The 72,089-nt window shown below is 40.2% G+C and overlaps 5 protein-coding genes and 1 pseudogene across 7 annotated transcripts; 1 reads left to right on the top strand and 5 right to left on the bottom strand.

The window, feature by feature from the left end:
- Positions 1–3,577: 3,577 nt before the first annotated feature.
- Positions 3,578–4,780, bottom strand: LOC143894784 (uncharacterized). The gene has a single exon (XM_077401416.1). The coding sequence runs from the start codon at positions 4,778–4,780 to the stop codon at positions 3,578–3,580; it is 1,203 nt and encodes a 400-aa protein (XP_077257542.1).
- A 4,012-nt stretch (positions 4,781–8,792) lies between these two features.
- Positions 8,793–10,596, bottom strand: LOC143894777 (E3 ubiquitin-protein ligase rnf146-like; annotated as a pseudogene).
- Positions 10,597–21,213: 10,617 nt separating this feature from the next.
- LOC143894779 (ankyrin repeat domain-containing protein 13C-like) lies at positions 21,214–31,057 on the bottom strand. 3 transcript variants are annotated; one of them, XM_077401408.1, is made up of 5 exons: positions 30,912–31,057; positions 30,489–30,792; positions 29,837–30,332; positions 29,267–29,667; positions 21,214–28,478 (listed from the first exon to the last, which is right to left on the bottom strand). In XM_077401408.1, exons 3-5 carry the CDS (start codon positions 29,996–29,998, stop codon positions 28,463–28,465), a joined length of 579 nt encoding a protein of 192 aa, XP_077257534.1. In that variant the 5' UTR covers positions 29,999–30,332; positions 30,489–30,792; positions 30,912–31,057; the 3' UTR covers positions 21,214–28,462. The 3 variants fall into 3 exon arrangements, with proteins under 3 accessions (XP_077257534.1, XP_077257532.1, XP_077257533.1); XM_077401406.1 differs by lacking the exon at positions 21,214–28,478 and adding an exon at positions 28,680–28,939; XM_077401407.1 differs by lacking the exons at positions 21,214–28,478; positions 30,912–31,057 and adding an exon at positions 28,680–28,939 and having other exon boundaries at positions 30,489–30,804.
- Positions 31,058–33,302: 2,245 nt separating this feature from the next.
- On the bottom strand, positions 33,303–34,820 carry LOC143894783 (uncharacterized). Its single transcript, XM_077401415.1, has one exon. It carries the CDS (start codon positions 34,818–34,820, stop codon positions 33,303–33,305), a length of 1,518 nt encoding a protein of 505 aa, XP_077257541.1.
- Positions 34,821–39,584: 4,764 nt separating this feature from the next.
- LOC143894782 (uncharacterized) lies at positions 39,585–40,627 on the top strand. The gene is made up of 3 exons (XM_077401414.1): positions 39,585–39,602; positions 39,719–40,216; positions 40,334–40,627. Exons 1-3 carry the CDS (start codon positions 39,585–39,587, stop codon positions 40,475–40,477), a joined length of 660 nt encoding a protein of 219 aa, XP_077257540.1. The 3' UTR covers positions 40,478–40,627.
- Positions 40,628–47,668: 7,041 nt separating this feature from the next.
- Positions 47,669–48,579, bottom strand: LOC143894778 (uncharacterized). The gene is made up of 3 exons (XM_077401405.1): positions 48,512–48,579; positions 48,051–48,234; positions 47,669–47,856 (listed from the first exon to the last, which is right to left on the bottom strand). Exons 2-3 carry the CDS (start codon positions 48,199–48,201, stop codon positions 47,669–47,671), a joined length of 339 nt encoding a protein of 112 aa, XP_077257531.1. The 5' UTR covers positions 48,202–48,234; positions 48,512–48,579.
- Positions 48,580–72,089: the final 23,510 nt, after the last annotated feature.

Below are 72,089 nucleotides of genomic sequence, written 5' to 3'. Positions count from 1 at the left end.
CAAAGATTACCTCTACCACTTGTTACTTAAGTTTTTTCGAGGTACAATATTACAACTGCTTTTCTTCAATTAGAATAAAAGATTGAATCATGCAGAATTACACAGAAGTAACAGTACAAAATACAAATATTTTATTAAAATATTTAAAGCCAACAAGGTATTTAAATACAAAGTTTATATATGTATTTTAAAAGATTTAATCGCATCGCAAAGAATTACAGAAGTAACACAGTACAAAAAATAAAAATATTTGATTAAAATACATAAATTTTTCTTGTCAAAAAACTTGGCGTTGCTAGACCTCAAAATTAGGTCAGCCTGGTGTGTATGTGCGAGCGAGTGAATGTGGGTGATGTGTGTGTGTGTGTGTGTGTGTGTGTGTGTGTGTGTGTGTGTGTGTGTGTGTGTGTGTGTGTGTGTGTGTGTGTGCGTGTGTGCGTGCGTGCGTGCGTGCGTGCGTGCGTGCGTGCGTGCGTGCGTGCGTGCGTGCGTGCGTGCGTGCGTGTGTGTGTGCGTGTGTGTGTGCGTGTGTGTGTGCGTGTGCGTGTGCGTGTGCGTGTGCGTGTGCGTGTGCGTGCGCGTGTGCGTGTGCGTGTGCGTGTGCGTGTGCGTGTGCGTGTGCGTGTGCGTGTGCGTGTGCGTGTGCGTGTGCGTGTGCGTGTGCGTGTGCGTGTGCGTGTGCGTGTGCGTGTGCGTGTGCGTGTGCGTGTGCGTGTGCGTGTGCGTGTGCGTGTGCGTGTGCGTGTGCGTGTGCGTGTGCGTGTGCGTGTGCGTGTGCGTGTGCGTGTGCGTGTGCGTGTGCGTGTGCGTGTGCGTGTGCGTGTGCGTGTGCGTGTGCGTGTGCGTGTGCGTGTGCGTGTGCGTGCGCGTGCGCGTGCGCGTGCGCGTGCGTGTGCGTGTGCGTGTGCGTGTGCGTGTGCGTGTGCGTGTGCGTGTGTGTGTGTGTGTGTGCGTGTGTGTGTGTGACGGTGAATGACGGCTTATGATTAAGTATAGGATAAGTTAGGATAAGTTTTTATTTTTAAAGCGATTAGAATTAAGTATAGAATAAGTATAGATTAAGTATAAAATAAGTATAATATTTACATTTGTAAAAGGTCTCTTTCTCTCTCGAATAATGCGGCTTATGATTAAGTATAGGATAAAAGATCTCTCTCTCTTTCTCTCTCTAGCAGCGCCAAGTTTTTTGACAAGAAAAATTTATGTATTTTAATAAAATATTTTTATTTTTTGTACTGTTACCTCTGTAATTCTGTGCGATGCGATTAAATCTTTTAAAATACATATATAAACTTTGTATTTAAATACCTTGTATTTCCTTGTTGGGTTTAAATATTTTAATAAAATATTTGTATTTTGTACTGTTACCTCTGTGTAATTCTTCATGATTCAATTTTTTATTCTAATCGAAGAAAAGCAGTTGTAATATTGTACCTCAAAAAAACCTAAGTAACAAGTGGTAGAGATAATCTTTGTATCTCGAAAAATACACTGAGAAAAAAAATTGTTAATTCCAAGAAATATTTAGTTCGATACGTTCAACTAAACATTTTAGTTAGTTAACTAAATATTAATTGTTGTTCGGGCGTCGCTTTCCGACGGTCGCCCTGAATCTGGATTCCGCTCAGAGTTGAGCGAGAAGCGTGGAAAACGCGAGTCGTAAATTCGCGGGAGGAATGACGATTAAAGCACTCGGAACACAAATTGCACAAAGAAATATATAGTCTTTATTTCAAGAACGGAAAAGACGCGAGGGGGAACAACGGATCGTGCGCCGCGGATTCGGAAATCTTCTGAGTCGTTCGTACTTTTCTGCCAGGTATCGCGAACGGAAATCTTGTCTCGACTTCTCGCATCGAAACCTCTCGCGGAGCGGAGATCTTGTACGCGTCGAACGGAAATCTTGAGCGCGCGGCAGAAGAACGATCGCGAGCGGAGCACGACCGGAAGTTTTCGGACCCCTCGCTAAGTAGTACACACTTGATGAAAAAATATAAGTAACTTAGATGACCGGGGGTGAGACATTCGTAGTCATCGAGGGTGTCGGCGAGAGGAGCGATCGGTCGAGAATTCAGACACGCTTCGATTCTACACAATAAGGTCGAGAATTCTTTGAAGGTTAAAGTGTGAGTCTCTAAGACGCGACGCAAATGAGTTTTGACACTCCGCACGCCCGCCTCCCATAGCCCGCCGAAGTGCGGGGTTGAAGGGGGGAGGAAATTCCACGTAATGTTATCTGACGCGGTTAAATTTAGAAAGTTTAAGTCTTGAACGGCGGATTTGTACGCTTTATGCATTTCTCGGTCTGCCCCGACGAAGGTAGTTCCGTTATCGGAATACATACATTGCGGAAGACCGCGACGAGCGCAGAACCGGGAATAAGCGTTTAGAAACGCGGGAGTGGAGTAATCTCCAACCAATTCTAAGTGGATGGCCTTCGTCGCGAGACAAACAAATAAGGCTATGTACGCCTTGCGGAAGGTAATACCGCGACCGGAGGAAACGCGAATAAGAACTGGTCCCGCATAATCCACACCGCAGTGCAGAAAACTGCGAATTGTCGAAGTTACGCGTGGCTCGGGCAGATTGCCCATGATTTGAGTAGGAACTGCCGCTCGCTCACGCGTGCATGTAACGCAATTATGTATAACCGCTTTGACTATGTTGCGCGCGCGAATGATCCAGAAGTCGCGACGAAGAATATTCAAAGTGAGCTGAGGTCCCGCGTGCAGGGCTCGTAAGTGAGCTTGATTTACGAGGAGCTTGACAAGGGGGTGCGAAGATAATAAGATAGGATGGCGTACGGGAAACGGTAAGGGAGCCTTGCCGAAGCGCCCACCCACGCGTAGAACTCCGTCTTGATCTAAAAACGGTCGAAGAAAGAGAATCGAGCTTTTAGTCGATAGGTTTTGATTTCGTGACAACGTTTTGATTTCGCTCGAAAACAGATCGGCTTGAATTTGTTTAAACCAAAAGGTTTTAGCTTGATTACATTCGGGCGCGGAGAGCGAGATACTTTTCGAGGGAGGAGAGGCGGTCAGCGCGAGGTTGAGCGAGTCGGAAGGTGGATCGCGACGACAGAAACGGGTAAACTTAATTATATACGCGGTGACGCGAATCAACCGAAACCATGAGGAGTATTTCGTGGCGAGATCCCATTGACCGGGGGCGTGACATTGCAAAGCGATAGTTTTCTCCTCGAGGGGAGCGCTTTCGGGAAGACGCGTGTCGCCGATCGGCCATTCGTCGGAATTGAGAGTGAGCCAGGAAGGGCCGTGCCACCATAGTTCATGATTTAGAAGTTCATCGCCGAAAATGCCGCGCGATGCGCAATCCGCGGGATTATCGTTAGTTGAGACGTGTCGCCATGAGGCACGCGGAACAAGAGCTTGAATTTGAGTAACGCGATTGGCGACGAACGTCTTCCATCGCGAAGGATTTTGAGCGATTTAAGCAAGCACGATGTTGGAATCCGTCCAACAATAATACGGAAGATTTTGATAACCATTTAACGCTCGAACAAAATCTATAAGTTGCGCTAGAAGCAAGGCCGCACATAATTCGAGTCGAGGTATGCTTATATTTTCAAAGGAGCGACTTTAGATTTACCAACAAGCAGCGATATCGTGACTTTGCCCGACAAAGACACTACCTTTATATAAACAACGGCGGCGTAAGCATGATTCGAAGCGTCGGCGAAACCGTGTATTTCGGAACGTTCGGCATCAGGCCCGAGGCCGTTCCAACGAGGAATTTGCACGTGACCGAGAGCTGATAAACGAGAATATATATCGTTCCATCTTGCGAAAACCGATTCGGAAAGAAGCTCATCCCACTGGATATTAAGTTGCCAGAACCTTTGCATAAGAATTTTCGCGGCGATCGTGACAGGCGTGGCCCAGCCCAACGGATCGTAAAGTTTTGCGACAGCGGACAATATGGTACGTTTGGTATCGGGAACTTTATCCGAAAGCGCGACGCGATATTCGAAAACATCTTTAGAGGGGTTCCACCCAATACCGAGAATTTTGAGCTGTTCGTCTTTCGCGAAGGGCTTTTTACCGGCTAACCCATGATCCGCGACGTCAATATCGTCTAGAAGAGAGGAGGAGTTACTTGCCCATTTCTTTAACTCGAACCCGCCGCGTTTTAATAAGGCAACTAACTGATCTCGAATTTGTCGAATATGAGGCTTGTCGTCAGCTCCGAATACGGCATCGTCAATGTAAATATGTTCTCTGAAAATCGGAATGGCGAAGGGAAAGTGTTTACCCTCGTCGATAATTAATTGCTCGAGAACGGCAAGGGCAAGAAAGGGCGCGCAGGCTTGGCCATAAGTCACGGTTAGCAACAGGAAAATAATTATCGCGTCGTGAGGAGACCGTCTCCATAAAATTCTTGGGTAATTTATATCGCGAGAATCGACGAGAATTTGGCAATACATTTTTGCGATATCCGCCGAATAAACGTATTTGTATCTGCGCCACCGCGCAATTATTGCGGAAATATCGGTTTGCTTTTTCGGACCCATATGCAAGTGGTCGTTGAGAGAGGTACCGTTAGAGGTGACGCTTGACGCGTTGAACACGACGCAGAGACGTGTGGTAACGCTATCTTCCCGAATCACCCCGTGGTGTGGAAGATAGACGCTTTGTTCGTTGTCTTGCGCGGGAGATAACGGTTGCATGTGTCCGAAACGTTCGTACTCGTCGAGAAAGTTATGATATTTTTTCATAACTTCCGGTTTGTCACGAAGTCGACGAGTTAACGAATTTAACATTTTCTCGACTTGAACCCGAGACTCCCCGATTTTGATAGGAGGGCCTTTCTTAAATGGGAGACGCACGACGTAGCGTCCAGTAGATAAGCTAGGCCGGTTCTGGACCACATACCGAGGGCGAGGGAGGGTGAGGGGCAGGGGGGAACCGCGGGCGGGGGGGGGGCCGTGGGCGGGGGGAAGGGAAACCGCGTTCTTGGGTGCCGCGGGGGGAGGGGAAAGGGGGAACCGCGTTCTTGGGCGCCGCGGGGAGGGGGAGGGGGAACCGCGTTTTTTCATGCGCCGCGGGAGAGGGGGAAGGGGGAACTGTGTTCTTGGGCGCCGCGGGGTGAGGGGTCCGCGTTTTCCGGCGCCGCGGGGCGAGGGGGTCCGCGTTTTCCGGCGCCGCGGGGCGACCGCGTTTTCGCCGCGGAGCGGGGCGAGGGGGTCCGCGTTTCGCCGCGCCGCGGAGTCCGCGTGACGTCACACGCTCCCGCTCACGTTGTCTCTTCATCGTAGATGTTTCCCCCGTCCCCCGGTTGCGCGCGTCTTCTCGTTCGCGCGGTCTCTTTCGCTCGCGTTCGCGTTATCTCTCCCTCGCACGTTCTCGCTCGCTCCCGGCCCCCGTTCGCGCGCGTCTTCTCATTCGCGCGGTCTCTCTTTCCCCCGTTCGCGTTCTCGTTCAGAAATTATACAAAAACTACAAATAGAAAAATTGCTTACTACCGCTTGATTTCAACCTAAAACCACCGGCTCTTGAGTCACCTTCCGCACTGTGTATGACACAACATTGATTGTCTTTTTATTGTTACACTTATTGTTACACTTATTGTTAATCTCCTAGTAGTATAGGTTTCTTAATTTTAGATATATACAATTAAAATATTTCTCCAAACACTTCCAATTCTTCATCGTTTGCTTCAACTTCCATATCATGTCCTTCAAACTGCAATTCTTCAAAATCCATTTTTTACTTTAATGATGAAACCGCGGTGTTGCACTAACGCGTCTAAATCAATTAGACGTTATATTCTCTACCGTCTTCTCGACCGTCTTCTATTCTTTTCCAATATATTTGATAATAGAGAAACATCCAGTTCGATTGGCGATCGGCGATTCCGATTTCGCGACGGATGCTTCCCAGGAAAAAATCTACAAACACATATATATGCGGCTTCTCTCTTCGCTTCATACAATGTCTCTTTTAAACATTTCATGATCATCAAAATCCTGCCACATTAGTATTTCACGACATTCATAAAATTCGAGAAACTTCCGATGTGATCGGAGATCGGCGATTCCGATTTCCCGACGGATCTGATATCTCGTTACATCGACGGTCCGCGGATCCCCATTCCTCACGAACGGATCGTTGATTTTCACGATCGGTTTCCCTTCAGGATAGAACACTGGTTTGCAAAGTTTTGCGTACTCGCTCATATCGGTGGGTTTTGATATACAGCTTAAAATGGCGAACCAATTGTTGTATAAACCGCACTATCAAGTATGCCAACCGACTCTTACTTTTAGTCCTCGACTACTGAGCGTACATTCATATTCATCCTTCTACATCTCACAATTGTCACATCGTTTTTTATCTAATTTCATCTCAGCATCCATACAATTGCACCTTCCAAAAAATCTGCGATGTGCAGTCTTGCACGTGTGCAATGATGTCACCGCGAGACACGTATGTTCTCGAAAACGATATCGCGCCATTGACTTTCGATAATTTGATCTGTAAAACTGTTATTGAACCGCGATCAAACAGCTATCAAATAGGTATTGAACCGCTATGAAACAGCTATCAAACAGGTATTGAACAGCTATCGAACAACTAAAACAGCTCTTGAACCGCTATCAAACTTTTTTTAAACAACTAAAAACAGCTTTTAAACAGCTATCAAACAACTAAAACAATTATCAGTATAACAGCGATCAGTATAACAGCGATCTGTATAACTGCGATCTGTATAACTGCTATTGAACCGTTATCAAACTTCTTTCAAACAACTAAAAACAGCTCTTGAACAGCTAAAACATCTATATTATACTACAAAGTATGTGGGAAAAGAAAATAAAACGTCTATATATACATGTATAGTTGATTTCAAAAAAATCATAATTTTTTCTGGTGTCGCGACCACTAGTTAAATATTTTTAATACATTTTGTAATGCGCAATTCTTAACATGTTTTCCGCATTTTACAGTATTAGTAACATCTAGATTATTTAAAGATTCGATATCTTCGTAATCTGCATCCATAGTCTCAATTTTTAGATGTCTTCTCGCTTTATTCTCAAGCAGATCCACCAGCCATTCTCGCTTCTGGCATCCCTTGACGTACACGAGAGTCGACGTCTCGTCGACCTCCAAGTACGGCCGAAGTAATTAGATGTTTCGCCATGCTGTAGGACACGTTTCCGTCCTCCCATCGTAGTCCATGGTGATTCACAATCAACCAGGAAGCGCATAATCTGTCGGATTTCATGAAGAGACTCCATGGCATGGGACATGTGAAAATGTAATGTGCCAAAACGGTCCCGTTTCTCAGAACCGCCACCTCTTTCACGACAAATTTCATCTCGACGGTAAATCCTTGCAGATCGATAAACGTCGGTACAATCATGTCGAAACGATGGAGCAATCTGTATCTTATCGCGGTACATCAGTGTCTCTTATATTGCAATATCTGCTGATATTGCAATTTACATGATTTTGAGCACTACGTTCGACAACGGACAGTATTCGATTACGCGATCATGCAAGATGAGACAATAGGCGATAGTATTTGCCGGTACATTCTCTTTGCAGTCAAATTCTATTCGCACATCCACAGTGGCGCTCTTGACAGATTCGTTTTGTCGCGAGCAATCAATGACTACAAAAGGTCCTTTTGTCAGGAATGTAACCACGGTGCAAAGCATATCGAAGCAGTCTTATCAGTAATAAGCTTTACGAAAACGCGCACACATATTGAAAAGGACGGCGTATTGATTTTTACCAAAATCCAGATTTATGTCATCGTACGGATAAAATTCAGAATTTATATAAAGTTTTACGTTAAACGTTTCACATTAAGTTAAACGTTTAATGATCGCGCGATGAGTGCGGCACGCGCATTCTTATCGAGAGTTACCGCACCATAATTCTAAACCGCTGACGGTGGACAAGGGAACGGTAGACAGGAAAGATAATTTTAGATACAGTGATATGCATTTAGTATACATTTATTTCTCATGTAATGCATCGTGTATAATATTATTTGCAGCATACGCCAACAGTTCACACAAACAATAATTGAATTCTTATCATAAAATTCACGCCAGATTCTAACTGCATTACATTTATCGGTAATACAATTTTAGCGTAAAATTGTTATAAATTGTTTAAATTTTTCACTTACGCCATGAACATTTTGGTATAATTGAAAATACACATTTTCAACGCAATGTTCTAGTTCGAACAGGAAGAGTACGGTTGACTGTTTCATGTACAAGCTGGTGCCGCACGACGTCAATTTTACAATATTTGCGTCACGTATTTTAACGAGTTCCAAATCTCGAAACGCTAGCGATAATGGTGCCGGCGACTGCACGAGTCGCTGAATACCTGCACGTACGTTTTTCGATGAATGTCACCTACATTGCATGAGGCAGAATTATCCGATTGCCTCGGTTATCGCCAATAAGTATATCCACAGAGGACATAGGTCCAGCGTTGATTCCAACATCCAAAAATTTATATGCGGTCAATGTCAAGGCAAATCTCTTTCCCAAAATACGAGGTGTGTAGCGGGGATTTATCAAAACTGAAAAAATACAATTATGTTTATAAAAGTTTTTTTTTTGCACAAGTATATACGAAAATTAGCGGTACTTACTCATTGTGCTGTTTCTCGCACGTGACTCGATCACACGCTGAACAATATCGTGTGCAATGTTGAACATGATTGTGCATGCATGTATATACCCGATATCAAGTATTTGTATAATGCTGTATGAAACCAATAAATATAATTGAGTATGTTGTTAAATATGGGTTTGGAAGTTGATCTTCGATCTTAACGGACAAATAATCCATTTTACAAATGTTATTGTACACCCGAGACACCCTTGCACGGAGCATCTTTTCTGTCACGTTTGATATTACGTTTGTAACGTGGGTTGTATTTTCTATATATATTGACATTTCTTTTCAAAGTCAATTACGTAAAGCATGCCACAGATCAAAAGTTCGCATTGCGCGTCCCCTAATTTGTAAATAGTCTCCAGATCATTGCTTGTCCTCGGATCATATTTCCACCAACCATTTCGACCTTCGTAAAACCATTGGTACTCTTCCTCGGGATGTTCCGACTCCTTCTGAGGCTCCTCCACTTCCACCAGCTGAGGTCTCTCGAGAAAATCCGGTGGGATCTCTTGACGACACATCGGACATCGCTTGCTCTGATTAGCGACACCCGTTACGCACAGATAGCAGTATATATGGCTGCAGGGTAATCGTGCTGGATGGATACAAAGCTGCAGGCATAATGCGCATTCTGGCACAACAGTGGGACCTTTCTTTTCCTCGGAATCCTTATCCCTCTCTTTAATGCCGCCGCCAGATTTCTCCGGCAAGTCGAGCTTCGCTTGCGCCATGGCAGGACGAGTCGCGCGACCGCCGACAGGGTCAGAGTCTCATCCGACGAAGCCCGATACAGCTCTCATGCATGAACGACATAGTGCAAGTGCACCACCCGTTGAATAATGAAAAAATAGTACGCACTCTTTTGTATGTAAATTTAGTGCAACGATTTCCTCACGCGACACTATTCTTTCAATGACTTCTTTACGACCATCTTCTTCATCGCTGAAGTAATCACTGTCGTCCGTTAACGCGCGATCCATATCGGAATTATTGTCATCTCGCTATACTTTTTTCCAATCGATGTACCGACGCGTAGACTTTCAAATCACAGACTGTAATTTTGACTCGCTTCATTCTTTCGTATATACTTTTTCTATCGCCTTTTCCTCTCGTTCCAACTAGAGCATCGCGTATCGTTTCTTCTGTTTTAGTGCATGGTGTGCATACACTGCAAATTTTGCAATTTCGCATAAGTCAATGGAGCGATATTGTTTTCAAGAACATGTCGCGACATGTCTCGCGATGATTTCATCGAACACGTGCAAAACTGCAAATCGTACATTTTTCGATAAAAAAGCAAACGATGCATCATTAGTAAAATATAAAATGACGAATCTGGGGGATACGCTCAGTAGTCGAGAATTGGAAGTCGTGAGTACAACAAATTGTGTTAGAAAAAAGATCGTGTAATAACATGTGTTTTGTAGAAATACCGCGAGAAATTAAATTGAAGAGAGCGGTGATAAACGTGCAATCAATAGACAATGCATGTTTCGCATGGTCAGTGGTGGCTGCTCTGCATCCAGCCCAAAGAAATGCAGAACGGGAATCGTCGTATCCACATTACACGTCGGTGCTAAATCTTACGGACATTGAGTTTCCAATGACGTTGAATCAAATTAAAAATTTTGAAAATCACAACGACATCTCTATCAACGTGTTTAGCATCGAGAAAAAAACAAGGAACTTGCAATCCTGCCAATACGGGTTATTGATCGAAAGATGGACAGATATGTAAATCTGCTGTACGTGCATGCGTGCATGACGATAACGTGGGACATTTTGCATGGATTAAAAACCTATCCCGCCTCGTGAGCTCGCAAATCGACAGGCACCGTGGTCAAAAATATTTTTGCGATCGGTGAGTATACATCCTAATAAATAATAAATATAATTTTTACGTAAAAAATATATAAAAAATTGCATTATTTACACGATGGTTGCACTATTTCTACACGAGCGAGAAATTGGAAGCCCACACCGTCGACTGTCGGGAGATGAACGACTGCGCGATCAAGTTACCGAGCGATAACGACAAATGGTTGGCCTTTAAGAATCACAGCAGGCGTGCATAAGATCCAAACAACACAAAATGTACACCTTGTCCGAAAACGAAAAAGGGTTTTTTTCCCCCCCCCTTACAAAACCCATCTCCCCCCTTTTGTAAAAATTTTTAAAGGGGGGGTTGAAAGGGGAATCTAGGAAAAAATCCCGGGGCGGGGTGCAGAATCTTAAAGATCTTTTTGGAATTTTTTTTGATTTGGGTTCCCCCCCCCATTTGGGGGACCTTTTTTTAAAAATTTTTTTTTACCCCCTTAAAAATGATTTTAATGCGCGGGTTTGGGATCTTTTCTGCGAGCCGGTTTTTATGCGCTTCGGGGGTAACCCCTTTGCGCCAATTTTAGGTTTTTCCATTTAATCCTCAAACCCCCGGGGGGCAAATTTTTTAAATTTATTCCGGAAAAAAACCCCAAAAGGCCGAGGTTGGTTGAAGTTACGAATCCCAACGAATGGGAAATTTGAAATTTTTTAAACCGCAGTTGGTTTTAAAAATTTTCCCCTTTGTCAAGGTTTTTAAATTGGGGGAATTTTTTAAATTTTAGAATGGGGTTTGTTTCCCCACAGAACCCAGGGAAAAGTTTTTTTAGTTAAATATTTAAACATTTTTAAAAAAATTTTTCATAAAAAATTTAAAAAAATTGGATTTATTTTTTTTTTATTAATGTTTTATTTTTACGGGTTTTTTTTAAACCCCCCCCGGCGGCGCTGGCCGGTAAATGTACCTTTTTTGACCTTTTTAATTTTTCTTTTGGCTGTCTTTGTGGGGTTTTATCCGCCTCTTATTTTAAAAAACCACTTTTTCTTTTATTCGGTAATTGAAATTTTTTATTAAATTTTTTTTTTAAAATTTTTTTTATAAATCACCACGGAAAAAAATAAATTTTTTTTTAAATTTTTTTGTAAAAAATTTAAAATTAGGTTTTTAAAAAAATCCAAAAAATTTTTGCCCCGGTGCCGTCGGGTTTCAACTCCCGGGTATTTTTTCCAGGGTTTAGTTTTTTCATGCACCGGGGTTTTTTTTTTCCCTTTTGATGTAACCCCTATTTGGGGAAAACAAGTTTCCTTGTTTTTTCCCGAGTAAAAAACCCTTTTAGATTTTGTTGGGGATTTTTTAAAAAATTTTTTAAAACCTTTGGGAAAACCCGTCCTAAAATTTGCACCCGGTTTTTTCAATTTTTTGTTTTTCCAAAAAGCCCCCACCAAGGAAAAAAACATTTTTTTCCCGGGTTTTTCCCGCTCTTTTTAATTTTAAATTCCCGGTTTTTAAAAAACAATGTTAAATTTCATTTTTTCAAAACCTTTTTTGCTCCGACTTTCCAAATTTTAATAGTTCCCCCTTTTTGGGAATTTTTAAAAGATTTCCCTTTTCCTTTTTAAAGAAAAAAGGGTTTGCGTTTTAGGGTTGGAAAAGGAGGCATTGGAAAAGTTTGAAAAAAAACGGCCCCAATTAGGAAATTTAAAAAAGCGTGGCACAAGGAAAAAAAAAAACGAACGGGTTTTTTAAAAAAAGGGGGTTTAAGAAAAAAAGGGGGAAGAAGAAGCGAGTCAAAAAGTTTGAAAGAAAGTTCGCGTGGGGAACGTTGGAAAAAAATACAGAGGGCTTCCATTTCCGGGTTAACGGGCATGATTTCTTCAGCTGAAGGGGGGTGGTCGAAAAGGGCCTTGAAAAATAATGTGGGAGGAAAAATCATTTTAAAAAAATGCGCTATTTTTAAAAGGGGGGTTGGATTGGAAAAAGGGCTGTGGGGTTTTATTTGCCCTTTTTCGCCATTTCCCCCAGCCAAGCAATTTTGTTGGGGAAAAGGCCGGGGATGAGGGGAAAAATCCCCGGAAAAGAAAAGGCCCACTGGTGGAAGGAAGCCAAATTTTTATCCACACCAACCCGAGCTTTTACAGGGAAAAGGGGGGTTTAAACAAAAACAGGATTTGAGAATACCTTTTGAGGAATCACTTTGGGGAAGGGGGGCCTGGGAAAAATCGGGAAATGAGGGAAAGTCCCAAATTTTAGAAATCAAAGGGGGGAAATAAAATCCAGGGCAGAAGTCCCGGCAAAAATTTTTTGGGGGCCCAAAGGAATTTTTTTGTGGCACTTCAAAATTTAAAAAAAATTATATTATGGAAAAAAAACCCATTACAAATAATATAAAAGGACAAAAAGATGCCCTCAAGGGTTTCGGGGAAATAAATTTGAAAAGGATTTTTGGGAAAAAAAAAATTCCAAACCCCTTTTTCAAAAAATTTATTTATTTTAAAAATTTTTAAAAATTTATATTAATTTCCTTAAAAATTTTTAAATTGCCCCCCCAAGCGCTTATTATGGGGGACAAGGAAACCCCCCCTTTTTGATTACTTGCAAAAAAAAATTTTTTTAAAAAAATTTTTTTTCTTTTTTAAATCCCCTAAAACCCCTAATTTTTAAATTTGCCTGACTTTCCATTAAATTTTTTGGGGGGAAAAAACGTGGGCCATTTTTGAAATTATGGCGAAACCAGGGTGGTAATTCCCCACTTTTACTTCTCGAAAAACTCGTGAGTAATCCATTTTAGGGGCCCCTTTCTTTGGGGGAAATTTAACTTTTTAAAAATTACGCAAAAAATTTTAAATTAGTCTGCGAACTTGACTGAAATAAGAATTCTTTTTTGGGGAAATGTTGCTTTTTAAAATTTTATTTTAATTTCCAAAAATTTGGGAAAAAATTAAACAAATTTTTTCATTTACTAAAATTTTTCCGAATTTTTGCAGTTAGTTTTTTTGAATTTTTAAAAATTCATTTGTTTTGGGGAAATTTGGGGGGTTAAATTAAAATACGTTTAAGGAAAAAATGATTAAAGAACCGTACAAAAAATTTTTGTTTTCCCCCGCCCCTGTTTAGGGTTTTGGGTAACTCTCGATAAAAAGCGGGGCCCCCTCACCCCAAAAACTTTAAACTTAAAAGGAAAAAAAAAATTTAAAAACATTTTTCCGTCGAGAATAAATGGTTTTTTAAATATACGCCTTTTTCAATTGTTTCGCGTTTTTGAAACTTTTCTGATAAATGCTCACTTTGCAAATGGAATTCCAAAAAGGACCTTTTAATGAGCTGGCCCAAAAAAACTTTCAAAAAGGGACTTGGGTTGGAAAAAATTTACGCAAAGAAATTCCCGGAAAATTTGCTTGTTTCGAGAAAAGCGTTGAAATTCCTTTCAAGTTGCCCAAAATCTGAAAGCAATATTTTTAAAAACAATGACATGCGAGTCCTCGTTCAATAATTTACCCAGTTTTTGATTAAGGGGTTTACTCTGAATTTTTGAAAAGGGGGGGGTTTTTGGGAAAAACTTTGGGAAAACATTTTAATGCCCCCGAGGAGTTCCCGAAATACAATTTTTCCCCGGTTTATACTGGTACATGAGGAGGAAAAAATTGTTCATAAAGGGAAAAATAATTTTAAAGGGCCAAAAAAGGTTTTTAAAATTAAAAAAATTTTCTTGAGAATAAAGGAGAAAATTAAAAAGGTTTGAATTTTAAAAGAATTTAAAAAAAAGTTTAAAAACGTTAAAAGGGAAAAAAAATTTTAAAAATCCCTTAAAAATTTTTAAAAAAATTTACTATTTTGCCCGGAAAAAAAATTTTTTTTTGAAATAAACTATATATGTATATATAAACGTTTTATTTTCTTTTCCCACATACTTTGTAGTATAATATAGATGTTATAGCTGTTCAGGAGCTGTTTTTAGTTGTTTAAAAGAAGTTTGATAACGGTTCAATAGCAGTTATACAGATCGCAGTTATACAGATCGTTGTTATATCATCATCTAAGTCCTTGACATCTTGGCAGATGTGTGGTGACTATGCTTGTCCTTCCATGTTTCTGATAGCGTCCCTAATAGTGGTGCGCCATCTGTCCCGGTTGATGGTGGCCCTCACTGCCTCCTCCATGTTGGTATTAAGGAGCTGTTTAACTGTATCGGTCCATCGGGTTGGTGAGCGACCTCGTCGTCGCTTCCCTTCCGGCTTCCCCTGGACTATCAGGTGTTCGATAGTATTGCTGCGATTTATGTGTCCGAAGAACTTGAGGATACGGCTGTACACGTAGCTGGACAGTCTTTGGGGCGGATTTATTTCTGCCAGTATAGACACGTTTGTCCTCTTCGCTGTCCAAGGGATTCGCAGCATCCTTCGCCAGCACCACATCTCAAACGCATCCACATGTCGTCGGTCGGCTGCTCGTAGCGTCCATGTTTCGGAGGCGTAATGGAATACCGAGAACACCAATGTTCTGACCAAGTTGATTTTGGTTTGACGTGTGATGTTAGGGCTTTTCCATACCTTGGTCAGTTGGGACATTGCCACTCTTCCCAGCTGGATGCGCCTGCGAATCTCCTCCCCGCAGTCTCCCCGGTTATTTATTAGTGCGCCCAGATATACAAATTTATCGACTACCTCGAAACGATCAATGCGTGATGTGCCAGGGAAGTTATCATGTTCCCGGTCGACTATCATGATTTTTGTCTTGGTGTTATTTATGCGAAGTCCATAATCTAAACTGATGTTATTAAGCCTATCCAAGAGTGCAAGGAGCTCCTCTTTGCTCTTCGCGACCAACAGCGTGTCGTCCGCATATCTAAGATTCGAGATCCTTTCACCGCCTATGGTCACGCCACCATTCCAGTCCTCCAACACCTGCCTCATTATTTATTCACTGTAGATGTTGTACAGAAGTGGTGAGAGTATGCAGCCTTGTCTGACCCCTTTTCTGATTACACTCTTTCCAGAGGTGGTACTCTCGAGTCTTACGACAGCTGTGCTATTTTCGTATAGATTTTTAATTAAATATATGAGGTGCAGCGGAAAGCCCATTTCCCTAAGAATGGGCCACAGTAGGTGCCACTTGACGTTATCGAACGCCTTTTCATAATCCACAAAACACAAGAACATGGGTATATAGTACTCTCTAGCTTTTTCGATCAGCTGTCGCAGATTCAAGATCTGCTCTCTTGTACCTCGGCCACTGACAAAGCCAGCCTGCTCCGGGGCAATCTGTCTGTTGGCAAACGGCTGCAGTCGGCTATGTATAATGTGTAACAGGATTTTGCTGGCATGCGTGATGAGTGCTATTAGTCGATAATTCTCGCACTTGCAGGTTGGACCCTTCTTATGGAGTGGGACTATTATGGTGGTGGTCCACTCTTTGGGCCATACTGTGGTGGTCCACACTCTTTGGCAGATGCGATGAAGGATTCCCGTTCCGGTAAATCCCATTGCCTTGAGTACCTCTGCTGTTATATAGTCTATACCAGCAGACTTGTTATTGGCCAGTCTTCCAACAGCTCTTTTCACCTCCTCTACCAAGATGTGTGGCTCCTGTTCATATTCTTCCCTCCCACTGGCCACCACCAGCTCATCCTCCGCATATAATCTCTCACAGTATCTTCTCCACGTCTCTATTATGTTGTCGATTTCCGTGACCGGGACGCCGTTCTCGTCAGAGATAATCCATGTGCGGGGTTTGAATTTCCGCGTGATCTGTTTGATTTTGTAGAACACGTCTTTCGATTGAAATCGATTTGCATGAAGTTGGATGTCCGCACAGATATCGTTTAGGAAGTTATTTTTATCCCTTCGACAGTTTGTTTGGATGGACGACGATAGCCTGCGGTATTCGTCTACCGCTTCGGTGTTATTTAAGCCGGTTGCTAGCAGTTTTCTTCTTTCCTCTATTATCTTGAAGGTATTGGCCGAAATCCAGTCACGGTTCTTTGCTCGATCTTTTGGTTGTTGTTCAGTTAGAGATGTCTCGATGACGCCCTTGAGTCGGTTCCACAGATCATCTGGGTCGGTCAATTCCTCCATGTCGATCGATGCTATTTCGTGATTAAGTCTGTTAAGGAAAGCTCCTTGGTCAGTAACTGGCGGTAGTTTGGCTTTTACTGCGGCTCCTTTACACCTTTTCATTCTTACTCTAAGTATGAAAGCCAGTAGCTTGTGGTCCGAGCCACAATCAGCCCCGGGGAGTGTCCTTGCTGAGAGTATGGCCGATCTCCATCGATTGTTGATCAAAATATAATCGATTTGGTTTTTGGTACGGTTATCTGGTGACGTCCAGGTGTATTGTTTTCTTATATGTTGTTTGAAGACTGTATTGGCAATTGTAAAGTTATTATCAATGCAGAACTGGATAAGCCTGTCACCTCTTTCGTTTCGAGTTCCTATACCGTATCTTCCAACTGCGTTGCGAATGTGGTTATCGTTATCGGTGCGTCCCACTTTGGCGTTCCAGTCCCCCATGACTACTGTGATTTCTCGGTTAGAGGTTTTCTCAATGGTTGCTTGCAGAGAGCTATAAAAGTTGTCTATATCTTCTGCATCCGCGTCGGCCGTCGGTGCGTAGACCTGGATAAAGTTCAGTACGCAAGGTGCTGCCTTGATGCGAACAGATATTATGCGATCGCTGACAGTGTCATAGCCAAGGACGGAACCAACCAGCCCGCTGGGTATCACAAAAGCCACACCGTTGCGGCTTGTGTCGTCAGATCCGGAGAAGTAGACCGCATGACTGTTGCTTAGGAAGTGACCCCTCCCTCGCCAATGAGTCTCAGAGATTCCTGCCATCCTCACATTACACCTCATGAGTTCCCTCTTCACTATATCCAGCTTTCCTACTTGTCGAAGTCCTCGAACATTCCAGGTTGCCAGTCGGCATTCAGCACGACCACTGAATTTTTTGTCATCTCTGGTCGCATATTTCGCATGTGGTGCCCAGTGGTCCACACCCCCATGCCCGGTAGCCAATTTTCCACTGTCTACCCCGGACGCAAGACAGCGCCGATCGTCAGTCGGGTCGCCAGACAAACTAGATTCATTTGTCGACATTTGCATAGTGCTCATGGGAGTGATAGTGCAGTAGATTCCCCTGCCTTTCTGCACCGCAGTATTCCGACCGTTTAAGACTGCTTCAGTCACGCTTGGGATAGCTTGCTCCTAGGCCATTCCGAAGTTATTCTTCTTCTGCCCTAGTGCAATACTGATGGTTACTGCTGCCCTCCATCAGGTTCACCATATCTGGCTACCCTTACTTAGTTTGGCCTGCAGGTCAATGCAGTTTTCCGGGGTGTGGCACTGGGAGCCATAAGTAAGAGTTGGGTTCCATACGAGGACCAGTTACCTCGAGCCATCCCTCGCGGATACGCTGGATGTGACCGCTCTCAGTCAAAGGTGCTACCTCTGTATCGAATCCCCTTACACCCCAATCAATCCGTTGTTATATAGATAACGGTTTTGTTTGATAGCTGTTTAAAAGCTGTTTTTAGTTGTTTAAAAGAAGTTTGATAGCGGTTCAATAGCAGTTATACAGATCGCTGTTATACAGATAACTGTTTTAGTTGTTCGACAGCTATTTAAAAGCTGTTTTTAGTTGTTTAAAAGAAGTTTGATAGCGGTTCAATAGCAGTTATACAGATCGCAGTTATACAGATCGCAGTTATACAGATCGCTGTTATACTGATCGCTGTTATACTGATAATTGTTTTAGTTGTTTGATAGCTGTTTAAAAGCTGTTTTTAGTTGTTTAAAAAAAGTTTGATAGCGGTTCAAGAGCTGTTTTAATTGTTTGATAGCTGTTCAATACCTGTTTCATAGCTGTTTCATAGCGGTTCAATACCTATTTGATAGCTGTTTTATCGCGGTTCAATAACAGTTTTACAGATCAAATCATCGAAAGTCAATGGCGCGATATCGTTTTCGAGAACATACGTGTCTCGCGGTGACATCATTGCACACGTGCAAAACTGCACATCGCAGATTTTTCGGAAGGTGCAATTGTATGGATGCTGAGATGAAATTAGATAAAAAACGATGTGACAATTGTGAGATGTAGAAGGATGAATATGAATGTACGCTCAGTAGTCGAGGACTAAAAGTAAGAGTCGGTTGGCATACTTGATAGTGCGGTTTATACAACAATTGGTTCGCCATCTTAAGCTGTATATCAAAACCCACCGATATGAGCGAGTACGCAAAACTTTGCAAACCAGTGTTCTATCTTGAAGGGAAACCGATCGTGAAAATCAACGATCCGTTCGTGAGGAATGGGGATCTGCGGACCGTCAATGTAACGAGATATCAGATCCGTCGGGAAATCAGAATCGCCGATCTCCGATCGCATCGGAAGTTTCTCGAATTTTATGAATGTCGTGAAATACTAATGTGGCAGGATTTTGATGATCATGAAATGTTTAAAAGAAACATTGTATGAAGCAAAGAGAGAGGCCGCATATATATGTGTTTGTAGATTTTTTCCTGGGAAGCATCCGTCGCGAAATCGGAATCGCCGATCGCCAATCGAACTAGATGTTTCTCTATTATCAAATATATTGGAAAAGAATAAAAGACGGTCGAGAAGACGGTAGAGAATATAACGTCTAATTGATTTAGACGCGTTAGTGCAACACCGCGGTTTCATCATTAAAGTTAAAAATGGATTTCGAAGAATTGCAGTTTGAAGGACATGATATGGAAGTTGAAGCAAACGATGAAGAATTGGAAGTGTCTGGAGAAATATTTTGAGTGTATATTATCTAAAATTAAGAAACCTATACTACTAGGAGATTAACAATAAGTGTAACAATAAGTGTAACAATAAAAAGACAATCAATGTTGTGTCACACACAGTGCGGAAGGTGACTCAAGAGCCGGGGGTTTTAGGTTGAAATCAAGCGGTGGTAAGCAATCTTTCTATTTGTAGTTTTTGTATAATTTCTGAACGAGAACGCGAACGGGGGAGAGAGAGACCGCGCGAATGAGAAGACGCGCGCGAACGGGGGCCGGGAGCGAGCGAGAACGTGCGAGGGAGAGATAACGCGAACGGGAGCGAGAGAGACCGCGCGAACGAGAAGACGCGCGCAACCGGGGGACGGGGGAAACATCTACGATGGAGAGACAACGTGAGCGGGAGCGTGTGACGTCACGCGGATTCCGCGGCGCGGCGAAACGCTGACCCCCTCGCCCCGCTCCGCGGCGAAAACGCGGTCGCCCCGCGGCGCCGAAAAACGCAGACCCCCTCGCCCCGCGGCGCCGGAAAACGCGGACCCCTCGCCCCGCGGCGCCCAAGAACGCAGTTCCCCCCTCCCCCTTTTCCGCGGCGCATGAAAAAACGCGGTTCTCCCTCCCCCTCTCCCGCGGCGCCCAAGAACGCGGTTCCCCCTCTCCCCTCCCCCCGCGGCGCCAAAGAACGCGGTTTCCCTTCCCCCCGCTCGCGGTTCTTTCCTGCCCCTTACCCCCCTTCGCCCTCGGTATGTGGTCCAGAACCGGCCTAGCTTATCTACTGCGTCCCTCCGAATTGCGAGAATGAGTCGAGCGGAAATGCTCTTCGCAATCCCTCTCTTCTTGTGTAAGAGCGGATCGCTGCGGAAGCTCCTCGATTTTCCAGAACCGGCGGAGTTCCTTTTCCAGCGAGAGAGAGCAAATATGATGCGTTGAGATTCGAGGAACTTTCGCTGAGGATTGTTCAGGAAACGCGGCTGAACTGACGGGTCCGGAGATGACCCATCCGAATATAGAATTTTGCGCGATAGGTTGCCCGATCCCCCCTTTACGCACGCCGTCGTGAATAATATCACTATAAAGATCCGCTCCAATAATGAGACTGATTGAATCGCGACTCGTCGGATCCGTGTCGGCTAGCGGTAAGTCGGAGAGATATGAGATGGACGAAATATCTGCGTTGCGTTTCGGAATGTAGGAGGTTACGGACGGGAGAATGAGCGCCGTAGTCGAGAGGGACGGGACGAGAGACGCGCGCGGCGAAATGAATATGCGTGTCGCGTTTTGAAATGTCCCGGCGTTAATTCCGCCGACGGCGGAAATCGAGATCGGCATACGAATCCGTTTGACTCGCAAAGTTTGCGCCAAGTTCTCCGAGACGAACGTCATCTCGGAGCCCTGGTCGAGTAACGCTTTGACGACGGCGGTACGGCCGGACGCACTGCGGACCGTGATCCACGCTGTCGCCAATAAAATCGGCGAGCGATTTTTCGCCGCCGCGAAAAAAGAGTTGACCTCCGATTTCGAGTCAGAGGCTTGAGGCGACGAGCAGTTAATCGCCGCATTGTCCTTTGAGGAAGAACTGTCGCTAGAGACAGCGCCTGTGGCACTGAAGCAAGAGTCCAAGTCGGAATGCAGCAGAGAGTGATGCCTTTTATGACATACGCGACAAGAATATTTACTTTTGCAATCCTGCACGGAGTGTTTGGTACTTAAGCAATTAAAACACCTTTTGTGTTGTTTAATGATCTCTCGACGCTGACTCGTATTCTTGCTTATAAACGATGGACACAGATTTATGAAGTGTGACGCTTTACATAAAGGACACGGAGTCGAGTAGTTGGCGGAGGCGTTCGCGGCGTGCACTTGCGACGAGTTCGCAGATTTCGACGCAGTTTTGCTTGAGGAACCGATCGCACAGTCTTCGAGCGCGCGGGTACGAGATTTGAGAAACCGACAAAGGTCTTCGTATGATTGCAGATCATCGGTATCGCTCGATTTTACATTCCACGCTTTATGCGTTATCGGATCTAATTTATGTACGATGAGGTGAACGAGAACATCGTTCCACAATTCATCAGGTCGGCGCTTTAGATTTTTAAGAGAAGCTACCACGGTACTGACTTTATCGTACAATGTATGTAAATCCGAAGCAGACTCGCGCGTGATTTTCGGTAACTCAATTAGAGTAGAAAGATGCAAATTAAGAGACCTTCGTTTGTGCTCGTACCGCGCGATGAGAGCTTGCCATGCAATGGCAAAATTATCCGCGGTAATCGAGATATTTGCGATGCACTCGGCCGCGCGACCCTTCAAACATGAAGCGAGAAAATGCATGCGCGCGAAATCATCGAGATCTTTGTTATTCTTAATTAACGCGGTGAATCTATCGCAAAACGTCTCCCAGTCGTCGTGGTCGCCATCGAACGGAGGCAATTTAATCGGAGGCAGATGTGAGAGAGAGAACGCCGGTACCGTTAAGTTCGATCGCGAACTCGATAAAATAGGGTTCGGACTCACGACCGGTTCCAATTCCTCCAGGCACTCCGTCATGTAGTCGAGGGCGTGTTGATAGGCTGCGAGAGTTGTGTCGAAGGCGTTGTCCTGGAAGTAGCTCAGGGCTGCTTGGCTCGATTCAGGAATCCGATGCAGGATATCTGCGTGGCCGTCGAAGAACGGAGCCCAGAGCTCCTTTAGAGATTGAATGCGGGAACGCACCTTCGCCGGGGTTAAGTTCCCCTTTCCGATTTTCTTGAAATTATCGAGATAACGCTCGATCGAACGTTGAAGCTGCAACTGTTTCTCGAGATGCTCGGACATGGTGACGAATATGCACACTTGTCACACACTCGACCCTCCACACGCTTCTATCCGGCTCGAAGGACCAAAATGTTCGGGCGTCGCTTTCCGACGGTCGCCCTGAATCTGGATTCCGCTCAGAGTTGAGCGAGAAGCGTGGATAACGCGAGTCGTAAATTTGCGGGAGGAATGAGTTTAAGCACTCGGAACACAGATTGCACAAAGAAATATATAGTCTTTATTTCAAGAACGGAAAAGACGCGAGGGGGAACAACGGATCGTGCGCCGCGGATTCGGAAATCTTCTGAGTCGTTCGTACTTTTCTGCCAGGTATCGCGAACGGAAATCTTGTCTCGACTTCTCGCATCGAAGCCTCTCGCGGAGCGGAGATCTTGTACGCGTCGAACGGAAATCTTGAGCGCGCGGCAGAAGAACGATCGCGAGCGGAGCACGACCGGAAGTTTTCGGACCCCTCGCTAAGTAGTACACTTGATGAAAAAATATAAGTAACTTAGATCCGCACTTTGAGACGAAACGAGCGAGTAGCGATTCAAACAGCGATTTAAGAGGGAGAGAGCCGTGCTGTCTTTAGACGAGGATTGATACGCGACGACTTTCGGCTATGAGTTCTGGCCCACGACTTGAGGCTATATAGGAATCCTCAGCAACGACTGAATGTCCGGCGAGCGAATTCGCCGTTTACTCAAGAGGGTTGTTTTTCAGGAACGAACGCGCGATGAGAGCTGAATTGCTATTCGTCCGTATGGTCACATCACGCGTCACAACAACCATTTCCGTGCTTCGACAAATAAGGGAGCACTCTCGTAACGCGTGATCGCGATCGATGGGCTTCGAGGGCGCGGGGATCGCGGGGAACGTATGTTTCGCACAAGGTCGACAGAGCTCGAACCACATAAACATCGGTATTTCTCAATGTTAAATATAATAAAGTTTTTGAGCCGATGTTTCGCGTAGGAAAGTTCGACGGATCTCGAACAATTGTTTCAACAATTTATTTCGTTTCTTTAATCAAGAATTAATTAATTCAACTAATGTTTAGTTAACTGCAATGTCTCCGTCTTGCCGTGGGTGCGAGGATGCCTTAGGATGCAAGGGGGGGTGACTGATACACAACTCGTTATGAAATGCACTCTGATATATATATTCTCTCTCAGCCTCGCCGCGTGGCTTACACTCACTCGACTTCCGGCTTACATATCTCCGCGAGCGTCTCGCTGTTCTTACGCACTCTCGCTCGCCAGTACGTGGTGCCCTCTCTCTCTACGCGCATACACCACATTAACTAACTAAAATGTTTAGTTGAACGTATCGGACTAAATATTTCTTGGGATTGACAAATTTTTTTTCTCAGTGTATGTTCTCTGTAATTGGCGCTGTAATTTAAAAAGAGATAACATTTCTTTTTTGTAAATGTAATAATAGATCACTTGAAGCGCGACTCATTTTTTATAAGGTAACGTAATTTTGTGATGTATCACTTGAGTAATAATTTTTTGGAAATAAAAATACTACTGTATAGGTTTCTCCGAGATTTTTCAAGATACAAAGATTACGTCTACCACTTGTTACTTAGATTTTTTTTAGGTATAATACTACCACGTCTACCACTGTTTTTTTTTTTTTGAGGTAACAACATATTTGGAAATAAAAATACTACTGTTTAGTTTTTTTTCGAGATTTTTTGAGATACATACAAAGATTACGTTTACCACTTGTTACTTCGGTTTTTTCGAGGTAAAGATACTACTGCTTAAGTTTTTTTGAGATTTTTCGAAATACAAAGATTACGTCTACCACTTGTTACTTAGATTTTTTTGAGGTATAATACTACCACTGTTTTTTTTCGAGGTAACAACATATACACTACTATGCGTGTACTTGGCGCCTTTCTTTACCTTTTTTTTAAAAAAGGTAATTTTGTACAGATATCACGCCTTTTTGTAATATTACGCATTGTATAAACAGTATGTACATACAGGGTGTTATTTCGAGGTATAATACTACCACTTTGTTTTTTTCGAGGTAACAACATAATACATATATACTATACTATACGTGTACTTGGCGCATTTTTTTACCTTTTTTTTGAAAAAAAGTAATTTTGTACGGATTGTGATTAACACAAAATTGAAATAAATATATACCAACAATTTTACGTCATGTACACAAGATTTTAGGTATCGCAATATTCCCTTCCTTTAACAGAAGAATTACCGATGATTATTTTCTTCTATTTACTTTTTTTCTTTAACACACTAGAATATTACATTGATGCAGATTAATTCCTACTATTTAAGTATATATATATATATTTTTTTTTTAAAGGGATAAAGGGAAAATATATTAAACGTATTGTTGTAACAAATCATGGAAAATCTCGGAAGATACACCGTTATAAATTCGAGCAATTTTTATTTTTAAAAAATCAGTCATCTTGACTTCTTAAGTATAGTTCTCATACTTAAAATAGTAATGTCCATTTCTACCAATGCAGATTAACTTTAATCTCGGTTCGACTTAATTTTTTTTTATCTTTTTCTAAGTTTTAAGAATTAAATTAAAGTTGATCTACATTGATAAAGATAGACATAAGTGTGTGCTAGGTGTGCGTGTGTTCACGCACGACTCCTCAGTTTTGGCTGCGTCAGCCGCGGAGGGAAGGCCGCAAGTAAAATTGGCCGCAAGTATATAGTTCAAGATCGCGCGACACGTAACATATGCAGGGGATGACCGTGCTCGGATTACGCGGCAATACACGGCAATTAATAGACTCGCATGTCGAAGTAACACGAAGTAACACGCGTAATGATTCCGCCCGCCCCTTCGTACTCATGCATCGCATTGCGATCGGTACGTGCCTTTTAATTGATCAGTTAATCACGATCTTACAATTAGGAAAGTTACATCATTCATTCTTTCCGATAATTTTTTTTTCTGAAATCATAAAATTCATATTTTTAATATAAGCAAAAAAGATTAGATATGTTAAGAAAGAAAAATAAGTTCTAGACGACGATAGCATGAACCACTTGTATGGATAACGATGTTAAAATAGTCTTCGATCGTCTATCGGCAGTTATCGTCGAATATTATGGCGCTATATGTACTAGAGAGCCCGTATTAGCTCAAATTAATTCTCGACTAAGAAGCTTATAACGGAATCCCAACCAACACACAGAATACTCTAGTAAAATTGGAGCAACAGTTATATTGCGAGAATCTCACAATATGGCTGTTCTATGTTGGGATTATTCGAGAGAAATGTTTCCAATTGAAATAATTCCATTTTTCGTGAGATTTATAAACATTTAAATATCTGAAAATTTCTTGCAACGTAATGTTACGTACGTGTGCAACGCGTCAATATTTAGAAAGATTCAAGTAAAATATAGGAGGAAATGTTATTCTAAACTTTATTAAAGTAACGATACAGCTCGGTAAAATTCATGTTATGAACAAAACTGACAGGCCGAGCAAAAATATAGTTACGCGAGCGAATCACTTTCAAATCTTAAGGTTTACATTTACTTTCTAAAAAGGCAAGATGTTTTTTAAAAACAATAATTATTAACAATTAAAATGTGTAAGATAAAAGCTAGAGTTTCATTATTCAAAGTTTTAACAGAAAGGAGATACGTAAAACAAAGAGATGATATAAAGACAAATATCACCAAATGTTGTGTCAACATAAATTGCAAGATGGATTTATATATCGAGATATCGCATTAAGCGATGCTTGTTAAGAGAATTGTTTAAAAAAAGACTCATCGAGAAGGATTTAAAAGTACTAGAAATCTCGAAATCCTGAGATGGAAGGTGTCGCACGTAACAGCACCCCGAGCACCCGACATACATACGCAATCTGTATACATTTAAATATCTTTGATACTCTGATATACCTTTACTAGTGATACTTTATATCTTACTTAATGATCAAGGATTGTAATCGATATCAAAAATACCGATATTGATATTTTGCATTTTTCTTTTATTTCATATACAATCAACCTAACTGTGAACAAAACGTAATGGAATTTGTACAACTGAATAATAGGCAAGAAAAATCCACTCGTTTATTTCGAAATCTGTGTCTATTATTCGTTAAAAAATCCAGAACATCGCAAAAACATGATCGAGCTAGGTCTCGTCGTGATTGTTCGAGAGAGAGTCATTCGGTGGCGAGGAGAAAAATCAACCCGCACTCATATACTTTCGCATTCTTCAAATAATAATGTCCATCTCGCTTATACACAACGCAATATGCACCCGGGGTCATTATAATGTCTAAAGTATATACATAAGTTAAGGCGCTTATTAGGACGTATGACGTATATAGGAAATGGACTCCTGTGCACAAATTCGTGTTTTAAGGTGGTCGGATGTCCCCCTCTTCATCACCCTCGTCAAGAACGAGCTACCGATCGCGCACAACTAAGGCGTGAGACGCTTTGCCTCGGAAGTGATTGTAATGAAGGTCACAATTATAATTTATATATAATTCTATGATTATAAGTTAGCTTAATTTTAGACGCGTCCAACGTTTGTCATTAAGATGCGAAAAGGGGACAAGAGGAGTACAAATGGACATCAACACGAAAATCAGGCTAAAAGTATCTACCCATCTAAACCCGACCACCGTTTTAGGACATTAATGACCTTATATGATGGATATAAAATACTGAAAATCTGCATCTACAAAGAAATTCGAAATTCTGTTGAAAATATTGAATCGAAATAAACCTTATTCTATTTCAAAGCGCGAAGAAACTTTGTAAATGCAGGTATATATATAGAAAAACTTCTTTCTTTAATTAAATGAAAAATTGAAATCGGTATCATTTTTCGTGAATTAATCCTCATAAATACAAATAAATGTTAAATTCTTATTTTTCGTGTAATTTCAGTAATTTGAAGTAAACTTAAATTATTTATTTCCGCAGTATTTTAATATAATACTGAAGTGTGTCAAGATGTTTGTATTAAAAATATGAAAAAACTACGGTAAGAATGACATGCGATCAAATCTTCATTAAGAGAAAGTTTAATTGATAAAAAAATCTGAAAATGATTTGTGGTTATAATCGTGAAATACACTTCGCGTAGTTACATTTAGAATTATACGTAAACGACAGTTAGTACTAGTTAGTACTGAATGCGGTATGAGTACGAATCGTTATATTTAAAGATGACTTTATGCATTGATTCATGCAAGGTTAAAAAGCCGTTAAAAACGGTGTTTTGTACTAAAAAAAAAAAGAAAAATATTAACAATCATTATAGTATAAACTATATAATTGTAAGTCGGTAATACTGAAGAATATATTTTAGACTAATATTCTTTTACACGACCAATTGTGAATGCTATAGTATTTACGAAATTCCGATAGTAAAAATACATATTGATCGTGAGAGTAGCGAAGAAATAAATATGAACAGTTATCTTCGCTGATTAGAGTAAATAGGTAATTCGCGAAAAATGTAGAATACAATTATAGCAATATTCGTCATCTAATCTATTCTCCTTGATTTTAAGCCCTTTGGCCCATCGCTGCAATCATATTGGATCATGATATACAATGGAACATAATACAATAAAAAATCATAAAAACATATTTACTACCGTTTATCAAAGTTATTTGTTTTTTTACACCTGTTGCTGCTAGCAAGAATTTACGTATGTCACAAAGATAAATCGTGTATAATGATCGTCCTAATCTAAGACTGCAGTGACAGATCGAGAATCGTAAAGTCCGTACCAGACCAAGCATCAAAGATCGAGGATTAATTGGAGATTAAATTTTTACCAACAGATAACATTTTAATCTTAATCCACTTTGTTCCGATTGGTTAAACTTTAATCTCCAATTTGCGATTCTTTGTCATCGGTGCGTGATCTTACACGGGTTTAAGAAAGACTCCCTAGTTTGAGAAATCATTGATTCAATTCTCAAACACAGTCAAATAGTGGGAAATCCAAACGTTGTGTTTTTAAACGTCAGATTGTATCACTCATCGTACATACATAATATATACTTCTTCGAGTGCAGCACGACATACGAATGATCTTTATCTCTATAAACATTAATAGGATTCGCAAATCAAGTAGACAAACATGATTGAGTTAGGTATTAAATAGTATGCAAATTTCTCTGATTCAGTACAGATTTGTCTTCTGTAACTTTACTTCCTTATTGAGAACATCCCGTAAGTATTCGACACTATTCGCTGTTAGGTGTGATCAAATTATGACAATAAGTTATTCAATGAACAACATAATGGCTCGCGTAGATGCTTTCCAGACTGGCTGAAATCACGAAAGCCAGATTGTCCCCTAGCATAGAAGAAAACAGACCCCGACTAGGCTGAATCTTGATTAATATTAGGATGTCGAAACGTCATAAGTCTGGAAATCTGCAAAGCAATTGTTAATGATTAGTAAAAAAAAATGTCGTTTATAGTGTAAGTGCAAAATGATATAAGAATTGGACGGATGAGTATATGTACAATGTTAAATTGCAACTATACTTTTACTATTCTTAGAATATAATTTTTTTAAGAATGTAAAAAATTAACCCTTTAAATGCCGCAGGCAGTTGTAAAAACTTATGCAAAAATACCAAGCAAACATAATACACCCACTGTTACACCCGAATTATCAAAAGTTGATTAGCCAAAATATGAAAAATTCTATTAGTACTGACATAATTTAATTAAACAAAAAAATCACATAATTTGTTAACAAGACAAAAAATTTGTTAGAAATGATAGACATTTGCGGTAAGGCTTTTTTTTATTTTTATCTTGAAGTTTATCCTCGAGCACATGACGCGGTATGAAGAACCATCATCATAGTTAGGTACGCACCGTAACCTCTGAAATGTATTATTGTGCTTCAGACTTAATATATGTGAAACGAAGCTTTCAATATAATATATATAATTTAATCGTATTATATTCTTAAAAGGTTCGAAATAAAGATCACTGTATATTTTATAGATTTTTTTTACGTGGTCTTGGTTTATAACATCAGTCAAATAAAATTTTTCCAATATGTCGTTATAAGAATTATATTCATAAGAAAATATATTCTAAAATGTGATCAATTTTACAAAAATTGTAAACTAGAATTATACCAATCTTTTATGGACAATCTATAAAATAATACAGTACTTAATCTACTTTATCGTGAGTAAATTTACCTCATTGGATCTTCAAAGTAGTCTGATGGCACTTGAAACAATTCTGGATCTATGTCGTTTCGGAAGGCAAACTCTTGAAAAGTTATTTTAGCAGTGACTGTAGGCAGAATCGGTATGTCGATCTTAACCGGGAATCCGGGGGGCAACTTCATAAGTACGAATTGGCGTAGCTTGCTTAGATGTTTAAACGGCGTGATCACTTCCAGAACATTGAGTAGCATGTCGACGGTGAGAGAGAAATCGGGACTCATTGCCACAGTAGCTTTGAAAGATTTGCTACTTTCCTTGTAAACGAGATTTCTTCCTAGAAGTGGACATTGACCAGGTAGAGCAACAACATATTCATCCCACGTTATATTCGATTCTGGTGGTGGATTCAACGATGCTTTTCTCATAGGAGGCTAAATAGATAAATTTAGAAATTAATTTATTTTGACACATATTGCAAGAATAAAAGATATTGCAAGAAAATATTTAGATGACTTCTCGCTTTACAATTTAATATATGATTGCAAGAAACAGAAACCCTAAAAAGCAACAATAGATTTTACATTGCAATTAAACTCTTACTTCGCCATTTTTAAATCCTTGAGAGCTGCCTTTAGTAAGGGTATAACAGACAACGAGAGGATCAAACCTTCTTGAATTAGCGACGGTTTGTATATCTTCGTTCTCTACGCCTAGTGCCTTTGGAAGCGAAGGAGTTCCTCCGGTCATTAAAACCAAGACCATTTTCTTTGCTTTTGCGCTATTCGGAAAATCGACAACCACACCGCCATAAAAGCCAGCTTTTGTGGCTTGCGCCGTGATTAATTCAACCTGTTCACCGTTCTCTGGATAGAATTGTAACACTGTTCTTGCGCTTCTTGACAGGCATGCATACAACGTTGAGAAGAAACGATATAAACGTTTTGTAGGATTGTGCAAAGTTCTGCTTGCATAGCACAACCACTGAAGCGCAGAAATACTGACAGCCTCATCAAACGTACCAGCTTTAAATGGCAATCCTTGACCTATATCTCCCAAAATTAAGTCACCATCTAATTCTCTTTCATCACAGCTACGTCTAAAAATAACGTAATATGTTAATATGATTATATATCATCTTTCACGCAAATTTTTAGACAGCGTTACTAGCAACGTGCACGACTTTATTTGAGGTTATAATTGGGTACAACATTCATCGCACGATATTTATCTTAATTGCAAATCGGAAACGTACCTCGAGTCCAGCTCTTCTGCGATCAACGAAGTCGTGATCGAACGTGTCAGTCGTCACTTTCTGCCAAGCGTAGAGAACCTTCTGTTCCGGCAGCGGTGCAATGGTAACACGATGTAGGGATACGAAACAGATAAGAGCACGAAGCAATTCAAATTCAGTATATCGCCGGCACGATTATACGGTGTTTACTGCCGTTTCGCGTACGCGCGTTCGGCTCGTGCAAACGTTATTCACGCGCGGCCGCAATCGCGCGGCAGAAACGCTTCGTGTGAACAGGCTCCTTGATCTCAGTATCCTCAGCACTCTGCCGTCAATATAAAAATAAAAAATAATATAATAGGTTAATAACCTGTATGTATAAACACTCACGTAAACGTAGTAAACAGTAAATAGGTTATATAACCTGTATGTATAAACACTCACGTAAAGGGGGATTCGCATGGCGAACGCTGTAGAGAGTAGACGTGTCGAGAAAGTTAGCGAGCGATAGTAATAGGGTGTTATTAGACGAGAGTGATAGAAGAGAGATTAGAGGTTACCCTAGAGGCAAAGTTAAACAAAAAAAAAAGAAATAATTAAGAAAAGTTTTATTGCCCCCCCACGGAAGGGGGGTCACTTAGGCGGGAAACAAGCGCGAGGTTATGTTAGTAATAACAAGTACGAATAGGGAATTTGCATGAAAAAAATATTGCATTTTTTTTATTTGTAATTTAAATATACATTATTATAAATTTATTTACAACAAAATTTTAAATTTTAATCAATAAATAGGTAGTCAAAAATGAAATTAAATTTTAATAATATTTGAAATTTTCTGTGCTGTGAGAAAACGATTTTGATTGGCTGACAAGTGCATGACGTCACATTGCAATAGTCTCAACTCTCCGTCTGCTAGGCTGCGTTTGGAAACGTCACCCGAGTGCACACGAGTATACTCCCTTCTCTTTCTATCTCTTTTTTTTTGGTTGCTCCTATCGGGTCAGGAGCGTAGACGCCTTCAGTCCTGCCTTTGGACTATGTGACGCATATATTGAAGAACTAAATAATTCTGTTAATCTTTTTTATAAAATTGTAAATCACTCCAAGCTTGAACCAGTCTTCTCGCTGTATTATAACCTCAATAGCCTCGGTTCCCGCAATGCCGCGCTTCACCAACTCCTCGTCCATCTTCTCCCTCTGTCGGTCGTATATATACTGCACTACCAGATCACGTGATTGATATCTTCCTTCTCGTGCCCACATTCACATTCCGACGAATCGATATAACCTTTTCTTGCCAATGACTCTCCTAAATTGTAATGATTGGCTCGAATTCTATTTACGAACGAGTAAAAATACCTGTCAGCTTTAATTTTCTGGAACCAAGGTTTTTTCTTATTTTTGTCGTAAAAATAGTTGAAGTAAACTTTGCCCTTGTATCCACTTTCTCTGACTATAACCTCCTGGGTTCGCTGCCACGACTCCTGCTTGAATAAACTGCGATAATCCAATATAGGAACCTCTATGCTCTCGTCTGCCTCACCCTGCGCACCAATTCTTGCCAACAGGTCAGCCGCCTCGTTGCCTACATATCCACAGTGTGCCGGTATCCATCCGAATACAATTGTTAATCCATACTCCCTTTTAAGTTTAAAATGAGGTCTTCTAATATCTAATATGTACCGATTTTTATACACATCAAGCCTATTATTCTTAATAGCCTTTAACACGCTTTGACAGTCTGATAAAATTAAAATGCTGTTGCCAATATTTTTTCCTTGTGCCTTCTCATACTCCACTTTTTCTAGGGCCGCCTTGACCGCGAAAGCTTCTGCCGTAAATGAAGAGCTATGACTAGGGAGACTCACATAGAACGCCTCACTCCGCTCCTCGAACACTATTCCCGAACCCGTAGCATTGGACATCTCTGACCGTGATCCATCCGTATAAATCACCAAAGGGTTGTTCATCACGTACTTACGATTAAATTTTTTGATGAAGTCTAAATCCTTCTGACCGTATTTAAGGTCCTCCAAATTGTTCATAGCTTTGGTTTTTTTAACCGGGGGCACGTCCTTACCTACTTCGATGTCTACTATAATACTGTCCGTCAAGGCCTCGTACTCATATTCCCACAGGTCATATATTTCCTTAGGTTGTCCAATGTACCTCCTGAGCGGTCTAACTTTCTCCCATGCCACTGATATAACACTCTTTCTTAGGTTAGGGTGTCTAAGTCTAATAAACTGTTCCTTATTGCATAAGTTGTCGATACTTCGTCGAATCTCCTCGTTGCCATATTTTAAGATCTTGCAGCAGAAGTTCCTTGCCAACATCAGGGCTCGCTCGCTAAGTAGATCGACCTTGGCCTCCGCCAACATCACGTTCGTGGGAGTACTATTTCTATACCCCATCGCTGCGTTCTCAATCCTAGAAATTGACCCCTTTCCAACTTAAGAATCTGTTGTATCGTTACCGGGGCGTACACAAAACAACCGTAGTCCGAAACCGATCGGACCAAGCTCTTATACAGCATGAGAGCCGTACCTCCATCCGAACCTCTAGTGACATTATTCAAATAACGTAGAATGGAATTAGCCCTTTCGATCTTTGCCCTAACGTCTTGTACCTGGTTCTTATACGTCATTTGATTGTCCACACGTAATCCCAGAAACTTAGCTTCTCCGTTGTTAGGTACGCGTACCCCCTTGACCCGAATCGCCACATTCCTATCAATGAATCCACTCTTTGAGAATTCTACCAATGAAGTCTTTCGCGGTTCCAAATCCAGACCAATTAATCCCAAATTGTTGGCCACAATATTTACTGCTTCCTCTACACGTTTCCTGTTGTCTTTCTATTAGGCCCTGTTGTGTATACAACTATGTCGTCCGCGAACTGAAGTACGATCACGTCCTCACTAACATCCACCGTAATGTCGTTCGTGTTTAACGCGTACAGAATCGGATTCAAAACTGCACCTTGAGGCAGCCCCTTCCTAGATATTCTCTTAATTTTTTCTCTGCTACTAACGATGTACTCTACCTCCCTATCTTTTAACCATACCTTAATATACGATCTGATTCTTTTAGGACACTTCATCTTCTTCAGTTTCCTGTTGAGAATGTGAAATTGTACATTGTCATACGCAGACGAGACATCCAGAAAAGCCGCTAATCCGTAAGCACCACCGTGTATTGCCGCCTTAATATCCGCCGTCAACTTAGTCAGGTTCTCGATACAAGATTTTCCACGCCAAAATCCGTTCTGTAGTGGATGTATTTTACCCTCCCTCTCTGCCCACCAAACTAGCCGCTCGTTAACCAAGCGCTCCATCACTTTTCCAACGCACGAAGACAAGGATATAGGCCTGACTTTCTCCTTATTAGCTTTATCAATGAAAAGGACTTGATACTCCCGCCACTTTTTAGGAAATCCATTACCGCTCCAGATCTCATTGAACAGACTTAATAGAAAATCCAAAGCTCTTCGGGGAAGCTGTTTTATCATCTTGTAATCGATGCAATCAGCACCTGGTGCAAAATCCTTCCTAATCATATTTATTGCTCTATGCAATTCCTCCATTATGAATGGTGAGTCCATACAATTCTCTTCCTGTGATGGGTGCTCATCCTCATCTTCTACTTCCATAGAGACCCCTGGCGCCGACAATTTGTCGATCTCTTCCCTGATGACTTGATTCCGATCTATCACCTGCCATTTGTTCCAGTTTATCTTACTCTTTGCTTTCTTGAAGGTTCGCATAACGTTCCATACATACGTAAGACTGGTAAACCTAGTGATACTATTACAAAAGTGGTGAAAGTTTTCCTTCTCTGCTTCGACTCTTTTATACTCGAACCAAGCGTGTCTCGAATCTGTATGGTTAAGATAGATCTTCAACTTTTTTTTCCTATCTTTAATGGCTTTCGAACAATCTTCATCCCACCATCTCACCGGTTGTTTTTCTTTCTTAATAGATTTCTTTGCGGGCTGCGTAGGTCTCTTATATCCCTCTCCTCTTCCAGAAGCGACGTTGATCGCCTTCTTCATGCTGGCCATAAAAATTTCATATTTTTCTTGCAGCTTTTTACCTGAACATGTAACCTCGATCTTCTCCATTTCTTTTTCCATAATATCCTGAAATTTGTCCCAATCAGTTGTTTTTGTTGATAGTCGATTCGTGGTTTTCTTGTACACGAAGACATCCGTGTCCACCTCCATAAGGATGGGAAAGTGATCTGAATTCCACACATTCGGCAATTGTTTGTAACTAATAAAATCTATTATTGGAGTATCAGAAAACACAAGATCCAAATTTGAAATTTGGCGTCTTTTTGAGGCAATATACATGTTCTCTCTGTAATTGGCGCTCTAAATTTAAAGAGATATCATTTCTTTTTTGTAATGGTAATAGATCACTTGAAGCCCGACTCTTCTTTTTGATAAGGTAACATAATTTTGTGACGTATATCACTTGGGTTATAATTTTTCGGAAATAAAGATACTAACTGCTTAGATTCTTTCGAGATTTTTCGAGATATAAAGATCTACCACTTCCCTAGTAAAACAGGAACGTGGAATCCACGTTTCTTTCATGTGGACCAGCGACGTAGAATTCACGTAGACAATCGAGTGGATCATCCGCTTAAAAACGGTAGTCGGATCCACGTGGATGAGATCATCGATTCGACGTGGAATTTACGTGAAAGTTTCACGTCCCTTACAGAAAAAAGTACTAAAAATACACAGTAATAAATTACTGGATTACTGGTGCTTATTATTGTTAGTATTGAATTACTCACTCAAAAAAAACCTCTTAATACTAGAGGACACTGATTTCCGATATTTACCCGGCATAAAAAAAAATTATTTTTATTGAAATTTTATTACTAATTTATAACTAAATTTGAATTTGTTTCTTAAGATGCAGTCTATGATTATAAATATTTTCTCGTATTTGAAAAACTCAGAAAAACACACTTACCTTGGTGGGATTCGAACTCGAGACCTCTGGATCGTGAGCTAACTGCCTTACGTGGTAGACTACTTCTTAATTAGATGTAAGTGTTATATATAGTCTACATATGTCGTAACCAGCGCAAATATATAATTTTTCAAAAATCATCTTAAGAAACAAATTTAGTTTAAAAAAAGTAATAAAATTTTTAATTGGATATATGATATTATTTCTTAATGTCGGGTGAATATCCGAAACCAGTGCCGGCTCATTATGAAATTTTGTGTTCGTAAATATATTTATGAAAAAAGTATATTTATAAAGTTAAAACATTCTTATCAAATCCTTACAAAGGCCTCATTAGATAAATATCCTTTAACCTTTAACCATATAGTTGCAAACATATAGTTGATGGATCAGCTTGATTAATTATAAATTATTCATTAAAACGTTCCATTTAGCTATATTAATTGCGATTGACAACATCAATGTCTCCTGAGATTGATAAATTATATGTCAGTAAAACAGTGGAAATATCTACGCAAAATCTACATTGATATTACGCGGATAAGATACTTTGATTTTATCGATGGAAAAGAAACGTTGAATCCACGCGGATAAGGTACTTCGATTTTGGCGATGGAAGAGAAACGTTGAATCTACGCGGATAAGGTACTTCGATTTTGGCGATGGAGAAGAAACGTTGAATCTACGCGGATAAGGTACTTCGATTTTAGCGATAGAAAAGAAACGTTGAATCCACGCGGATAAGGAACTTTGATTTTGACGATGGAAAAAAAAACGTTGAATCTACGTGGATAAGGTACTTCGATTTTAGCGATAGAAAAGAAACGTTGAATCCACGCGAATAAGGTTCTTTGATTTTGACGATAAAAAAGAAACGTTGAATCTACGTGGATAACTCGCGGATGAATCTCCATCCACGTATTACGTAGATTCGACGCAGATGCGACGTACCTGTTTTACTGGGGTTGTTACTTAGGTTTTTTCGAGGTATCATACTACCACTTTATTTTTTTTTAGGTAACAACATATACACTATTATACGTGTACTTGGAGTCTTTTTTATACGTTTTTTTAAAAAAGGTAATTTTGTGCGGATATCACGCCTTTTTGTAGTATATTACGCATTTTATAAACAGTATGTACAGGATAAAGCTATTTGGAGGTATAATACTACCACTTTGTTTTTTTTTCAAGGTAACAACATAACAGGGTAACAACATAATACATATACACTACTATGCGTGTACTTGGCGCTCTTTTTTACCTATTTTTTTAAAAAGGTAATTTTGCACGGATATCACGCCATTTTGTAGTGTTACGCATCTTAATCTTATAAACAATATATCTTATAATCTTATAAACAGTATATAATACAAGGTATGAAGCTAAAAGTGTTACGGACTATTATTTCTAAAGAAAACAACAATTTAATATTTTGCTTAGTTTTTTTTAAATAATAATCTGTAACCCTTTTAGTTGTACACCTTGTATATATTTTTTAATTTCAACATAAAACATAATCGCAATAAAGCATGATTAATGTTAATAAGTCGTTAACTGTAAAATTTTTTATTTATTTTTATTTGCGTGTCTTACTGAATGTTGTTCGCAACTGTATATGTACCGATATCTTCAGGTATCGATATTTTTGATAATTATTTTTACGTCAGACATAATTTTAATTCATTCAATTTTTATTATGTCTAGACATAATTTTCGTCCAATTTTTATTATGTCTAGACATAATTTTAATTTAGCGATTTTTATTATGTCATGACAAAATTTTAATTCTGCCGCTAGGGAAATTTTAAGTCGATTTTTATGAATCAAGCTTGAATTTAATGTCTAGCTGTCCCAGGTTGCCGATGACGAGGTCCACATAGTGCGCTTCGTAGTTTTCGGTGTCTACATGTATTAATACCTCGAATTCGATATCTACGTGTCCTACATTGGGTGCGTTCAGCCGATACTCCGCTAGCCTAACAATCGTGAACAGTCGCTCGTTTTCGCTCGTTACCTCTATTTTGACCTAATGGATTAAAAGGAGAGGAAACGAGCGAAAACGAGCGACTGCTCACGATTGCTAGGCTAGCGAAGTATCGGCTGAACGCACCCATTTAGATTTAAAGTTATTAATACACCTAGACACCAAAAACTATGAAGCGCAGTATGTGGACCTCGTCATCGGCAACCCGGAACACGTAGACATCAAATTCGAGGTATTATTACACCTAGACACCGAAAACTACAGAGCGCGCTATCTGGACTTCGTCATCAGCAACCTGGGACACCTAGACATAAATTTCAAAATATTAATACACGTAGACACCGAAAACTACAGGGCGCACTATGTGGACCTCGTCATCGGCAACCTGGGACACCTAGACATCGAATTCAACGTACGATTACACCTGGACACCGAAAATTATGAAGCGCACTATCTGGATTCCATCATCGGCAACCTGGGATACGTGGACATCGAATCCAAGGTATTAATACACGTAGACACCGAAAACTACGGAGCGCACTATGTGGACCTCGTCATCGGCAACCTGGGATACTTAAACATCGAATTCAAGGTATTAATACACGTAGACACCGAAAACTACGGAACTCACTATCTAGACATCATCATCGGCAACCTGGAACACCTAGACATCGCATTCAACGTATTATTACACCTGGACACCGAAAACTACGAAGCGCACTATGTGGACCTCGTCATCGGCAACCTGGGACACCTAGACATCGAATTCAACGTACGATTACACCTGGACACCGAAAACTATGAAGCGCACTATCTGGATCCCGTCATCGGCAACCTGGGACACGTGGACATCGAATTCAAGGTATTAATACACGTAGACACCGAAAACTACGGAGCGCACTATGTGGACCTCGTCATCGGCAACCTGGGACACGTAGACATCGAATTCAACGTATTATTACACCTGGACACCGAAAACTATGAAGCGCACTATCTGGACCTCGTCATCGGCAACCTGGGATACCTAGACATCGAATTCAAGCTTGATTCATAAGAATCGACTTAAAAATTCCTTAGCGGCACTTTCTGCCAAGCGTAGAGAATCTTCTTTTCCGCGTTGACTCAATAATATATTATTTATATATATACCTTAAAGAAATAGTTACCTTGTTATGGGCTTCGTTATGGGTATATAAGATAACAGGAGCGGTGCTGACGCGACTCACCGTCCGCTGGATGTAATCTGTTAACAATTCACTCACTCACAGAAAAAGATATTGTCTCAGAGATATCGCAATATATCGACAATATAACCTTCACTCACAGATATGATGAGACTGTAAGCTATTTGCGAAATAACTTATGAACCACGAACCGCCAACGACGAAATAACAACAGAGAGAATTCTTCTCTGCTATTAATACCACAATGTATTTGTCAACGTGGTGTACATACAAAGCGTAGAAACCGGTAACGCGTACACGAAACGCAACAACCACGAGTAATGTAATCAACGACGACGTGATAGGCGACGTGATCGACAGCAACGTGATCGATGGTGATATGATCGGCGGCGACGTTATCGGCGTGTATAGATAGAGCATTTAGGGCTGCATTCAAGAACTATATTCGAGTGCACACCGCATCGCTTTATCCTGTTACTAAAAATTGAACAAGGACAGGGACCGTATTCTCGAGCCTACCCTAATGATTTTCGTGTGCGACCTTCTATTTGAAATACATTGAATTTCGCATGCGAGTTTCATGAAAACGATTCGAGATTAAGGCTCCAGAACGACGCTGGTGTGTATTTAAATGACCTAGTTTACACCGATCTCTTGATGCGCGTATCAAACCAATAATCAAACTAATTTACTAGTTATTTACTATTTAATACGCGTATCAAGTGATTAATATAAACTAGGCCAGAATGAAGTTTCCGAATATAGTCTGAAAGGCTCTCTACCTTATAAGGGTATTCCATGCTTTTAAACACTTTACCCGCCATCGTCGCCGATTTCATATGTTGCCGTATTGTCCTCGAGTGTTCCAGACTTTAATAACAAACAGTGGCAAATACTGGCCGTATTGTCCTCTGAAAAGAGGCAGGAGCCAACGAAACCACCGTTTCATACTGAGAGAAATGGCGAAAGTACAAATGGTAAGTACTGTCTTTTCAATATATATTTCACATAATTTTACATAATTACAATGTTGCTATTTTTATTTTATTTTAGATGGATATGGATGATAACGATTTCGCCGATTTCGAGCTAGAATTATCATTGGAAGAAAAATCAGCCACCGATATCGCTGCCGGTCCCGTCGCCGCCGGTTCCGTCGCCGACCGTCCCGTCGCCGCCGGACCTGTCGCCGCCGGACCTGTCGCCGCCAGTTCCGTCGCCGCTGGACCTGTCGCCGCTGGTTCCGTCGTCGCCGACCATCCTGTCGCCGCCGGACCTGTCGCCGCCAGTTCCGTCGCCGCTGGACCTGTCGCCGCTGGTTCCGTCGTCGCCGACCATCCTGTCGCCGCCGGACCTGTCGCCGCCGGTTCCGTCGCCAACCGTCCCGTCGCCGCCAGACCTGTCGCCGCCGGTTTCGTCGCCGACCGTCTCGTCGTCGCCGACCGTCCCGTCGCCAACCGTCCCGTCGCCGCCCGTCTCGTCGCCGCCCGTCTCGTCGCCGCCCGTCCCGTCGTCGCCGGACCTGTCGCCGCTGATCCCGTCGTCGCCGATCGTGCCGCTGCTCGTTTCGATGCCGAAGATGATAGACAAGGTAATATTAATTAATATTATGTATATTTAACAGAAAGTAATGACATATTCATGATATATTCCGCCAATAATTTGATTGCGATCATAAAATTTCTTATACAATTTTATTATTTTACAGTTCGAAGACCAAGAGGCAGAGCCGCGGGGATACGACGGCAAGAAGAAAGGTTCATGGCCTTCTTATATAAATTGTCATCATCCAATTACCATTGGGGTAGACGAGGCAGAGGCAGAGGCAGACGTTGAGAGCAACAGGATTTAATCTTTGTCTCTATATAATCTTTATATAATGTGTCTCTATATAATGTCTCTATATAATGTCTCTATATAATCTCTATATATAATAATGTCTATATAATGTCTCTATATATAATAATCTCTATAAATAATAATGTCTCTATATAATCTATATATATATCAAGAGACACGGTAGTGTCTCGCGCCAAGTACACGCGGAGCGAGACCGACCGTGACTCTTTTACGCGACGCGACGGGTTGCGAGTACCCGAGATGTTGAGATCTCGATAACGAGTGAACGGATCAAGTTCTAAGTAGGCTTGATCGATAGCTTGGGGTCCAATTAGGGGGGGGTTTCTCTCATAATATTCCGCTACGTGCCTTACGAGCGGAGATATTGCGACGCAAAGTCCAAATGTGAAAATTTATTTTTAAGATACTTTCTTCTACGTCAACCGCTCGCATTCATTATAACATACATGTAACAAACAGAGAACGTCACTTTCACTTTTTCGCCGCTGGCGGCGCAGGTATCGCCAGTTTCGATATCGCGCGCGTATTTCAAAATTAGGTCGATAAACTTATCGGTCAGGAGGAAGATTTCTATTTAAGTAAAAATTAGGTATATATATAATAAATATTGAGTCAACGGAAAAGTAGGTTCTCTATGCTTGGCAGAAAGTGCCGCTAGGGAATTTTTAAGTCGATTCTTATGAATCAAGCTTGAATTTGATGTCTATGTATCCCAGGTTGCCAATGACAAGGTCCAGATAGTGCGCTTTATAGTTTTCGGTGTCCAGGTGTAATAATACGTTGAATTCGATGTCTACGTGTCCCAGGTTGCCGATGACGAGGTCCACATAGTGCGCTCCGTAGTTTTTGGTGTCTACGTGTATTAATATCTTGAATTCGATGTCCACGTGTCCCAGGTTGCCGATGACGAGGTCCACATAGTGCGCTCCGTAGTTTTCGGTGTCTACGTGTATTAATACCTTGAATTCGATGTCCACGTGTCCCAGGTTGCCGATGACGAGGTCCACACAGTGCGCTTCGTAGTTTTCGGTGTCCAGGTGTAATAATACGTTGAATTCGATGTCCACGTGTCCCAGGTTGCAGATGACGAGGTCCACACAGTGCGCTTCGTAGTTTTCGGTGTCCAGGTGTAATCGTACGTTGAATTCGATGTCTAGGTGTCCCAGGTTGCCGATGACGAGGTCCACATAGTGCGCTCCGTAGTTTTCGGTGTGTACGTGTATTAATACCTTGAATTCGATGTCCACGTGTCCCAGGTTGCCGATGACGAGGTCCACACAGTGCGCTTCGTAGTTTTCGGTGTCCAGGTGTAATAATACGTTGAATTCGATGTCCACGTGTCCCAGGTTGCCGATGACGAGGTCCACACAGTGCGCTTCGTAGTTTTCGGTGTCCAGGTGTAATAATACGTTGAATTCGATGTCCACGTGTCCCAGGTTGCCGATGACGAGGTCCACACAGTGCGCTTCGTAGTTTTCGGTGTCCAGGTGTAATCGTACGTTGAATTTGATGTCTAGGTGTCCCAGGTTGCCGATGACGAGGTCCACATAGTGCGCTCCGTAGTTTTCGGTGTGTACGTGTATTAATACCTTGAATTCGATGTCCACGTGTCCCAGGTTGCCGATGACGAGGTCCACATAGTGCGCTCCGTAGTTTTCGGTGTCTACGTGTATTAATACCTTGAATTCGATGTCCACGTGTCCCAGGTTGCCGATGACGAGGTCCACACAGTGCGCTTCGTAGTTTTCGGTGTCCAGGTGTAATAATACGTTGAATTCGATGTCCACGTGTCCCAGGTTGCCGATGACGGAATCCAGATAATGCGCTTCATAGTTTTTGGTGTCCAGGTGTAATCGTACGTTGAATGCGATGTCTAGGTGTCCCAGGTTGCCGATGACAAGGCCCACATAGTGCGCTCCGTAGTTTTCGGTGTCTACGTGTATTAATACCTTGAATTCAATGTTCACGTGTCCCAGGTTGCCGATGACAAGATCCAGATAGTGCGCTTCATAGTTTTCGGTGTCCAGGTGTAATAATACCTCGAATTTGATGTTCACGTAATAGTACGTTGAATTCGATGTCTAGGTGTCCCAGGTTGCCGATGACAAAATCCACATAGTGCGCTCCGTAGTTTTCGGTGTCTACGTGTATTAATATTTTGAATTCGATGTCCACGTATCCCAGGTTGCCGATGACGGGATCCAGATAGTGCGCTTCATAGTTTCCGGTGTCCAGGTGTAATCGTACGTTGAATTTGATGTCTACGTGTCCCAGGTTGCCGATGACGAGGTCCACATAGTGCGCTTCGTAGTTTTCGGTGTCCAGGTGTAATAATATGTTGAATTCAATGTTTAGGTGTCCCAGGTTGCCGATGACAAGGTCCACATATTGCGCTCCGTAGTTTTTGGTGTCTACGTGTATTAATACCTTGAAATTGATGTCTAGGTGTCCCAGGTTGCTGATGACGAGGTCCACATAATGCGCTTCATAGTTTTTGGTGTCTAGGTGTATTAATAACTTTAAATCTGAATGGGTGCGTTCAGCCGATACTCCGCTAGCCTAGCAATCGTGAGCAGTTGCTCGTTTTTGCTCGTTTCTTCTCTTTTTAATCCAGTAAGTCAAAAAAGAGGAAACGAGCGAAAACGAGCGACTGCTCACGATTGCTAGGCTAGCAAAGTATCGGCTGAACACACCCAATGTAGGACACGTAGATATCGAATTCGAGGTATTAATACATGTAGACACCGAAAACTACGAAGCGCACTATGTGGACCTCGTCATCGGCAACTTGGAACACGTGGCCATCAAGTTCAAGGTATTAATACACCTGGACACCGAAAAGTATAGAGCGCGCTATGTGGGCCTCGTCATCAGCAACCTGGGACACCTAAACATTGAATTCAAGCTTGATTCATAAAAATCGACTTAAAATTTCCCTAGCGGCAGAATTAAAATTATGTCATGACATAATAAAAATCGCTGAATTAAAATTATGTCTAGACATAATAAAAATTGGACAAAAATTATGTTTAGACATAATAAAAATTGGATGAATTAAAATTATGTCTGACGTAAAAATAATTATCAAAAATATCGATACCTGAAGATATCGGTACATATACAGTTGCGAACAACATTCAGTAAGACACGCAAATAAAAATAAATAAAGAATTTTACAGTTAACGACTTATTAACATTAATCATGCTTTATTGCGATTATGTTTTATGTTGAAATTGAAAAATATATACAAGGTGTACAATTAAAAGGGTTACAGATTATTATTTTTAAAAAACTGAGCAAAATATTAAATTGTTGTTTTCTTTAGAAATAATAGTCCGTAACACTTTTAGCTTCATACCTTGTATTATATACGGTTTATGAAATTTTAAGATATATTGTTTATAAGATTAAGTTGCGTAACACTACAAAAAGGCGTGATATCCGTACAAAATTACCTTTTTAAAAAAAAGGAAAAAAAGGGCGCCAAGTACACGTATAGTAGTGTATATGTTGTTACCTAAAAAAAAAAAGAAAGTGGTAGTATTATACCTCGAAAAAACCTAAGTAACAAGTGGTAGATCTTTATATCTCGAAAAATCTCGAAAAAATCTAAGCAGTAGTATTTTTATTTCCGAAAAATTATAACCCTAGTGATACACGTCACAAAATTATGTTACCTTATCAAAAAGAAGAGTCGCGCTTCAAGTGATCTATTACAATTACAAAAAAGAAATGATATCTCTTTAAGTTAGAGCGCCAATTACAGAGAGAACATGTATATTGCCTCAAAAAATAATTGTTGCACTACATTGAAAAATCTTTACATTGTGTCAATTAGAAAAGAATGTATAATAACAATTTTAAAAGATTAAAAAATTTTATTTAAATTTAACAAGAGAATACAAGATATTTAAATACAAAGTTATTTACATGTGTATTTTTTAATGGCCACAAAGAATTACAGAAGTAACAGTACAAAATAAAAATATTTTATTAAAATACATAAATTTTTCTTGTAAAAAAACTTGGCGCTGCTAGACCTTTTAAATAAATAAAAACAACAATAAATAAAAATAATTCAGAGAAGAATACAATGGGAGTAATATTAAATGATTATCAGCGTGGATGTGGGAGTGAGTGATATGGGTGTGCGTGACTACGCGGACGGCGGATAATGCGGCTTATAATTAAGTATAGAATAAGTTTATTTATTTATTTAAAATTTCGAGGTCTAGCAGCGCCAAGTTTTTTTACAAGAAAAATTTATGTATTTTAATAAAATATTTTTATTTTGTACTGTTACTTCTGTAATTCTTTGTGGCCATTAAAAAATACACATGTAAATAACTTTGTATTTAAATATCTTGTATTCTCTTGTTAAATTTAAATAAAATTTTTTAATCTTTTAAAATTGTTATTATACATTCTTTTCTAATTGACACAATGTAAAGATTTTTCAATGTAGTGCAACAATTATTTTTTGAGGCAATATACATGTTCTCTCTGTAATTGGCGCTCTAACTTAAAGAGATATCATTTCTTTTTTGTAATTGTAATAGATCACTTGAAGCGCGACTCTTCTTTTTGATAAGGTAACATAATTTTGTGACGTGTATCACTAGGGTTATAATTTTTCGGAAATAAAAATACTACTGCTTAGATTTTTTCGAGATTTTTCGAGATATAAAGATCTACCACTTGTTACTTAGGTTTTTTCGAGGTATAATACTACCACTTTCTTTTTTTTTTTAGGTAACAACATATACACTACTATACGTGTACTTGGCGCCTTTTTTTACCTTTTTTTTAAAAAGGTAATGTTGTACGGATATATGATACACAATAAAAATAATTGAAAAATAATTACAGATGAATGCATTCGTATTGTTTTATTATAAAAAATAAAATTGCGTTCAGGTATTTTATGTATATGTATAACCGTATCGTATATAATTATATTGTATAATCAGAACCGCTTGCCACCAGTGTCGAAAAAGTGAAAGTGACGTTTCTGATTATGACGTCATCATATAAGACGTCGGCATTAGAAGTATATATACGTATTCGTATCTTAAAAATAAATTTTCTACATTTGGACTTTGCATCGCAATATCTCCGCTCGTAGGGCACGCAGCGGAATATTATGAGAGAAACCCCCCCCCCCCTAATTGGACCTCAAGCTATCGATCAAGCCTACTTAGAACTTGATCCGTTCACTCGTTATCGAGATCTCAACATCTCGGGTACTCGCAACCCGTCGCGTCGCGTAAAAGATCACGGTCGGTCTCGCTCCGCGTGTACTTGGCGCGAGACACTACCGTGTCTCTTGATAAAATCAGTAAGAAATAATTTTATTGTATTGTTTATTGCACTACCTAATGTACTGCCCGTTAAAGTACTCCTTTGTATATTATCTTATGTAATTGTATACTCCTTTATTTATATATTATCTTATGTAACTATATATAGTTAAATAAAAATCAGAGACATTAAAAAAAATATTCCTGCAATGTTCTGCAGTTTGCTATATTTTTACTGTATTACACTGTCTTTCTCTTTTTCTTTTATATTAAAATATCTTTAATTTGTCCAAGTTTTGTGATTGTACTACAATTTATCACTATTTTTTAAAAAAGACTAATATTTTTATATATAATTATGTTCCTACAGAATAATACATATTTCGAAAATTATTACATATTTTGATAATTAAACTTTTATATAGATTTACATAGAATCATATATTAATATTTTAACAATAAAAAATTCCAATAGCAACAAAATATAAAACGTTACATTAGTTTCTATTTAAAAATGCTATAAAGATTATATATACATCATGAAGATCTTGACTGTGTATAAAAGTATCTTGTCAAATTCCTGCTTCACAATCTCTATTGCCTCCACAATCCGGTAGGTAGAATAAATATTATACATTTCTCATACAAACGAAACAATTATACAACCTGTACAACCCGAGAGCGTCGAAACAACTAATTTGTCTCAAAACAGCTACATACAAAATAATGAAAGTAATCAAGATCGTTTTGAATCAAGAGGATTTGATAATAATTATATACGATGCGGTTATACATAACATAAAATACCTGAACGCAATTTTATTTTTTATAATAAAACAATACGAATGCATTCATCTCTAATTATTTTTCAATTATTTTTATTGTGTATCATATATATATATAGATTATACAGAGACATTATTATTTATAGAGATTATTATATATAGAGACATTATATAGACATTATTATATATAGAGATTATATAGAGACATTATATAGAGACATTATATAGAGACACATTATATAAAGATTATATAGAAACAAAGATTAAATCCTGTTGCTCTCAACGTCTGCCTCTGCCTCTGCCTCGTCTACCCCAATGGTAATTGGATGATGACAATTTATATAAGAAGGCCATGAACCTTTCTTCTTGCCGTCGTATCCCCGCGGCTCTGCCTCTTGGTCTTCGAACTGTAAAATAATAAAATTGTATAAGAAATTTTATGATCGCAATCAAATTATTGGCGGAATATATCATGAATATGTCATTACTTTCTGTTAAATATACATAATATTAATTAATATTACCTTGTCTATCATCTTCGGCATCGAAACGAGCAGCGGCACGATCGGCGACGACGGGATCAGCGGCGACAGGTCCGGCGACGACGGGACGATCGGCGACGGGACGGGCGGCGACGGGACGGTCGGCGACGACGAGACGGTCGGCGAAGAAACCGGCGGCGACAGGTCTGGCGGCGACGGGACGGTTGGCGACGGAACCGGCGGCGACAAGTCCGGCGGCGACAGGATGGTCGGCGACGACGGAACCAGCGGCAACAGGTCCAGCGGCGACGGAACTGGCGGCGACAGGTCCGGGGGCGACAGGTCCGGCAGCGATATCGGTGGCTGATTTTTCTTCCAATGATAATTCTAGCTCGAAATATATCCATCTAAAATAAAATAAAAATAGCAACATTGTAATTATGCAAAATTATGTGAAATATATATTGAAAAGACAGTACTTACCATTTGTACTTTCGCGATTTCTCTCAGTATAAAACGGTGATTTCGTTGGCTCCTGCCTCTAACCGAGGACAATACGGCCAGTATTTGCCATCATATATATATCAAGATATATATAATATCAACAACCTGTTCTCACCGTTCTCTGGATAGAATTGTAACACTGCTCTTGCGCTTCTTGACAGACATGCATACAACGTTGATAAGAAACGATATAAACGTCTTGTAGGATTGTGCAAAGTTTTGCTTGCATAGCACAACCACAAGCGCAGAAATACTGATAGCCCCATCAAACGTACCAGCTTTAAATGGCAATCCTTGACCTAAAAAATAAAATAATGTATTAATATGATATTATGGCTATGGTCAACGTGACACTACAAATGCTTCGAAGCATTCCTCTTCTCTTTTCTTTCAATGAAGAAAGAAGGAGAAGAAGAACGCTCCAGAGCATTTGTATCACGTTGACCGTAGCCTATATATCAAGATATATATAATATCAACAACCTGTTCTCACCGTTCTCTGGATAGAATTGTAACACTGCTCTTGCGCTTCTTGACAGACATGCATACAACGTTGATAAGAAACGATATAAACGTCTTGTAGGATTGTGCAAAGTTTTGCTTGCATAGCACAACCACAAGCGCAGAAATACTGACAGCCCCATCAAACGTACCAGCTTTAAATGGCAATCCTTGACCTATATCTAAAAATAAAATAATGTATTAATATGATATTATGGCTACGGTCAACGTGACGCTACAAATGCTTCGAAGCATTCCTCTTCTCTTTTTCTTTCAATGAAGAAAGAATGAGAAGAAGAACGCTCCAGAGCATTTGTATCACGTTGACCGTAACCTATATATCAAGATATATATATATATATCTTTCAGCAACGTGCACAACTTCATTTGAGGTTATAATTGGGTACAACATTCATCGCACGATACATTTATAATTGCAAATCGGAAACGTACCTCGAGTTCAGCTCTTCTGCGATCAACGAAGTCGAGATCGAACGTGTCAGTCGTCACTTTCTGCCAAGCGTAGATAACCTTCTTTTCCGGCAGCGATCTTAACACGATGGGTGCGTTCAGCCGATACTCCGCTAGCCTAGCAATCGTGAGCAGTCGCTCGTTTCCTCTCCTTTTAATCCATTGGGTCAAAGGAGAGGAAACGAGCGAAAACGAGCGACTGCTCACGATTGCTAGGCTAGCGGAGTATCGGCTGAACGCACCCAATGTAGGGATATGAAATCTTTAAATAAGCACGAAGCAATTCAATTCAGTCTATCGCCGGCACGATTACGGTGTTACTGCTGTTTCGCGTACGCGCGTATGCGCGCGTTGTCGCACCTTACCTCGCGACGCGTAATAAAGAGTCACACGGTCGGTCTCGCTCCGCGCGTACTACCGTGTCTCTCGATCGATCGAGATAGGTTAACTGATCAGATGATGAACTGACTGACAGGATAGCGCTCTAAACGAACGCACTGTCTGCACTGCACTGCACTGCGATACTAACGCCGCTAGCCGCCAGTGTCGAAAAAGTGACAGTGACGTTCTCTGTTTGTTACATGTATGTTATAAAGAAGAGCGGTCGACGTAGACGACGTATCTTAAAAATAAATTTTCGCATTTGGACTTTGCGTCGCAATATCTCCGCTCGTAGGGCACGTAGCGGAATATTATGAGAGAAACCCCCCCCCCCTAATTGGACCCCAAGCTATCGATCAAGCCTACTTAAAACTTGATCCGTTCACTCGTTATCGAGATCTCAACATCTCGGGTACTCGCAACCCGTCGCGTCGCGTAAAAGAGTCACGGTCGGTCTCGCTCTGCGTGTACTTGGCGCGAGACACTACCGTGTCTCTTGATGTGATAGAGATATGTGAATAGACCCGAAAAGGGAGAAGGACCAAATAACAAGTAACGCGATTAGTTCAAGTGAGGTAACTCAAAAGGAAAATAGGGGGGGAGAACTAATAAGTTGTAATAAGATAGATGAGGAGATGATAACGGAAGTGATTAGGAGCGACCGGGTTGAAGAAAATAATAAAGAAACAATTATACGAGAATTGGTACAAAGGAAGGGGGATATTTATAATGAAATGTGTGACAGCAATGATCATGATATATGTGATGAGATATGTGATGGTATTGATAATGATATAGGGGATAATAATATATTTAAGAACGCTTCTCTAGCTGAGAAGAAAACGGAGTGTAAGCAAGGTGTACCGGAGGACCCGATAGAGATCGCGTGTGAAATGACCTCACTTGACAACGTCCAAAAACAGATTTTTTGCGAAATGTTAGAAAATTTTCGTTCACTTTTTTCGGACAAGCCAGGCTGCGCGAAGAGATATGAGCATCGCATAAAATTAAAGCCCGGCATCCGTCAACCGAGAATTCGTCATAATTATCCTGTTCCGTACGCGTTACGCGAGCCGACGAGAAAAGCAATCGAAAAAATGATCGAAGATGGGGTTATCGAAAGGGGAATTAGTCCGTATTGTAATCCGATAAGAATCGTAAAAAAGGAAGATGGTAGTGTTAGGGTTTGTTTAGACGCGAGGGGCATAAACGAAGTAATCGAAGACGATCAAGAATCACCACCGCTAATAAATGAATTAACGCAAAAGTATCACGGCGCTAAATGGTTCTCGAAGATAGATTTGACTCACGGATATTGGCAAGTGCCATTGGAAGAATCGTCGCGACTGTTCACTGCGTTCTTGTTTGATTTCAAAACATATTTATATTGTAGGATTCCGTTTGGATTAAAGACTGCCGGTAGCGGTTTTATAAGGGCATTGAGCAACGCGTTGGGGGACGAGTTTAACGAATTTATATCTAAGTATATTGATGATGTAATAATTGGCACTAAAACTTTCGAAGATCATATTAGGATTCTAAGCAGAATATTTAAACGTCTCCTCGAGTATAATTTTACATGAAAATTATCAAAATGTGTATTTTTTCAAAAATGTGTTCTTTTCCTTGGACTTGAAGTGTCGACAGAAGGTATTTCGCCGGAGCGAAAGAAGCTCGAGGATATTATAAATTTTGAAGAGCCAAAAAATAAGAAACAACTCCAACAATTTTTAGGGGTGTGTAATTATTATCGACAATTTAATGTGAGACACAGCATGTCAGTAGATTCACTCCGCGAATTGCTGAGAAAGGATGTAGGTTGGAATTGGACACAAGCACATTCCTCTAGCATTTAGAGAGTTGAAGGGAAATCTTAACCAGAGTTTAACCTTGAAGCATATTATTCCAAAAGTGCCCTTCAAATTACAAACGGACGCGAGTGATTGAGGGATTGCAGGAATTTTTTATCAAGTTGATGGGAGAGGAAATCATAACATAATCGGATTAGTGAGTCGGTGCTTATCTCGTCCGGAAATTAAATATACCACTACGGAGAAGGAGCTTCTGGCGATCGTGTATTCAGTAGAGAAATTTCGGGTTTATTTGATAGGTGTACACTTCGAGATAGTAACAGATCACAAAAGTCTAACGTTTTTGCAGTCCGCGGCTTTTCAAAGTGGCAGAATTATGCGGTGGACATTGTTGTTGCAACAGTACTCTTTTTCGGAGACGCATTGTCGGGGTGTAGATAACGTGGTGGCTGATTTTTTCAGCCGAAATCCGGAGGGAAGGTTTGCGGAGGAAAGTCTTGAGCAAATTGTTATCTCATCGTTGCATCAATGTTTCTCTCCCGCAAATGATAAAGAGGAAACATCGCTAAAGGTAATAGCCACGATTTATTATGATGACAAATTCGCTCGAGGCATGAAGGCGTTGAGCGAATTGCAGCGTAATGATCCAAAAATAAGGTGTTGCATTGATGCTTCCGATGAGAGAGGGGGAAATGCTGATTTTGTTGTATATAGCAACATACTGTTTCATCGGGAAAGGAGTAGGAAAAACTGGAGAATCGTAATACCGGAAAAAATGCAACGATCGGCAATAAAAGAGATACACTCTAAACTGGGTCATCCGGTGTTTATAAAACCATCGCATATCTGAAACAATTTTATTATTGGAGAGGTATGTCGGCACAAGTAAAGAATTTTGTATTACATTGCGATATGTGTCAACGAGTAAAATATTTAACAGTGTCAATGGAGGGAGAATATAATTTTATTGAGTCAAAAGGTCCGAATAATTTAGTTACTGTGGATTTTTATGGTCCTCTCCCGATGGCCCGCGGAGAAATGCAATATATGTTTGTTATGGTAGACGCCTTTACAAAGTGTGTGTTTGTATCCGATGAAAAAAGCAACTGTTCGCAGGTGTGTAAAAAAAATTATGGATATCTTTATTCCAAAATTCGGAAAGCCAAAGCGTATTTTATCAGATCACGGTAGTCAATTCACGTCCGCATTATGGAAAACGCGACTTGAGGCCGAAGGTATTAAGGTTTTGTATAGTTCGATCAGACACCCGCAGTAAAATCCAACAGAACGCGTTATGCACGAGTTGGGCCGATTATTTAGAACGTTGTGCGCGGAAAAACATACAAAATGGGTTACGTTTGTGCCGAAAATCGAGGAGATATTAAATGTTACGGTCCACCAGAGTACGGGAGTTACACCGTGTGAATTGCAATTTGGTCATTCCGTTCAAGATGAGATTCTAGAGCTTGTCCAATTTCCCAAAAGTGAGAAACCCTCGCACGAATTCCTAATCGAGATGGCTAGAGAGAATTTAAGGAAGAATTTTAAGTATCGTAAAAGACAAGGAGGTAAATCTAAAATTCAATTATCGGTCGGGGACTTAGTCCTATTAAGAGTAAAACATCTCTCAAATGCTTGTGATAAGGTGATCGGGAAGTTTTTCCACCTATTTGAGGGTCCCTATAAAATAATTCGTAAAATAGGAGAAAACGCGTTCGCACTCGTTGATCCAAAGAATGAGCAGATAGAGATAGGCATATATAACCGTCTCAATTTTCGAAAGTATTATCTTGGGAAAGGTGAAGACCGTGAAAAGTAGACAAGAAAGTATCTGTTCGAGTTCTCTCCCTAATATTGTACGGGCAAATACTGTTGATATTGGAATGTTTATATGTAAGTTATTATACCGTGACGATGTGTATGCAGATACTGTTGATATTGGAATGTTTATATGTAAGCTATTATACCGTGACGATGTGTATGCGAACACTGTTGATATTGGAATGTTTAGATATAAGGTATGATTTGACGAGGTGTAATTACGAACGCTGCTAATCTTGGAAGATATCGATGTAAATTAATTATACTACACTTTGACGATGTGTCGATATGCGAACACTATAACGATAACGTTGGAAGGATTATAGATAAAGTATCGGTATGAGTGAGAGATTGAATGCGATGGAAATTGAGTATGCTTGGATCTTGCGTCGGTATCTTGATAACTTGTAAATAACTATAAAATGCGGTATCAAATTGTAAGGAGGAGATTAAGTTTATGGCCCTCATGCTGAAGGTGTGTCCCATAAAAAGGGGGCATTGTAAGATGTAATATGTGAGATGTAATAGTGCGAGCACGCTACCATCCACCACCCTATAATTTCCCGAAGTGGGAGGCGGGTGATTTGCGCATGCCCATCGATCCGCGATCCGGTGATCGATGGGACCGAGCGAGGCTCGGCCTCTTTCGTTCTGGGGACTCCGAGCCGACCACGCTTAATTCTAAATACGGGCCTTACGACGAGCAGACTGACGGTGAATTGAGAGGCGAGTCAGGATAAGGCGATCAAACTTCCTGCGGAGCAATACGGCCCGCCCAGCATTCTATCAGCCACGTGAGGCAAGGGTCCCCGGAACAGGCGAGAGAGCCAACGAGGGAAGCGCAGGAGGTTCCCGAGCACGCAGATGAGTACTTGTAACACGAACTTGAATCGTGATCGGCACACGTCCTCGGAGAGTATAATAATTCTCGCGCTATACAAATGTATCCATATATCGCATTAGTATTCTCTTAATTCCTCTCGAGACGCGTACATTTTGATGTGACGTCCATTTTCGGCGTGACGCATAACGAGCTAGGTGACCGCGAGGATATTTATGGGGCGAGTAAGTGAATGTATGAAAAGCGTGCGTATAGAGGCGGTCTCAGGAGAGCGATATTTGTAGCCCGTGTTAATTAAAATAAAATTACGGATACTCTTTAATAAATATCTCGTTCGATAAATACACGTCCCTCCCCGGGAATTGAGTCATCTTTATTATAAGTAAGGTTTAAACAAGTAAAAGAGATCTTACAAGGTCCAGAAGTATGTTCCGGGACTTTTATTTTTGATATCGGTATATTCCGGGACATTTGGCAGTTTCCAGGACTGTCCTGGAAAAAATTGATGTCCTACGGCAATTTTCGGGACAGTTTTTTAAATCTGATTACATATATATGCGTTATATTCCAGGACTGTACATTTCAAAAAACGTAAACAGTCCCGGAACATACCTCTGGACCTACATATATATATATATATATATATATATATATATATATATATAATTCTGCTTCTTCATTAATTTAAGTTTCAATTAATTAAATTTATAAAAGACTTGTCTGTCTTCAGTGGATTAGGCCTACAGGGGATACCACTTAAAAAAAAAAACGCGTCAATAATAGTACCCCGGGTGATGCGGAAAACTATTAACAAAACACTCGCAAGGTGCCGGTACGGTGATGCGGTCGCGAAACGGCACGGTCCTGACCCTCGCGAAGCTCGTAGGCTGCGCGCGAGACGTCGCGGTAAGAGGAGAGCGGGAGGCGGAATCAACTGAAAATTGGCCGAAATGTGCATTTCTTGCCGAGCTCTGCTTTAAATATAAAGTAAATATCTGTAAAAGGTCGAACCTCACCGATGACCTTGAGCTTGACATATGTTGTCAAAATCACCCTTCTGAGTGACCTTCAGAAGTTTTTAGCCGTCGGTCGTTATTCGTTAAAAAGTTATTTAAAAAAGTTTGAAAAATATAGCAATTATTTTAAGTACTGAGAGATATAAACGACTAATATTACGTTTTTTTTTTTAAAGCAGAGAATACTTATTTCGCGATTATTTTGCGAAAAAGTCGCTGCTTTACCAAAACATTTAAAGCAGTAAATTGTTGATAAATTGTATATTGAATATATGGAAGGCATAAATGACTAATATAATGTCGAAATAGTTCACGCATATACTTTTCACGCGAGACGAGTTATCGCACATGGGTTCGTGGCGCGCTTTACAAGCTCGTTTAAGTAGAGGTGGTATTAAACAAGATAAGTTAGTTGATCATTTGTGTGAATATTTGTGGCGATATACAATAAACGAGCTTGTAAAGCACGCCACGAATCCATGTGGCACTTCGTTTCGCGTGGAAAGAATATGCGTGAACTATTTCGACATATATTAGTCATTTATGCCTTCCAATACTCACATAGATTCAATATACAATTTATCAACAATTTACTGCTTTAAATGTTGTATTTTGGTAAAACAGCGATTTTTTCGCGAAATAAAGTATTCTCTGCTTTAACAAAAAGACTTCAATTTATCAACAATTTACTGCTTTAAATGTTGTGTTTTGGTAAAGCAGCGACTTTCTCGCGAATAAAGTATTCATTGCATTAACAAATAGACTTTAATTTATCAACAATTTACTGCTTTAAATGTTGTGTTTTGGTAAAGCAGCGACTTTCTCGCGAAATAAAGTATTCTCTGCTTTAAAAAAAAAAAACCTAATATTAGTCGTTTATGCCTTTCAATACTGAAAATAACTGCTATATTTGTCAAAATTTTTTTGTTAATATTTTTTAATGAATAACGACCGCCGGCTAAAACCTTCTAAAGGTCACTCAGGAGGGTGACCTTGACAACATATGTCAAAGTCAAGGTCATCGGTGAGATTTGACCTTTTATAGATATTTATACCAAATATAAATATGTTAAATATATATTTACTAAAATTATGTAAAAATGATGTAGGTTTGCATTTGCAGAGCTGAGAAAAATTTAACAAAACTTGGAAGGCCTGATAAAATTGTTAAAATGGATGAGGTCAAAATCTGCAAAAGAAAATACAACCGTGGCCGAATTATCGAAGGGAAATGGATCTTCAGTGGATGTGAACGCGAATCAAGAAAAATATTTTTTGTGCCAGTTCCTGATCGTACAGAAAAAACTTTGCTCGAAATTATCAAAGATCGAGTGGATCCTACCTAAGACGACGATAATGTCAGATTGTTGGAAGTCTTACAATTGTTTAAACAATGAAGGCTTCCAACATCTGACAGCTAATCATTCTATGAATTTCGTCGACTCAGATACCGGTAAATATAAACATTTTAAATATGTAGTGTTACGAATTGTTGTGTTTAATTATAATATATTTAAGATGAAAAAATAAAGAAATGTTATTTAAATGTATTAACAATTTTTTAATTTTTTAGCAGCACACACTCAACACATAGAACGCGTTTGGAGAGAGGTAAAAGCTAATATCCCACGGTACGGGACACGTAATTCACACTTAGTGGGATATTTTGCAGAATATCTCATCAAACGCGTTCATAATTATGAAGATCGTTTGAGCAGTTTTTTCCGTACGATTGCGGAACTGTATCTACCGAAGATCCATGATGAAGCAAATGTCTCGGAGGCTACTACAAGTGCTACATAACTTAATTTTGATTTGTAAAACCACGTATTACATTTTGCACTTGTTTGAAACATACATTACTTTTTAACATATTATTTATGGCAATTTTTCTCATAACGTGATTTTCGGCATCGAAATATAAAATACTTTTATCAATTGTTAACTTATTATCACATTTTAGACACTGTATTTCTTTATTTATTAAACGATGCTCAATCAAATACTCTATTAACTTGTGCCTATTATGGGTCACGGCGAGAAACTCGTGCAATTAAGGAGGCTTGGCCTCCTCACTGATTTTAAGACACGCCTTCGGCGTATAGATTAGTGACGCGCTTTAAACACTTAAATACTTTTAAAGCGCGTCAACTAACCTACGTAGGTTAGTGAGACGAGCTTTAAACAGTTAAATACAAAATATCTGCTTTAATGAAAATCACAACTTCAAAATAATACATCCAATTTTAATTATTTATTGGATTCATATTGATCTAACATTTCTCTATGGAAAACGCTGTAACTGTACACACGGCTGCGTCGCATTTGTCTTAATTGCTACAAAGAATAAAAAACAATATACTTGTTTGCTATATAGTTATCAATTAATATTAAAAGAATTACCTTATGATTTAAATATCGATATCTATACTCAATATTGCGTTTTCTCTCAGCTGTGTAAGCATTTTTTAGCGTGAAAGCTAATACATCATGCAAAAATTCTTCCGATACCCCATTTAAAAATGCAAAATTGACAATAATCATTCGGTTATAATCCGTAAAATTTTTATCCCAGAACATTTGCCGTATTGGCCACGTATTTGCATTGCCAATGATGTCCTGAATCGCAAGCCACGGATTATTGTTCAATTGCTGGACTGAGTATGCCATTGTAAGATTAAGATGTGCAGGTTGTAAATGACAAGATATTTATTTAAGTAAAACGCGTCGAAAAGTACACTACATATGTCGCTACGGAGCATGCGCGTGCAGCCACTGAGCATGCGCATATTGCTGCAGGAATGTTTGTAGTCACTACAGCCGTCGGTATGACAGGTCTCATAACCTGATAGTCGTCAACTTTAACTGTTAATATCTCGCTTCGCGGGGCAGAGCGACACTTTTTCTGCCAGATTCGGTCGTTTTGTGCAAAAACGCATCGATTGAGACTAATTTTATCGAAATCGGAGAGGAGTGAGCTCTCCTTCAGATTTACCCTAGAATTTATATTTGCAATTATAAAATAGTTTCTACTTACTTATTTGTTGCAAATTCTAATTCTTCCCTTATGTGTTGTAACACTGATAACACAGATCTTTTACTTATTCAAAATCGCATTATGAATTCAATGTCATCAAGCTCTTCCAAATAATTAATGCGATGTTTAAATCTTTTATTTTTTCTGATCGGTCTCACATTCACAATATCTTCATCATTAATAGACAATAAGTTTAATGCTAACCTCGCGACCCCACTCCACTTTTCTTCCTCTCAGTTTTTCTCTAAGTATCCTAGAATCCCGTCCTTCCTTATAAATTTATACCACCGGTTGTATTTCGAGTCTACGATCTTTTCCATCTTTTCTTGTTTTTGCTTCGCTTTCTCTCTGCTCTCCAGATTTTCAACTTCTAACTCATCCTCCTCTTCAACTCTCACCCCCAGCTCTTCCAGATAACTTTTTTTTTCTTGTTCCCACTTTCCTATTATCTTCCTCTTTTTCCATCTCTCTTTCATTTTCTCTAGGCATTTCCTCGCTATTCCCCCTCCCCCGTTACCTTCCTCTAATTTCTTTTCGAACTTCCAAGCTCTCTTGTTTGCTCTGCCTCTCATCTTCTCCCTTTCCACTTCATCTCTCACCATATATCCGGGTGTCCTCCAGTTTAGCCCAAATATCCATCTGATATATCTCTCATGTATACTTTCTACCACATTTCTGCCCCGTATCCCATCACTGTCCATATCAGAGTATCATACAACCAGATCCTTCTTCTCCAGTCCTTTTTCCACATTCTTTTCCCTATCCCCCATACTTCCCTCATCACTCTCGCCGCCTTTTTTTTCTCTCTTTGATGTGCGCCTCTTGTTCCTCATTTCCCTTCAGCGTATATCCAAGATATTTAAATTCCTTAACTTTCTCTAATTTCTTTCTTTTCTATCTCTAGTCATACTTCTTCTTCCTTCCTCCTCCCTTACTGAACCTCATTATTTTTAAATTTCTCTATACTCAATATTAGTCCCTTCTTGTCCAGGTAACCTTCAAGTCTGCTCATCATCGATCTCATGTCCTGTTCCTCCTCTGCCATCAGTGCAATGTCATCCGCATACATTAACGTATAAATCTTTCCCTTTCTCAGCTTTACGCCTCCCCATTCTCCCTTCTTTATATAATCTTCTAAGTCCGCGATTAATATGTTAAAGAGTATCGGGCTCAATGGGCATCCTTGCCTCACGCCTTTTGCCATCCAAAACGCGCCTCCACACTCTCTTCCTATTCTTACCCTACCTTTCGTTTCTCTCAATACCTCCTTAACCCTGTCTATTAAACCCTGCCTCACTCCTCTCTCTATCATCGCCCTAATTAATACTTCCTTGTCCACTGAGTCGAATGCCGCTTTCAAATTTATGAAAAATACTGTCATCTTTCCTTTTTCCTTACCCAATTGTCTGTTTACCAGATAGTTTAGAGCGAATATCTGATTCATTGTCCCCATTCCTTTTCTGAATCCTGCCTGATTATCTGGAATCAAATTCTTCGTCTCGACCTCTTTTCTTAACTTTTCCGCCAGTATCGCTGTGTATATCTTATACATTAATGACATTATTGTTATTCCTCTATAATCTTTCACTTCTCGCCTTTCTCCTTTTTTTATTATTGGAACTATTTCTCTTTCTTTCCATTGTTCCATCCGGCCAGCCTTCCCCTCTCCAAACTTTTTTACAAACTTCCCATATCCATTCTACCATTTCTTCTCCTCCAAATTTCCACGCTTTGTTCGGTATTCCATCATTTCCTATTGCCTTTCCTGTTTTTAACTTTTTTATGGGATAATATAAAATGCTCAGTTATTTTTTATTTTGCTCAGTTAATTAAAAAAATATTAAGTAAAAATAAAATCAATGCTCAATAGATTTTAATGATAATGTTAAGTTAGAAAATGCAAATGCAAAATAAGTAAATTTATTTTGTTATGGGAATAATGCACAGTCAATAAATCTAATTTGCATTGTTATTTGCCCAATCGTTACGTTTATTATTACTCTAGTCACCCAAAAAAATAAGAACTGAATGCAATAAGTTTGGTCGACCGGGCAATTTTATTATCCAACGAATGTTTTTTATAAAACAAAATAACAATACAATTAACCTACAGAAAGACACGGAAAATTTGACCAGGGCATATGATATAATAACAGAACATTTAACGTGTCGATCGTGATCAGTGTGCCTTTGTCACTCGTTGGTTGCTGACATACTTCTCCCTCGTATACCATTCTTTCTTCGTTAATTTAAAATGTCGATTCCACCGCTTTACAAATCGTTCGAAGATAACCAAGAAGCAAACTGCATATTCTGTAAGTCGTCGACAAATGACGTTGTTTTGTATGGCAATAAATACACTAAGAATGGAATCACCATACATAACTTTTGTTTGGTAAGTTTTTTAACCATTCATTTTGATTTTATGATAATTTTTCCCATTTTCCACTTTTGTTTACATTTGTATCAGTTGTTCGCATCGGGATTGCAGCAAAAGGATGAAGTTAATGTTGGAATTCTAGGATATTTGGAGGAGGACGTCAAACGTGAATTGAAGCGAGCTTCAAAATTGGTATGTTTTTTAATTATTTTTAAATGCGTTTCAAGTTTTTCGATTGTTTGAAATCATTCAATCTGTTTACTCAATCAAAAATAACTATTTGCAGACTTGCTTCTACTGTAAATTGCGTGGTGCAAGTATTGGATGCTGTAGACGTTCGTGCAGCAAATCATTTCACTACACATGCGGTTTGGAAAATAGTTGCCTGTCGCAATTCTGGGGGAAGTTCGACTCGTTTTGCCACTTGCATCATGATATTGAACGATCTACAATTCATGCCGATAACGAATTGTGTCGTTTATGTGAACAGTCAATGGGAAAATTTCACTCAGTGACATCGATCGAGCTTCCGTGTTGCAATAGCAGATGGTATCATAGTCAATGCTTGAGGGATTTGGTGAACAAACAAAATATTCCCAGGTGTCAAGCTTGTGGAGATGAGGATGCATTCAGACAATCTATGCTTTTGAATGGAATTTACATTTCGGAAAGGTGAGTTTGAGTTTTGAAACTTGTGCATATTTTTACATCATATTTCGTCAATTATTCTCATGTTTGTTTCCATTTGCAGATGTTCAGAAGATCAGATTGAACAAATTGCCAGTATGATGCCCAGTACGTCCAGTCATGAATCATGTCCAGCATCAACTAGTATTATTGACGAGTTCGCAAGTGAAATTAACGATGAAGCATCGTCAGGATGCTCCACTTCAAACAACGTCGATGAGCAAAAGGGGGATGTAGCGCCCGAATTAGCACGAAAGAAACGACGTGTTCATAAGCTTTTTGTGCATTTAAACAGTTTTGAGACTGAAACAGATGCCTTAGCTGTCATTCAAGCGGAGAATTGTTGGTCAAAATATTACAAGAGTAAGTTGAATGAAGGCGATCGGCAAATGTTCCGATGCAACAAAGTCAAATTCCGTAGCAAGCAATGTTCGGCGAGCATGTATTTGTTATTTGATTCGAGAAATCCGACTGTGCATTTGTACCGATCAGTAGGTGAACATGATCACGACGAAAATGTAAATTTTGTCTATGAAATACCGCTCGAAACGAAGGAAGTGATCAAAAATATGTACGAACTTGGCGTGATGAAACCGGCAGTGATTTTGAATAAGTTAATGATAAAGAAAATTGAGCTACCAGACAGAAGAAAATTTGATGCATATTTGAAACAATTGCGCAATGCAAAGTTCGGTGCCGACAAAATAAACTTGATCGACTTGAAAAATTGGCTCCAAGATAATGTGATTGTTCCAATGGATAAAAACATGCCATTTATTGTTGATTTCGAAGTTAGTTTGAATGAAAGAGAGCCATACTTCAGATTCATCGTATCAACGAAATTATTGCTTGCTAACGCCACGAATTCTGAAAGATTACATACAGACGGAACCTATAAATGTGTATGGCAGGGGTACCCGATCTTGCAAATTGGAACAACTGATATGTATCGAAGTTATCATCCATTTGGTGTGGCTGTAACTAACGTTCGAACGAGCTAGCGACTATGCGTTTATTTTTGCGGCGGTGAAAAAAGGGTTGAAAAATTTGTATAACCTTGATTACAATCCGGAAATTCTAATTAGTGACGCTGCAAAGAGCATCCACAATGGTTTCGAGCAAGTGTTTGGTGAACAAGATTTCATAATTATGTGCTGGGTGCATATGCGTCGGGCAGTTGTTGATAACCTAACCAAATATGACATTCGCACAACCAAAGATCAAAAACAACTATTACACGATCTCGATCGACTTCAATTGAGTCAAAGCACTGAAATTTTCAACAAAACTGCCGAATTGTTTGTTGCGAAATGGGAAAAAGTGAGCACCGCATTTACAAACTATTTTGAATCTGAATGGTTGCATAGCCATTGATATTGGTATGAAGGTGTGCGACAACTTACGCCATCGACGAATAATGCGCTTGAATCGGCAAACAAAAGGATTAAAGATGAACACACGTTTAGAGAACGTTATGAATTGAGCCGGTTCCGTACTGTTATGTTTGATATGGTGCAAACATGGTCTTTAGCGTATTTTAATGGTAAAGTGGAGGTTCATAATAGTCCCGCAATTACATTGAAACAATGGACTACGGCTTATGCTTGGGCGAAGACGGATTTTCATATGGCAGTCAGCGAAAATGGAGGACGCACATTGTATACAATTCCAGCAGACCCAAAAGTTAATATAATTGGACCAGATGAGGAATGGAACACCTTTGACGAATTTATGTCAAAGAACTTCAAGTACTACAATGTGACTTTTCCGACTCCTTTCACGAAACACAATTGGCTCCAAGGAAAATGTAATTGCAGCGATTTTTTCAAGCTTTATATGTGTCAACACATCCTTGGTATTTCACTTCGTATGAGGTTCGTGATTGCACCGGACGAAGCAAAGGCTATACCATTGGGTCAAAAGCGAAAACGTGGTCGTTCTGCTCGAGCAAAAGCGGCGTTGGTTATTCAATAATATGACACGATGTTGACTATTGGATTATATTTCGAAACAGTTTATGTAGACTTTGTTTATGTAGATATTTGATTTTATTGTTACTATCCCTATTTCAACACATCAACCTATTTATTGTAATTTGTTACTTTTTAAAAAAAAATCTGAGCAAAATATAATTTTTTATCGAAAAATATTAAATGTTTAACCTATCAAAATAACAATTGGCCTTGCGGATACATATAATTGCTATGAAATTTAATTATTCTACTGATAAATAATTCGATTTAACTGAGCTCTATAGAAAATATAACTTGTGCAGAAACAACATTTACTGAGCTAAAATAAGTTTAACTGAGCATTTAAATGACACCTTTTTTTTATTACGTTTCTTACCTCCTCCAGGTCTATCTCCTCTTCTTCTTGCCTGTTCCCTCCCTCTTCTCCTTTTACTACCTTATTCTCCATCCCACCCATTAGCTCCATGAAGTACTCCTTATATTCTTCCATCTTTATTTCTTCATTTATCCTCTTCCTTCTTTTTCTTACTCTGCTTATCAGCTCCCATACCTTTTCTTCCGTTCTCGTTTCCCCTATTTCTTTTATCATCCTTTCCTTCTTCTCTTTCTTCTTTCTTTTACACATTTTACTGTATTCCTTTCTCTCTTCTCTGTACCTTTTTACTTTTCCTCTTTTTTTCCTCCATTTTCTCAGCTCTTTCCTCACTTCTCTTTTCCTCTCTTTACATTCTTTGTCTCACCATCCTCTTCCGTTCTTATTAACCCTTCTTCTTCCCTCATTTTCGTTCTCCTCTATGACTTTTCTTATCCTTGATATTCCTATTTCTATCTCCTCTTGTAGTTCTCCGTTTCCTCCCTCTATCGTTCCTAATCTCTCTTTAAATTGTGTTCTTCCCCCCTCGCTCCATATTCCTCTTTTTCTTATTCTTTCCCCCTCTTTCCTTCTCTGATTTCTCCCAAGATTACCCCTCACCCATACTGTTAATGGGTGATGATCTGGGTCCACTCTTTCTTCTACCTCTAGTCTTTCTACTCTTTCTCTAACCTCCACCTCCCCTATCACGTAGTCTATAACTGTCTCGCCTCTCCCTCCTGTGTATGTAAATTCACCTTCCTCGTCTCCTTTTACGCCTCCATTTAGTATCATCCAACCTCTTTCCTCTATGAATTCCAGTAGCTTCCTTCCGTCTCTGTTTAGTTTCTTGTCTTTTGATCTTCTCCCTCCACTTTCCATTTTTCTTTCGTCCTTCTCCTCCCAACCTCCTTCCTCACTCGTTCTTGCATTGAAATCCTCACCTATTGTAGTCCTTACTCCCTTCTCCCCTCTTCCATTATATCCTTCAGGCCTTCTAGCTTCCTGTCTATGTCATTATTAACATAGAGTCCTATTATTCTCTATCTTTCCTCTCCTATCCTTATCTTACATTCGATTTTTCCTTCCTCTTCCTCTGACCTTCTTTCTTCCTTCATCTCTTCTATTCTTTTTCGTACTCCTAACAGCATACCCCCACTCGCTCTTTCTTTTTTGTTCTTCCTTTTGCTCTTCTATTTCTCTATGAGTTTCCCTTCTATGTTCAAACCTGCCTATGCCCCCACGCGTGTCGCCGCGGCAGCGCGACTTCGTGACGTCCCCGTCTATACGCTCTGCCCCTCTCCTTTGTTTTATTCTATGCCTACCTATCTAACCGTTGTTCTACCGTCACTTTTCCTTTCCCGTATCTAACCTTATCCTTTCTCTTTGACCTGCGCCCACTCACACATTCTCTCTCACTCCTCTGCTTCTTTCTATTACCCACTCACTGCCCTCTCATACACCCTCTCACACTCTTCCTTCCCTGATTTTCTTTCAGTCACTCACACACGTGTCACTCACGAAAGCGCCGGAAACGAAAATCCTACTTTTTTATTTAATTTATATTTACTTTAATTAATATATATATAACCTCATTAATAACTTTACATATAACCTTATCACACAATTTTTGTCTACAGAATTAGCTAGTTATATTTTTTTACCGTAGTTTAACAATGCTAAACGGTCAATATTGATCGTTTAAATTAAACTGGATTTACGACCTCTGTGAAGTTGGCCGGACAACTCCAACGCGTATCGAACTTTCATTAATTGGTATCGATTGGTGGTTGTTTGATGGTCTTTGGTATTCTAGTCAGATCGTTTGGTGGTTAGTCCGTTTTCCTGTAAAATAAAAATAAAATTTTGGGTGTAAAGTTAGCCGGACAATTTATATTTTTCAACCAATTTAACTTTATTACGGCTCCTTCGACGCGGAATTATTTGGTGATCACGAATATCCAAATTAGAACGTTTGGTGGTCAACCGTTTTCCTAGAAAGTAGAAAAAACCGTGCGTATACGACGTATCACTCTGTGCCATTAGCCGGAAAAATTATATTTATCAACCAATTGACTTTTGATAGGACTCATTCGACGCGAAATCGTTTGGTGGTCACAAATATCACGAATATCACGTCATTAAAACGTTTGGTGGTCAATCGTTTTCCTAAAAAATAGAAAAAACCGTATGTTCACGTCATTGGTCGTATGACTCCGTGACATTAGCTAGATAAATATTATTTATCAATCAAATGTTCAGTGTCACTGTATAATTACCAAGATAATTTTTCGTTTTTAAAACTAATAATAAACCTATAATTGGACCTAAAATTGGACCAACAATAATCAGCAAACAATTACGCATCAATTAAACCGTTTTTTTTTAATTAAAAATTAGATTTTTTTGGCTAATTTAACGCCAATTTTTTTTTAATTAAAAAAAATTAAGAATCAACAAACGTTGTAATTAGGCCAACAATCACCAACAAACGACCAACAAACTATTAAAAAAAAAATTAATAAAGTTGAAGTTGACCGGCTATAAGTTACCGGAGCTTTATCATCATTGGTAGAAACCAATATTTAGATAAACTCAGGTTAACCGAATGTTACTAGGGATTATCTTTTTAAACCGCGTTGGTAGAAACGGGCAATAGGCCGGTATCATAGTCGGATCTTATTTCAAAATCGTCTTAAGGGTCAGCAGGAGACACGGTGGAGACCTCTGTCGAGTTGGCTTAGCTGCGACTTGCTGCGAGTCTGTATTTTATTTATTATAAATTTTTAAGAGCCAAAATGGAAAATCCGGTTCTGTACCGTGTTGCGGCTGATTTTACTGATTAAAACGAGCATAAGTTTAATGAGATTTGTTAATTAATTTGGCTAAAATTTGGGAAAAACCATTTGTAGCCGTGGTTTTTCCCAAACTTTAGCCAAATTAATTAACGAATCTCATTAAACTCATGCTCGTTTTAATCAGTAAGATCAGCCGCAACCCGATACAGAGCCGGATTTTCCATTTTGACTCTTATAAATTCATAATAAATAAAATACGGAGTTAAAGTGCAGTTTAACGTGCACTTAGTGCATAAAGTGCACCTGAGTTTGCCTGGGTCTCCTGCCGACCCTTAAGCTACAACTACATCTATCGTAATATTTACCGTAAGCGATCGTAAAACGGGGAGCACACACTTCTGCATAACGCATAATGCGTAAGCATAATAAAATTGATTGGTCCATACACATGTGCATAAGGAAATAGACCAATCCATTTTCTTATGCTTACGTATTATGCGTTGTGCAGAAGTGTGTGCTTTCCGCTTAAAAGCTATCGCACACAAAATGGCATAGCTGCATGTACATAGCATAAGACTTTCTGAACCAATGAGCATCAAGATAATTAATTTACGTCACACACTATAAGCATAAGCATACGCATGTACATAGAAATGAAATTTTTATGCATATAATTTATGTACAACCAATCAAATGACAAACGACTTCTACCTGTCATATTTATATGTCAATGCATAAAGATAATAAATTAAAGATTGTTATTAAGATAATAATTAAAATGAAAGATCATAATTATTATTATTCTAATCGAGGAGAAAATAGAGAAAATGAAGAAAATGAAAGCAGAATGATAAATATGATTTCTTCGAGAGATGTAGATTTGTTATTAGTGGATCTTGTCAAGTTATCCCCATATTTATGATAAAAAATCAAAAGATATTAAAGATATTAAAAAAAAAAAAATAACTCATGGAAAAAAATAGAAGTTTTTCAGATGTCAGGTATCAAAACGCATTTTTTATATCAGTATTGCGTATAGTCACATAACCTCTTTCATGTTTTTATGTTTTTTAATAAATAAATATAAAAATATAAATATATAAGTATATATTTAAAACATGACAATGTATTGACTGTATGTTTTTGACAGATTTTGCTATAATAATATGTATATGTATATATGTATAATGTGTATGTATATAATGTATAATGTGTATATGTATATATGTATATATGTATATATATGTATATTATTTTGGCGCTTATTTTGTACTTGAACAAATTCTTTCGCTCCCAGTTGTCCAATCCATCCTAAATGGCTGAAAAAAGGTTACATGTCTAAATATCCCGGACATAACATCCCGCGACAAAATATCCCGGTCTTATTATCCCAGCGACAGAACATCCCGCGACAAAATATCCCATGGCAAAATATCCCGCGACAAAATATCCCCTGGCAAAATATCTCACGACAAAATGTCCCTAAGATGCAGAAATGTGAACATATGCACAGCAACTTATAGTTTAATTTATATTTAAATACATAAACATTAATATTTCGGGACTACCGCACCTCCTCCGAAAGCACGGGGGGGGGGGTGTGCGTGAACCTCGGTTCGCGTGGAAAGTGTATGCGTGAACTATTTCGGAACTACCGCACCTCCCCCGAAAGCACGGGGGGGGGGGGTGTGCGTGAACCTCGGTTCGCGTGGAAAGTGTATGCGTGGAGGCAGTAGGTTCCGCCCCCCTGCGGGGGGCTCCACTTTTTTCGGTAAAGCAGAGTATACAGCAGAGTATATAACGCATCACAATATTTGTAATATAACTTAAATAATTAAATGAATAAACATTAATCATAGAAATACAAATTTATATCGCCTCACACTACACCGTTCTGACCAATATCGTGTAAATACTCGAGTAACTTAGAGCGATCATGGCGCATTACAACATTTCTCAACCGCAGATCATAATCAACATAACGTTTGCGTCTTCTCGTTCGAACGTTTCGGCCTGCATTTCGTTGTTCGACTAATAATTCGGTTAAATTTTGCTCTGCCTTTAAACATTCTATGAATTTACCTAACTGAGCATGATTCGTGGTAAGTCGCTCATTACATGACCTGTGCCATCCTTCTACAACGTTATTTGTTCTCGGTACTTTGTTAACAACTGCATCGTAGCTATTCCACATTTCAATATCAAACAGAGCCTTCCAGCGTTTATTACGACGAGGTAGACCAACCCAGGTATGTTCGTAATAATCAACAACTTCGCGCAGGTCATCCCGATTGTCAGTGAAATATTCAGAATTTTTAAGTACTTTGAACGCTTTAGTTACATCAGGAATAGGTACATACGCAATAGCAATCAACATTCTTATGGCAGACGCAAATTCGCTATCGCTACCATACCGATTTTGCAAACCAGCAGACTGTACATGCCGATAAACGCATTGAGCGAAATGAAAATGACACCCTTTGATTGTGGTATCAGGAAAACTCGCTTCGAAAGCGGAAATAAATGATTGCTCGTAGTCTATCATCAACACATTAGGTTTAAGCCGGGGTTCAAGTTCCTTCAGCACTGTCAACACCGAAATGTACAAACGTCTTTGTTTCTCGGGAGCTAAAATATAAACTAATGGAAGGACCTTGCCATCATGAAATCCATGTATTGTGTACAATTGAGCAAAACATGCCGGCACACTTTTGAATGTTCCGTCTGCAAACCAAGCGTCACATGAAGACAGGCACTCCAAATTTTTTGCTGTAGTAAAAATTAGCGTTCGTTTTTTCCCGCCACTGTCATACATCAAAAAACTCTCTCTTTTATTTGTTACTTTGAAATGTTCCGGTATTTCAAGATCTTCTACATTGCTTGGGGTCGGTAATTGAAGATTTGCGCGTGTCCTCGTCCGTTGTACCGTTCGATGCAGGGACGAAACACTCGGTAATTCAGCAGCAGCCGCTTCGGTTATGTTTGAAATTCCAGCGTACACAATCGCACCTGTGCTCTCTGAGGATTTTTTGGCTCGTTTCTTAATTTTTGCTATAGCCAGTCGCGACTCAACAAATGCAGCATTTGGACCATGATTGTGATCGGTCATTTTCAGAACTGTTCCTGAAAATAAAACTATTACACACGGAACAGTAAAGAAGCGAATCCACCTACCATTCCGTGTCATCGAAGATGTGTATACTCGACCGCGACAACCCTCCTTATACTAGATGCATCGCCAGACAACAGCATCAGTATTTTCGCGATGCACACCATAAATAAAACCATGAAGCACTAATTGTCGCTTCCCCTTCTGACTACTGACAAATTTCAAAGGCATCGCACACCTGACCGCACACTTCTAACAGATGTAACTGACTGACAACCGTTTCGATAATAACATCCAGACATATGTTTACCAGTACACGTTCCTTATTATTGTTTATAACCGAATGACGAGATAGGGATATCGAGGCGTTCGGCGCTCTACCTAAGATACGGCGCGCACAATAGTTGTTGTGCACATGTTCAATTTTGAATATATTCCTGCATCTTAGGGATATTTTGTCGTGAGATATTTTGCCAGGGAATATTTTGTCATGGGATATTTTGCCAGGGGATATTTTGCCATGATATATATTGTCGCGGGATGTTCTGTCGCTGGGATAATAAGACCGGGATATTTTGTCGCGAGATGTTATGTCCGGGATATTTAGACGTGACACCCTAAAAAAAAATACCCTCTAAGGTCGAGTTCTACAGCTCAATTTTAAAGGGTGCTACCGCCCATTAATACGTACAACCTACTTTAAAAAATTATATATATCTTGTGACGTTGCGGCCTCGCCGCGCGTGGCAGCGTCTCCGCCGCCGCCGCGCCGTCAGAAGGTGCGGGGTTTGCGCCCAATGACGGGCCGAGAGTATACCGAGCGTCGAAATCTCCAAGGGGCATTAGTTAAAGTTAGAGTATTAAGGCCGGTATTCATAATTATACTTAAGACCGTCCTAAGTATAATTTTAAGATGTCATAAACCAATTGCAGAACCGTAATAGCATCTTAAGACATTACTTAAAACGATCTTAAAGACTATTAATACCGGCCTAAGATATTGTATTAATTCTTGTAAATATTTGTATGAGCGGCGCCCCACCGATCGAAAAGGAGGACACCGCATCGAAAACCAGCTGTCGGCGAAGAATTATGGCCTTCCCTGTTAGAGGCTTGAAGTGGACGGCCCGGCAACGCGAGGCACCGTGCGGCGTTATCGGAGGATGAGGAGTTCCACGTGAGCCTGGTAGGGGCAGTCGCGGGTACCGTCGCAAGGACGCACGGCGCCCCAAACCCGAGGCCTCACAAGCCGCGGACACCTGAAGGGCTGAGTGTCGGATCCGGAGATGGAGTGGCGGCGGCCGGAGCTTACAACGATGCGGTCCCCTCCCAAGAAGAAATTTGAGGGCGAGACGGGCCGGAAAGTGGCAAGGGTGCAAGGCGCCCCTCCGATTTACGACGTAGCGTTGCGCGGATCGAAGGAATCACGCGCGATGTCGATGACGACAGAGCCGGCGCGCAATACGGCCGCGCAGCCCCTGCGTGGGGGCAAAGATTTTGACCCGCGATTGAGTGCGACGTCGCTCTTCCTCTTCTGCGCTATCCGCCAAGCCGAGCAAACGTATTCCGCGCTATCGTTCGCTTTTTGCGTGAGGTCCCGGCCCGTCGTGGGTAAGCCGCAGTCGACCCAAGCGGGCAAGGAGGCCGAACCGACAAGGATGAGTCGCAAGGAGCAGCGTATCAGTGAGGTCGCCCGTTTAGATATTGTAAGCCACGAGCGGACTGTGAGGGGGTTCCGCTCCCGCTCTGCTGTCAACGCGCCATATTTTTGCGTCTCGTGTTAGCCGTTGCAAAGAGCTCGGTGTACTTTCGGTTGGCGGTTGACACCAAGCGCGAGGGATCCCGAACGCGGTTGTTGTAGGCGTGGGTATTGGAGCAACCCTCTGAAGATCTACGGTCAGGGAAGCGCCGGAGAGCCCCCGAATAGCGGGGTACGTGATACGCGAGTATTGGCGTTATTGCGACGGGAAGAGTCTCGCGGATTCCACCATATTGCGACGAGAGTAAGTCGGGAATTCCGGCAGCCGCCTGCCGTAACGCTGTTGGGATGTTCTCGCGATTTCAGATCACGTGAGGACCGTGTGCTCGTCACGCACGTTGCGTTGTCGGGCGTAATGGCGGTGATCGCGTAGTTTCGCGTCATGCTAGCGATTGTCGCGTTTCTCGTCGTTTCGCGTCGAGTGCTCGCGTCCACGGAGAAGCGTATTTCCTCGGGCGGCGAAATCTTCTCGCAATTTCGAGGACCATCTTGCGTGCGCTCAACGGGGCGCAGGACCTCGCGATCTTTCAGTATCTCTGTAATTTAGTGTATTTCGCGTGATATTGCGCGAGTTGTGTTATCCCGCGTTATGTTCGTTGCTGGTATTTTGCGATCGGCATAATTTTAAGTGATCGCGTGTATTATTCGCTGTATGAGTTGTCGCGATCTTCTATTGCCTTCACCGTTGCAATCTGCGTTATCCAATATTGTCTTCTTTTATTATTTTTTGCGATCCACGCTATTTAGCGTATCACTCTCTGTGTTAATTTTCGCGACCTGCGTGCCCCGACGTGTTATCTCTTTTATTACTCTCCGCGCGTTGTTGTCGGAATACTTTAACTACTGCTGGTGTCACTGTTAACCATTACTCTAATACTTAATCCAACGCACTTCTACATCTTTAATCTCATCTCAAACAAACTTTAGTATCCATCAACTATTGAAAAAACGTTATTATTAATTCTTTTATTGTCAACTCATAAACGAATTATTTTTACCCTCTCCTACCAGTCTGCGAAGAAACGCTGCTAATTGTTATCCATCCACTGCGTTCGGAATATAAATATTGTTAAATTTTACCCGTAAATTGACGACTTTCGCGTAATTTATTTAACCGTTCCCCGTAACCTTGAGCGCTGCCCGGCATTCACCCTGCCCCTCGACCGTTAGGTGAGCTAGCCAGCCTCTCGTACCGAAAGCGGTGCCGACTTGTCGATTTTTGCAAATACCGGTCGTCGTTTTGCGATTCGGTAACGCGACGTTGTACGCGTCTAGCGCCCAATCAATTTTTTTGCGATTGATCAACTTCCGTGTGTAAGGGTGCAGCCGCACGCATCACCGGCAAGGACTAGGAAGGAGGAGACGAAGGGACCGGACGGTATGGGAGCGATATGGCGTGTTGGACGCGGAATTCGTCTTCGAGCAGTCACCCGTTAGATTTTGCTGCATTCCTTGTTCTCTTGTTACCTTTTAAAACCCGTCGAGAGTAGATATAGGAACAGCGTTTGCGTCCCGAGGATGGGAACACAATTATATAACGTTTTTAAATTAGGATTTTCCTTTTTGCCGCCCACGGCCTTGTGCGCTAGTCTCTT

The sequence above is a fragment of the Temnothorax americanus genome, unplaced genomic scaffold, assembly GCF_048541705.1.
Source record: "Temnothorax americanus isolate GAGA-0224 unplaced genomic scaffold, ASM4854170v1 Scaffold141, whole genome shotgun sequence".
Taxonomy (NCBI): Eukaryota; Metazoa; Arthropoda; class Insecta; order Hymenoptera; family Formicidae; genus Temnothorax; species Temnothorax americanus.
The sequence above is the reverse complement of the archived record's forward strand: the minus strand, read 5'-3'. Positions and strand labels throughout refer to the sequence as shown.

Bases quoted from the DNA above. Each gene is read 5' to 3' on its own strand.
- LOC143894784 (XM_077401416.1), bottom strand. From the start codon at position 4,780: ATGTTAAATTCGTTAACTCGTCGACTTCGTGACAAACCGGAAGTTATG.
- LOC143894779 (XM_077401406.1), bottom strand. From the start codon at position 29,998: ATGGTCTTGGTTTTAATGACCGGAGGAACTCCTTCGCTTCCAAAGGCA. The intron at 29,668-29,836 runs GTAAGAGTTTAA...TTATCTATTTAG, and splicing joins AAGGATTTAAAAATGGCGAA to CCTCCTATGAGAAAAGCATC. The intron at 28,940-29,266 runs GTAAATTTACTC...AATACATTTCAG, and splicing joins TACTTTGAAGATCCAATGAG to AGGTTACGGTGCGTACCTAA.
- LOC143894783 (XM_077401415.1), bottom strand. From the start codon at position 34,820: ATGTATATTGCCTCAAAAAGACGCCAAATTTCAAATTTGGATCTTGTG.
- LOC143894782 (XM_077401414.1), top strand. The intron at 40,217-40,333 runs GTAATATTAATT...ATTATTTTACAG, and splicing joins TGCCGAAGATGATAGACAAG to TTCGAAGACCAAGAGGCAGA.
- LOC143894778 (XM_077401405.1), bottom strand. From the start codon at position 48,201: ATGGGGCTGTCAGTATTTCTGCGCTTGTGGTTGTGCTATGCAAGCAAA. The intron at 47,857-48,050 runs GTGAGAACAGGT...TTTATTTTTTAG, and splicing joins ACAATTCTATCCAGAGAACG to GTCAAGGATTGCCATTTAAA.